This window comes from Ovis aries, chromosome 15, assembly GCF_016772045.2.
Source record: "Ovis aries strain OAR_USU_Benz2616 breed Rambouillet chromosome 15, ARS-UI_Ramb_v3.0, whole genome shotgun sequence".
In the NCBI taxonomy this organism is placed as follows: Eukaryota; Metazoa; Chordata; class Mammalia; order Artiodactyla; family Bovidae; genus Ovis; species Ovis aries.
In genome coordinates this window covers 30,462,094-30,523,041 of record NC_056068.1, presented here as the reverse complement: position 1 = coordinate 30,523,041, position 60,948 = coordinate 30,462,094, and the positions used below count along the sequence as shown (strand labels likewise).

The 60,948-nt window shown below is 52.4% G+C and overlaps 1 protein-coding gene and 1 long non-coding RNA gene across 2 annotated transcripts; both read right to left on the bottom strand.

Moving 5' to 3' along the window:
• Positions 1 to 1,556: 1,556 nt before the first annotated feature.
• On the bottom strand, positions 1,557 to 21,576 carry OAF (out at first homolog). Its single transcript, XM_027979327.2, has 4 exons — positions 21,031 to 21,576; positions 5,027 to 5,161; positions 3,803 to 3,983; positions 1,557 to 2,587 (listed from the first exon to the last, which is right to left on the bottom strand). The coding sequence occupies exons 1-4, from the start codon at positions 21,295 to 21,297 to the stop codon at positions 2,322 to 2,324; spliced, it is 849 nt and encodes a 282-aa protein (XP_027835128.2). The 5' UTR covers positions 21,298 to 21,576; the 3' UTR covers positions 1,557 to 2,321.
• Positions 21,577 to 29,263: 7,687 nt separating this feature from the next.
• On the bottom strand, positions 29,264 to 37,244 carry LOC121816639 (uncharacterized). Its single transcript, XR_006056291.2, has 3 exons — positions 36,971 to 37,244; positions 36,457 to 36,729; positions 29,264 to 34,123 (listed from the first exon to the last, which is right to left on the bottom strand). It is a non-coding gene; the product is annotated as an uncharacterized LOC121816639 (long non-coding RNA).
• Positions 37,245 to 60,948: the final 23,704 nt, after the last annotated feature.

Genomic DNA, 60,948 nt, shown 5'->3' with positions numbered 1-60,948 from the left:
ATGGCTGCAATCACCATCTGCAGTGATTTTAGAGCTCAAAAAAATAAAGTTTGTCATTGTTTCTACTGTTTCCCATCTATTTCCCATGAAGTGATGGGACCAGATGCCATGATCTTAGTTTTCTGAATGTTGAGCTTTTAAGCCAACTTTTTCACTCTCCTCTTTCACTTTCATCAAGAGCATGGGAAAGTCTAGAGATCTCTTCAAGAAAATTAGAGATACCAGTCAAAATAGCCATCATTTAAAAGTCTACAAATAACATGCTGGAGAGGGTGTGGAGAAGAGGGAATCCTCCTACACTGCTGGTGGGAATGTAAATTGGTACAGCCATTATGGAAAACAATATGGAGTTTCCTCAAAAATCTAAAAAATATAATCGCCATACGATCCAGCAATCCCATTCCTGGCCATGCATCCAGACAAAACTCTAATTTAAAAAGATACATGTACCCCTATGTTCACAGAAGCACTATTTACAATAGCCAAGATATGGAAACAGCCTAAATGTCCACTGACAGGTGAATGGATAAAAAAAAAAAAAGTGGCACATGTATCAGTGGAATACTACTCAGTCAGAAAAAAGAAATAAAATGCCATTTGCAGCGACATGAATGAACCCAGAGATGATCATACTAAGTAAATCAGGAAGACAAATACCATATAATATCGCTTACACGTAGAATCTAAAATATAACACAAATGAACGTATCTACAAAACAGAAACGGACTCACGGACATACAGAACAGACTTGTGGTTGCCAAGGGAGCAGGGATGGTGGGGAAGAACAGATTGGGAGTTTGGGAGTAACAAATGCAAACTAATATATATGTGTGTGTGTGTGCAACTGAGTCACTTTGCTGTACAGCAGAAACTAACTCAACCCTGTAAATCAATTACAGTGTGCTGCGTTCACGCCCGCCTCTTCGTGAGAGCAGAGACTGTGGCCCGCCAGGCTCCTCTGTCCACGGAATTCTCCAGGCAAGGATACTGGAGTGGGTTGCCATGCCCTCCTCCAAGGGAGCTTCCCAACCCAGGGATCGAACCCGGGTCGCTTATGTCTCCTGCATTCTTCTTTACCATTAACAGCACCTGAGAAGCCCTAAACTAGGAAAAAAAAACCAACAATAAACCTATTTCCAGGATTTGATCAGGTCGCCTATGTCTCCTGCATTCTTCTTTACCATTAACAGCACCTGAGAAGCCCTAAACTAGGAAAAAAAAAAAAAACAACAGTAAACCTATTTCCAGGATTTGATCCTTGGAGTGGTCTGGCTCACAATTTTCATCGATCTCATGGTGTCTTTTACTGCTTACCCACCTGTGTCTGTCTCATCTCAAGTGTAGAAGTTTTGTCATAGCTTTTCCTAGTAATAGCCACCCCCAGCTACATCCTCCCCTCTCCCCCCACCAAGATTGAGCACACAGTAGGTGCTTCAGGAGTTGTCCCTAGATGGGCTGTCCCCAAGACGGTTCCCTGGACAGGGACACCTCTCCTGACACCAGGTGGCAGCATTGGCTAAAAATTCTCTCAGAACTCTGCGTCTAGAGCTGTCAGTCAAGTAAAAATTTAAACTTTTATTTCTGGTACAAATGATAAATATTTTGCATTAAAAATCTGGAATTCAAGTTTTCCTCATACTTCATGCTCCCTCCCTGTCCCAGAACCTTACAAAAATATTTCCGTTTAGAGGAAGCAAGCCGGCACCTGCTCCCTCGGCAAAGTCCAGGTTTGCAGAAAGGCACGAACGGTCTGTGTCAGGGCGGGGACGGCGGCCTCAGAGGCCAGAGTGAGAGGAAGGCGTTGAGATCCATGCTTGGGGCTGTGCCCCCTCTGGTGCACTGATTCTTCCCCTCCTTGCTGCACGGTGGGAGGGTGCACAGGGGCCAGGTCCTTCCCAACGGTGGGGCAGGGGTTGTGTGTGGGGAGCTGGGTACGACAGGCACAGACACCTTTCAGGGTCTAAACCTTAGAAGAGTTAAACAGGAGAGTCACAGGCCGTCACATTTTGGGTGCTTGAAAGTGAACACTTCAGGGAGATGGAGGAGGGGAGGCAAGCTTGGAGAAGCCCCCTTCTCCCTGGGTCCCCAAGGAAGGCACGGGGCAGGAGTGGGGGCTGCCTTCATGAGTTAACCCTTGCCACACCACACTCCTTCACAGTCACGGGTGAGGGGGCCAGAGGCTCCGGGATTAGGTGACGGAAGGAAGAGCAATAAGGCCTCGGGTGTCGGAGGTGGGGGGGGGGCACCCCCTCTGGCGGCTGGGGGAGGGGCAGTGGGTCCCGGGCAGCTGCCTCGGGGACCACCCCTCGTGCCAGCCTGGCTAGGGGTCCTCATCCCAGAGGCACAGCTGCTTCTGGGGCACGTAGAAGTCGAAGCTGTAGCTCTTCTGGCAGCTGCGGATGCCGCACTTGTAGGGCGCTGGGCGGTCGCGGCTGTGGCAGTACTTGAGCATGCAGGGGTACCAGGCCAGGCTCAGACCATAGTGGCAGACGCAGGGCCTCCCGCGGTCCCCCACCTGCCCGCATCGAGGCAGCAACACCTGCTCCCAGGCCTTGGGGAGAGCCTCGAACACGGAGCCATCCACACCTGGGAGAGAAGGCGGGGGTCAGGGGGGTGGGGGCCTCCCCACATGACCCCTTTGGGCATCCCAGCACCCCCACAAGCTAAGTGTTATCACCCTTGTTTTACAGATGAGAAAACGGCCCAGAAAGGTTATTGGCCTGGTTGACGTCACACAGTAAGCAGGGACTCAGGACTGTCTTGACTTCAAGGCCTCCACTTGCCCCTGCCAGTGCCACGCCACCCTACGCTTAAAACCATTACTGTGCTGGACATGATGGCACAGAGGCGTGGGGAGAAGGAGCAGGAAAGCAAGGGAAGCTTCTAAAGGAGGTGGTTACCTGAGGAGGGCCAGGGAGGGAAGGGCCAGCACAAACATGCTGGGGAAGTCAGGGTGGCCAGCACACAGGGCACACACGGGCGGGGTGCTGGGGGCACAGAGCAGCGACCTAGCCCAGGCTCGGCTCAATGACCACGGGAGGGGCCAGCCCCTGGTCCCTGGGGGACAGCATGTGGCTTCCACCTTGGTCTGGGGTGCAGCCCACAGGGGAGCGGCAGGTGCTGTCGGGGGCATGGCTACAGCTCTGTCGGGCATTCCTAAATCCAGTGGTGCCCTGGGAGGAGCAGGCATTTCTCTTACGCTCAGCCAGCCAGGCAGAAGGACCAGGGACCTGGCGTTGGAATGGTGACATCTCTCTGCCCTCCCTACAGGGAGGAGCCGAGGATAGGGCTGGGAAAGATGACCGGGAGATGCGCCAGGAGTGAGGTCACATAGGCCAGGAAGGCAGGGACCAAACCATGATGGGAGACGTTCTCAAGGGTCCTGGGGGAGAAACGCTGGGTCCCCAGAAGGTGTGAAGTGAAGGAGTGGAGGTGAACTCTTGAGAGGCGGCAGCAGAGGTAGCCAGGTGGGAATGGGTGTCTCTGGGCCCCATCCAGACCCTGGTTCCTGCACATGTCCTCGACAGGTTTCACCTGTGTTCTCACTCAGGGCACAGATGGGGTAGGGGGTGGAGCTGCCTGGGGAATTCCCTCCCCAGGGCCTAGCAGAGTCACCATTCTGCGTGTTCCTACATGGAATCGATCCCTTTCATTGACTCCCCTTAATAAAGAGCCACGCAGGCGCCACTTCCTCCAGGAAGCCCTCCCTGACCAGTCCCAGCTGGGTGGAGAACTCCCGTATCTCATCATTGCTCCCCATCATATTCGAGGTGATACAGCAGTGGGCCGCACCCAGCTGACCTTGCTCCAGCCAGAACCGGACGTCCTCCTGGCGGGTGTAGATGGCATCCACGGCCTCAGCACACACGTTGCGGAGATGGGGGCTCAGCAGCGCCCCCTGGCTGAAGTTGACGGCGATGTCCATGTGCATTCGCTCTGGCCCCCGCACCTCCTCAGCCTGCCGGACTGCCCGTGGGTTTTTCTGGGTGGAAGAGAAGAGTTGTTCCCACCCGGCCTCAGTCAGCCCCCTGCCCACTCTTTCCCTGGTCGCTGATTGTCAGACAAGCCCAGGCTGGCTGCCTTCAGATCCTTGGGGCCACCTGCAGGGTGACAGTCAGGGGGAACCAGCCCCCCTCCAAACGGTGGAAAAGCTGATACCCAAGGCACCGTGGAGCCTTTTCAGCCCGCCACTGAGCTGACCTCTGAGACCTAAGGGAAAATTCTGACATGTTGCTGGGGGGGGGGGGTGCTGTTGGTGGGCAAGCCAGGCCAACTGTCCCAGGGTCAATGACCGCTGGCGTCCTGTACTTCCCAATATCCAGGTAACTGAATCTCTCTGGGAAAAGCAGACAGAAGGGTGGGACCTAGGACAGGTCCTGCTGAAGAGTTTAGGGGGCTTACCTGAGGCTGGCGAGAGGCCCGGGGTCAGGGAAGGGACTGGGAGCAGGCAATAGGCTGAGGGGTTCCAAAGCTGCGTTGAACACTTTACATGCTCCATCCCACTTAATTCTCACTGTAACCCATCTCTCAGTAAGAAAACAGGGGCTTTGAGGGACTTTCCTGGAGGGCCAGTGGTTAAAAATGAGCTTCAAATGTAGGGGGTATGGGTTCCATCCCGGGCTGGGAAACTAAAATTCCACATGCCCTGTGGTGTGGCCAAAAAACAAAGAAAATAGGGACTTGGAAGGGAGGTGATGTGTCTAGAGTCACCCAGATGGTGAGTGGTGGTGCCACAGCTGAAGGCAGATCTGACTTGCCTCCATCATAAACGGGGAGGGACTGAGGTTGGGGGCAGGAGGAATTTGAGAGATAGGGGTTCGGTGCAGATTAGGGATCTGGGGTTATGGGATCAGGTGTGGCCTGGGGCATAATCAGGGGGTTCAGGATTAGAGGCTGAGTGTGGGGCCAGGGATTAGGTGGATGGGGCAGGGTGGGAGACTGAGGCTGGGGCGGGTGGGGTCCAGGCCAGAGCTTAGCTGCAAGGGTGCATGTGGGCTCTGGGGCAGGCCTGGGGTGGGCACTCACCTGCCGGAGCTTGGCCATGGCCTCGCTGGGAATGATCTCATTGTGGTGCAGCCGGGTGACGAAACAGAGAGCCTGGAACTGACTCTGCCCCTTCTCCAGCTCCCCCAGAATCAAGGCCCGGAAGATCTTCACATCCTGATGGGGAAGGGCAGAAGGATGGGGGCTGGTTGGAGGGGGTGAGGTCTCCTCACCAGTCCCCCCACACACACAGTGCTCAGCTCAGACTGCCCTCCCTCAGGGGACACAGGCCTGGACACTGTCCTGCAATGGATACCTCCCTCCCGCTGTCCTGGGAATCTTTTTCTTTCCCATTTAAACCCGTGACTTAAAAGAACACACCCCAGATGTTCCAGAGCCTTCTGGAAAATTCACATAGTGTACCGCTAGAAAGCTTTCCAAAAACAAGGCTGTTTAAAAGTACGGAACTTTACCTTAAAGGAAACCACCCCTTTGGCACCTGGTTCACTCACAGATGATGCTTCCCTTCTGTGGCACCCCCGTGCTCCCTGTTCAGGGTGAGTCAGGGCCCCTACGACCACCTGACCAGGGTGTCACAAGGCAGAGGCTGCACGTTTTACAAGCACAGATTTCAGAGTTCCTCTCGCTGACTTTCCCATTCAGTAGGTTTGGGGAGAATGCCCCCAGTGCTCTAGTCATCCAGGCTCCTAGACACCAGCATCTCAGATGAAGGTGGCGGGGTCAGGATGGGGTTAAGGGCAGACACAGCAGCAGCTGTTGCCAAGGGTGCTGCGATGGCTCACCTTTCCCCTTCCCTCCCCACTTCCCCTTTCCCCATGGGGTTACTAATGGCCTGACCAGCAGGCCAAGGGCTCCTTCCTGTCACTGACTCACCGTGTGAATCAGGGAGGCCAGAGAGGGAAAGAGGAAGAAGGGAGAGGGGCTGTGGGATGGGGTTCCCTTTCCAAACTGGCTGCTGAAACCCTGGGCACCCTAGGTATCCCTTGCTCCCACCCAGCTCTGTGCCTTGGCTAATGGCTCTCAATGAGACATCAGCAGGTCCCAGTCAGCAGTGGTCTAAGTGTGTGAAGATCCCCCCTGACTGGGAGGGACCCTGGTCACACTGATATTTCCTCCAGGAACCCTAGTGGTCCTGCACCAACACAGAGGGTATAGAGCCTATATAGATACGAATCCTTCAACGACCGTGCCCTAGGCTCACTCACCAAACCTCTCGGTTCACTGAGTGCTTCCTGCCAAGTGAAATGCTCTGAGAACGGGTCTGAGGGGCCCCCCTGGATTCCGGTGTAGGCAGCGAGGGGCCCAGGGTTCCCCTCCAAGCCTGCAGTGTATTAGTGGCGTCCAGCTCACCTCCCAGTTTCTCTAAGCCTCGTTTGTACAGTGGGGATGATGCCACTTTTACCCGGAGGGTTGTGGTGAGGACAGAACAGGCTGGTGTGAAGGGAAACACAGAGAATGCCCGCCCTGAGTCAAGCGCCCAGCGGCGCTGGCTGGGGCCACTGGCCCACCGCAGGTGACTGGTCAGTGCTATCATCCCACAAATCCCCGTGCCCTTTTTGTCCTTTTCTTTGTTTGTTTGTATTAGAGTCTTTTGATGTAGACCATTTTTAAAGCCTTTATTGAATTTGTTACAATATTGCTTCAGTCTTATGTTTTGGTTTTTGGGTCCCAGGGCATGTGGGATCTTATCTCAGCCCCCTGACCAGGGATCAAACTGGTACCCTCTGCGTTGGCAAGCGAAGTCTTAACCACTGGACCACCAAGGAAGTATCTCCCCACCCACCCCCCATGCCCTTTGGAATTCCTCTGACTCTACAAGGACTTTCGCTACTTCCCTTCACTGTAAATGGTCTCTGGAACATTGAGGGGTGGGAGTGTCCAGGGAGATTTTCCACCAAGACTGTAGTAGACAGGGAGACTGAGGCCCAGCTGGTGAGAAAGGTTATGTTAGGTTCCTCCTGGTCCCAGGCTTGGAGGGAAGGTGAATCACAGCTCGGGTAACCGCAGCTTCCTCTCAGCAGGAAATCCGCTCTCGGGCCATGAGGCTAGGCTCTCCTTGTCCCGCCAAGCCTCGGTCATCCAATCTTCCACACCCTCAGGTCGGCTGAGGGGAGACTGGAGTTGGTACTTGGGTGCATTTTCCGCTCAGTTTTTGCCAGGGGAGACTTGATACCAGACTTCCCCTCCTGGGGCTGAGTTAGGCGGATGTCCCTGGCAGGACCCCCAGGCAGGATCCAAAGTCCGTGTATTTTCAGCCATGACCCTTGAAGAGAATGCCATCTGGGATATTCACAGCATCTTCTGCGATACCACAGGCACGTGCCATAGCCTGTGGTTTGTGGGCTGCCCCGAGCTGGCCTCCTGGTTGGACACTACCCATCTACCACTAGCCAGAGAAAGTATTTAAAATTCTAGACCAGACCAGGGGGTGAACAAAATCTGTCAGAATATTTTCCCTGCTTCTAGATTAAATAACAATGTCAGGACTCAGAGGGAGAGGGAGAGGGTGGGATGATTTGGGAGAATGGCATTGTAACATGTATACTATCATGTAAGAATCGAATCACCAGTCTATGTCCGACGCAGGATACAGCATGCTTGGGGCTGGTGCACGGTGATGACCCAGAGAGATGTTATGGGGAGGGAGGTGGGAGGGGGGTTCATGTTTGGGAACGCATGTACACCCGTGGTGGATTCATGTCAATGTATGGCAAAACCAATACAGTGTTGTAAAGTAAAATAAAGTAAAAATAAAAATTAAAAAAAAAATAAAATAGCAACAACAACAAAAAACAACAATGTCAATGACAACAGCAAAATGCTACCAAAATGGTAACCTGACTGCAGGTGAAGCGAGGGGATGAGAATTTTTTGTTGAGATAGATTTCTTCTATGTCTCTCATTTATTTCTGCAGGACAAAGATTTACTGAAGTTTATAACTGGTAGGGACAAGTCACTGTTACCATGAGTCAAAAAGGATATACTGTCCCATTCAAATCTTCACAACAACAGGAGGTAGGAAGTATGATTATTACTGTGTTTGGAATGGATAACTTGCTCAAGGTCATGAGACCAAGAGGAAATGCAGCCAAAATTTTTAACCCAGGCAGCCTGCCTCCAAAATCCAAACTCTCACAACCATAATGCACAACTGCTTCTAGGTCAACTAATCCAATGTCTTTGATGCCCAGTGACAGACCAGATGGTAAGGCGTCTGCCTGCAGTGCAGGAGGTTCAGGTTCGATCCCTGGGTCAAGAGGATTCCCTGGAGAAGGAGACAGCAACCCACTTCAGTATTCTTGGCTGGAGAGTTTCATGGACAGAGGAGCCTGGTGGGCTACAGTCCCTGGGGCTGCAAATAGTCGGACATGACTGGGCAACTACCACTTTCACTTTCTAAAGAAACTAAATCTCAGGCCCAGAGAGAGAGTGTGGCCTGCCCGCAGCCACACAGCCAGTGAGTGACAGAAGAGAACGCAGGGCCCTCTTCCTGCCATGTGGTTTGCGTGTCCTCTGCAGACCTGCCCCAGGACGATGGTGGCTCCCATTCAAGGCTGTGTGTGACTAACAGTCAACAGCATCTGATGCAAACATCAGGGAAAGATGACACAGGATCACCTTTCTAATCCCTCTTCCTGCTCTGCCCAGGGCCTCTGTAAACTCTGAATTTTCCAACCTTCTTAATCTGTATCTCCAGGAAACCAAGTTCCCTGTGCTAAGCCTGGGAGGGAGACAGCAGTCCAAGCAGCTGGATCTCTGTGGCTCCATCATTATGACCAGTGTCTCTCCTACCTTCTGCTCCCCACACCTCAGACTCACTCCTAGGGCCCCCTTTCCCTCCAGCACAGAGGACAGGGCAGGGGAGAGGGCCCCCTGCTTCAGGGAACATCTGACCAGATGCTAAGCCCCCAGCTTTCCTCCCTGCCCAAGAATCCCCTGGGATGATCCACCCAGATGCGGCCTAATGCCCAAGGCAGACGACACAGCTGGGAAGAGCACATGGCAGGCTTTTCAGGCCCAGGTCTCAGGCTAGGACATCCAAAATGGGCAGTTTCTATAAGGCTCCTTCTTCCACGGGCTCCTAGGAACCTCCAGCCCCCCAGGAGCAGGCCACCAGGAAGAAGAGGAGGGGACGGTACCAGGGCTAAAACTGGGCCACACAGAGGGGATGGTCACAGAGATACAGCAAGTCCCCTATACGAACTTTCAAGCTGTGAACATTCAAAGATGCATCTGGTTCCAGCAAGGAACCAGAACCTGAGCCATCAACGTCAGGCATGAATGAAATTGCAGCTTGCCTTCCATCTCCTATTTCTGATGATCCTTCAGCTCCACCATCTCCCACCTCCTCTCCCTCCTCCAGTCGGTAACTCCTCTTGCCTGTTCACTCGATGCCAGCCCCTGTATGACAACTGTTGTACAGTACTACTGTACTTTTCAAAGTACGGTATTATAAGATTAAAAATGTTTTACTTTTTGTGTTTTTTAAAATGTATTATTTGTGTGAAAAGTATAAACCCAAGACAGTACGGTACTATATAGCCAACTGTGTTAGTTGGGTACCTGGGCTAACCTTGATGGACTTAACGAACAAACTGGACTTATGAACGTACTCCCAGAAGGGAGCTCATTTGTATGCAGGGAACTTACTGTACTGAGGATTTGCTGAAGTCCTTTGTGGGTGGTTTAAAGGTTCTCAGAGAGCAGGATAGTTAAGAGCAAACGCTCTGGAGCCAGTGCTGCCCACGTTCAAATCCTGGCTTTGCTGATACACGCCATGTCATCCTGGGGGATTCACTGGACCTCTCTGTATCTTAGTTTCCACATGTGTAAAATGAGTACAAGCAACAATACCTACACCTCAAGGAATTCCTGTGAGGAAAGATGAGTGAAAGGTCTCAGAACAGCATGGGCTGGACTCCCTCCGTTTTTCTCTAGAATTGTTGCAATCCCTGGCCTAGCTCCAACTGTGATCAACTCCAGACCTGCAGAGGCAAGGAAAAAGAGCTTTCTTCCAGAGACACACCAGAGCCCCAGAGAAGTCAGGTGACTCTGCTGGAGCTTGCAGGTAATCAGCAAATCGGTGGGAGAGCGCTGACTAGCATCACCTGGAGCAGGGCCTTCACAGGCAGCAGGGTAGGGCAGTGGGCAACACCAAGGTCAGGGCCCCAGTCTTCAAGTGACTCATAGGGGAAGCTGACCTACAACTGAAGTCAGCGCCCATGATGAGGCCTAGGGTTGAGGCTTATGCAAAGTACTATAGGGTAAAGCTGAAAGTGAAAGTCACTCAGTTGTGTCCGACTCTAGTGCTCCGGTCCCTTTAGGCAGGGGGCTGGGAAGGGTGGAGGGAGGGAGCAGAGGTCCTCAACATTTTTGGCACCAGAGACAGGTTTTGTGGAAGACAATGTCCCCACGAACCAGGTTGGGGCAGGGGAGGCATGCATGGACGGATGGTTTGGGGATGATTCAAGCGCGTTCCATTTGTTGTGTGCTTTATTGCTATTGTTATATCAGCTTTGCCTCAGATCATCAGGCACTAGATCCTGGAGGCTGGGAACCCCTGTACTAGACTGAAGGATACTTCACTGGTTCTGGACAATGAGAGGATAGGGGGCTTTCTAGGCAAGAGAGAGGCAATTTCAGAAAATGTGTGTGTGTGTGCTGTGTGCTCAGTCGTGGAGCAACCCCGTGGACTGCAGCCCACCAGGCTCCTCTGTCCATGGGATTTCCCAGGCAAGAATACTGCAGTGGGTTGCCATTTCCTCCTCCAGGGGCTCGTCTCGACCCAGGGATTGAACCTGCGTCTCTTGCACCTCCTGCATTGGCAGGCAGGTTCTTTACCATGAGCGCCACCTGGGAAACCTCAGGTGAATAAATTACAGAAGATGAATAATGAATAAATTACAGAAGCTGGGGTGTACAAAGGCATCTTAATGCCCCCTCATCCATCTCTTCACACTATCGTCTTATGATCTGCCTAATGCCCTTCCAAGGCTTCTTTACATAAAGTGTACCCCCCAGAGGCTGGCATCCACATCTTTGCTGACAGTTCTGAGCACTGAACCAAAGAGGTGGCGGTTTCCAGAATAAGCGAGGCCATGTGCCTTTCTATGAGGTGATGCCTGTCGGGGATGCCCCGTCCCATCCTGCCCAGCATCCTTCAGGACTCAGTTCACATGCACCCATCACCCCCACCAACTCTCCAGCAGAGTTGGCCAGGTCCAATCCCTACCTTCCTCCCACTGTGTCTGGAAGGACCTCAACTCCTTGAGGCTGGGATAGTATATTATTTGCAGTGTATCCCCACCGACTAGAACACAACAGGTGCTCAATACATATCTGGAAATGAATAAATGAAGGATGGACTGAACACACAAGAGCAGGCCAGGGTCCTAAGGAAAGTGATGGGAGTACCAGGGAGGGGAGGGAGGGAGGGAGGGGAAGGCAGTGGTGGAAGGAAGAGGCTGGTGGGAGGGCAGGGACAGGGTCTGAGAGCCCAGTGAAAGTCTGAGCTTCATCTAGCAGACCACTGGAAATAATCACTGGATTTTCGGCTTGGAGGTGACATGCACGAATCCCTGGCTTAGAGCTGAATCAGAAACTTGAGCTGTGCTAGGTCAGGGTGCATCTTATCTAAACACCTTGGAAGGGCCCCAGTCCTCGTGTAGTGTCTTCTGCCTGGGCAACAAGTCCTCCATGCTGGGCCCCTGGCTCAGGACAGCGGCTCCACCTTATCTATGCATTGTCCTCAGTCTGACACAAAGCTGAGTGAAGGCACCCACACTCTGGGGCCTCGATCGAAACTTCTTGCCCCCAACAAGAAGACGGTTCTTCTTGGGCTTCCTTGTACCTGGGCTCCTGCATACTGGCAGCTACAGCTACGCTTTTGGCTTCTAGAGGTTCAGCGGAGCTTTTTCATGCTCCAGTGAGGTTCCAGCAGGGGACGTGACCTTCAAGGTCACCTAGCTGCAGGGCCAGCCCCAGGCGCCCAGATTTTCTAACTCCAGCTCCCCGCTGAGCCCTCTCCCAGATATTCTATTCTTCCCTGCATCCACTCCCAGCCCTAGACCCTCTGTATCTCATAGAGAGAAGGCTGTTCTGGGAAAAGCAGGGGGTAGCCCTCTGCACTTACATGAGCCAGGCTTCTGCTGCTGCCTTCCGGAGGAGAGGCTCCAGGGAAAGCTCGGTGTTGGGGACAGGAGGTGACCCCGAAGACAGAGCCCATGGGAGCGCTGATGACCCTGGCGCTGTCACACAAGCCCGACTGCCAGCTTCCAGAATGAAAGGGGGAAACAAGCCTCTCTTGTTTTGACTGCTGTGGGGTTTTATGTTACAGCCAAGTCGAATCGTAACTGTACACACAGACAGACACCTGCTTGCCCCCATTTAGGGGCCACGTGGCCACAAGCTTTCACCCAGAGGTGCTGATTTTTCAAAGGTCTCCCACCCTTCACCCCGCGGCACCAGGCCCCCCACGCCCCTTGCGCTGGAGCCCACACTTCCGCTCGGCCGCGGGCCCCTCCTCTCTTGCACCCCTAGGGGCATGTTCCCGCCCCCATGGCCTCTCCCAGGAGTCTCCATGCCACCCCCTTTCTCTTGATCAGTGCAGCACCCCTTGCATGTAGTCACACACGCCCATTTCTCCCCACAGTCTCTCCACACCCTTCTCCCGCCCTCCCTTCTTCCTCCAAAGTCTCTCTCTCTCTCTCACACACACACACACACACACACACACACACACACACACATACACACACACACAGCATCTTCTATGCCTTCTCACACATCAGCCTCTGCGCCCCACCGCACACAGGCTGTTACACTCACCTACCTCCAGGCACTCACACCGGCCTCTCCCAGTTCACCTCCCCAACCTAGCCTGGCCGACCGCCCCTCCACCCATCCTGCCCTCCTTCCCACCGCAAGCTCCCAGCTCCCCCCGACTCCAAGCGCCCTTCCTCAGCCACCTTTTCCAGAAAGCCCACCATGGGAAAGTGCGGGGAGGCTCTCCCATCTCAGACCTCGCTGCCACCCAGCCCTGGACCACAGGGGAACTGAAAACAAAGAGGGCCAGACCGTGGAGCTCCTGTGCTCTGCTGGGCTGCTCAGTCATGTCCAGCTCTTTGCTACCTACCCCATGGACTGTAGCCTGCCAGGCTCCTCTGTCCATGGGGATTTTTTCAGGCAAGAATACTGGAGTGGGTTGCCATGCCCTCCTCCAGAGGAATCTTCCCAGCCCAGGGATCGAACCCAGGTCTCCTGCATTGTGGATTCTTTATCATCTGAGCCACCAAGGAAATCCAAGAATACTGGAGTGGGTAGCCTATCCCTTCTCCAGCAAAACTTCTCCACCCAGGAATCAAACTGGGGACTCCTGCATTGCAGGTAGATTCTTTACCAGCCAGTCTACCAGGAAAGCCCATGGTGGAACTGACCTTCCCTCAAAAGCCCTCTCCCAGCCCACCTCTGGGGCACTGTGGTTACACAGCCCAGGCTGGAGGCCACGCTCCAGGTCCCCGCGGAGCACCTGCTCCTCTCGCCCCCTGCCCCTCGGACGGCACACACCATCTCCTGGGAGCTTCCTCTGCCATCTTGCTCTCCTTCCTGGCACACCGGAGTATGAGGTTTTGAGGCCCATCCTGAGCCAACCCAAATATTTACTGCTCGGCTCCTAGCTGGAGCCGCTTTACACCTAGAGTGGGGCTGGCTTCCCTGTGCTGGGGAGGTGAGAGGTCAGCCTGGAGAGGCAGCCAGGGAACAGGGCCCTCCTCACCCGCACTGGCCGCCCCAGGACAGGCACAGGAGCACCTGGGCTGCTCTGGCTGGACCCCTGGAGAGGCACAGAGGCAAATGGAAATCAACCCAAAGCCAAGCCAAGCACACTCCCCAGCTGGTGCCGGGATTATGAGATGCCTGCAGACCCCAGGGGCTATGCCTACACAGAGACTCCCTGTTACAGGTCATCCGTGCAACCACTTGCTGGGGGCAGTGCCCCCTGCCCTCCCCCAGGCCCCCAGCGCTCCGTCAGCCAAATCCCAAAGGTCACCACTGTCCCGACTGCTCCAGGAACAATGTGCGGCTTTATGTGGATCAAATGCACCCCAACGTCCCGCTGACTCAGGGCTCCTGAGACGGGGCTCCACGCTTCCGGGGCTCCACGCTTCCCGCTCACTCGCATTCCCAGCCCCAGCGCCTCCCTCCCTCGCCCCCAGCCCTTCATCAGAATCTTCCCCCGCCCCCCTGTGGGGGCCAGCCACTTCAACACTTGCCAACTGAAAGGACGGGAGTCCTAATGATGCCTGGGTCCCCAGAAGAGGAACAATCTGCTTGGCTGTGTTAGGAAGGAGGGCTGGGGCCCTGGCTGGAACTGCTAGTTCTCTTCTCACTTGCCTCTGCTGGCCTCTGCTTTGCTGAGGCCTCTTATTCACTTCTCACAACATGTCTCCAAGCCGTCATATGGCATTTGTGTTGTGTCTGAGCCTGGGGCTCAGAGAGGTTAAGTGACTTGTCAAGCCACATGGCTGGTCAAGGGCAGAAAAATGTACAGCAAGTGCTTAGAAGTATCTATTTAAAAAATGGTCCCCTCACTCCCATGGTCTCTCCAGGAGCCACGGCGGGAGGGCAAAAGGGAATATCCCAGGCTCAGTGAAGAGGTCAAAACTCAAAATTCATGGTGGGGCATGTGGTGAGCTTCCGGGGAGGGGTCCAGCCCAAGTCTGTAAGCAGGAAAGTTTCTCCATAGATGTGTCCCTCTGCACCAAGGCTCTTTTCAGCCTCCTTCTTCCTCTTCCCTCCCCTGTTCGGGTTTCTTCAGCCTCCGGGAAGGAGCCCATTTATATGTCACAGCAAACACAGGCAGTCAGAACACAGTGGAAGAATCCCTGGGTCCCCATCCTGGATCGTTAGCTACTGATCTTGTCCAAGTCACTACACAGGCATGAGCCTCAGTTTGCACATCTGCGAAATGGATGCAATACTCACCATTCGATGTAGTGGTGAGGATCAAATGAGGCCAGGTGTGTGAATGCCACTGTCAGTGTGTGATCTGAGTGACCACTCAGTGTGTGAGACCTAGACAGCTGTGATTCTTCCCTCAAAGCTGGCCTCGGTCTCACCGGCACCACCTCTGTGACCCTTGGGAAGCCTCACAGGAAGACCCTCACTTCCGTTTCTCCCCCATCAATAACAGAAGGTCACTCACTTGTCCCAGGTGGCAGTCCTCACTGGACAACCGGGATCCTTTGCCAGGACTCCACCTGGACATAAGTACTCAGAGAGTGGGAGGCACAGGCCAGCCTGCACCTTGGGGCAGGGCTGCTGATCCCTAACACAAGGAGGGCTTCCTCAGACATGGCAGAGGGACTGCTGTTAGAACCTGGGGCCCCACGGGCACAAGCGGGGCGGTTCTCTCTGATGACTCCTCATAAACTCCTGTGGGGAAATGCCCTGGGCACCACAAAGCTCTGGGCCTCTGCTGAAAGCACCTCTACCGTAATCTGTTCCCCAAAAGACACCCTCTCCATCACGTGCCTCCACTACTGATCACCAAACTGCAGGGACCCAACCTAAGCTGGGGAGGCGGACACTGCACCCTCAGAGGCTGTCCTGCCTGACACCCCTGTGATGAGATATCCTGTTAGAACAAACAGCCGCAGGTATCAGTCTGGCCATTTGTACATTCCCTATCTTTGCTGACTCTCTCACAGCCTGCAGCTGCTCCCCCTACCCAGACAGGGAGCCCCCAAGGCACGGATGACTGCGCTCTCTGGACTGCTCCTTCCTCTGACCCCCACCCCTCAGGGCATGGGTGCCCAGGGCATGGGTCCCTTGAAGTGACCTCAAGCTGACCTGCCCTGTTGTATGGACCCCTTTATCTTGGCTCTGGGCTTCCTTGGTGGCTCAAGCAGGAAAGAATCTGTCTGCAATTCGGGAGACCCAGGTACAGTCCTTGGGTCAGGAAGATCCCCTGGAGAAGGGCATGGCAACCCACTCCAGTTTTCTTGCCAGGGGAATTCCACGGACAGAGGAGCCTGGTGGGCTACAGTTCATGGGGTCACAGAGAGTCGGACATGATTGAGCAACTAACATACACGCACACACACACACACACACACACACATCTTGGCTCCAGCCCGTGGCCCCTCTTGGCCCCCACCCTCCACACATTTGGAGTCTGGCTCCTTTCTCCCTCCTCCTGTTGCAGCCATGGTTCACCACCACCCCCACCTGCCCTTTGTAGCTGTACATGACTTTCTCTTATCTTTCAGTCCCACCCTCCCTGCCCAGTCAGCACCAAACCACACCGCCTGAACATGACTCATCCCCCTCCCCCAGATTCTGGACACTCAGATGATAAGAGATACCCAGAGGGAAAGAGAACTTGGATGGGGACAGCAACCTGGGGGAAGGGGACCAAGGCAACTATCAGATCAAAAGCCAGGCTGGAGAGTCAGGATGGTGACATGCCCAGTGAGTCTGTACATCTGGGTATGATTACATGCATAGGCTTTGGATTATAAAGAAGGGCATTGCCTACGGAGACCATATGATGAATCAGCATTCTCGTGCTAAGGGGACCGAAAACGCGGCCCTGGGTGGCGTTTAAACACATTAGGGTTATTGTGGATAGAAACACAGGTTTCAACTAAATGACTGAGTTGGGACTTGACCTTCATTTCACAGTCTAACCTCGTGCCTCCTCCAAGTCCCTCTATCCCTGGAGCAACTTTGTCAGGGCGTCCCAAACGTTGCTGCTCATTGGAATCACCAGGGGCTCTTTAAAAACCCTGCTGTCTGGTTCCCACCCTGAGACATTTGGACTTAATTGGTCTGGAGTACAGCCGAGGCACTGGGTTTTCGAAAGCTCCCCAGGCGATTCAAATGTGCAGCGAAGTTTGGGAGCCACCGAGCTGCAGCATGGTTTTTGAAAGCTGTGCCCTGAACTGATGGTCAGCAGCCTGTGGGCAGGGCTTACAGTCACGCACGATGGTGATTTGGTAGCCTGGAGGGCCTTGTGGAGTGTGTGATCCTTGCCCGGGCTCTGTGTCCTACAGTGGGCTGATCACTGTGACAGTTTTACTGGCTTCAGGTCCAGCGTGGCAGGGTGGGGAGGGCCAGGTGGTGCTGGAGGAGGCAGAGGGTTGGAGGGGTGTGGACAGGGCGCTGGGGCAGGGGTGCGACCGGCTGGAGGAGGGCTATATTGCATCCAGCACAGGGGGCCTTGCTGCTGCCCTGAGTAGCAGGACACAACAGAGATGACTGCTCCCTGCGGAGGGGCTGGCCAGCAACTCTGGAGTGTGATGGCTAACTTCCCATGTACATTTCACTGGGCTGAGAGATGCCCACAGAGCTGATAAAACATCTTTTCTGGGTGTGTCCGTGAGGGTGTCTTGGGAAGATACTAGCATGTGAAACAGGAGCCTGAGTAGAAGGTGGCCCTCGCCAGAGTGGGTGGGCATCATCCAATCCATTGAGGGCGTGACAAGAACAAAAAGGGTGGAGAAGGGGAAATCTGCTCTCTCTGCGTGAGCTGGACATCCATCTTCTCCCGCCCTTAGACGTCAGTGCTCCTGGTTCTCAGGCCTCTGCACTCACACTGGAAAGACACAGGTCTTCCTGGGCCTCCAGCTGACAGACCACAGACTTCTCTGCCTTCATAATTGTGCGAGCCAACAACTCCTCAAATAAAATCTCTTCTACAGCTCTGTGGTGGTGGTTTAGTCACTAAGTCGTGTTCGACTCTTTTGCAACTCCAATGGACTGTAGCCCACCAGGCTCCTCTGTCCAAGGGATTTCCCAGGCAAGAATAAAGTGGAGTGGGTTGCCATTTCCTTCTCCTAGGGAGATCTTCCCCACCCAGGGATCCAACCCATGTCTCCTGCTTAGCAGGCAGATTCTTTACCACTGAGCCACCTGGGTGTATTTCCGTCCTATTATTTCTGTTCTGCGGGCCTGGGTGTATTTCTCTTCTATTATTTCTGTTCTGCGGGGGAACTCTAATACATGGAGCTTCAGAGAGAAGGTTCTGATGAGGGACTAAGGCTCTTCCAGGCTCAGTGCTGTCTTTCCGTGTGACTTTGGGTCTGTTGTTCAACATTGTTGCATCCGAGCTTAGCACAGAGGGTCCCTGCTGAGATGCGACGTGAGCCAGTGATAATTATGAAAGTCAGTGGCTTCTATTTCTGGAGCATTGGGTACGGCAGATGATACACAGTGAGTATTTCCTGTACGTGGCTCAGTTTAGTTCTCACAATGGCCATGGGAACAGTACCATTATCATCCCCATTTTACAGATGAAAAAATGAAGGCTTGGAGAGATCAAGTAGCTTGCCCAGAGTTAAACTACGTCTGTCTCCTTTCAGTTTGGACTGTTTCCCAAAGGTGACAAAGCGGCCAATGTTACTATCCCCAAATGGACTAGGGACTATTCCCAAACCACCCACAAACGGATTTGGTACATGGAGTAAAAGAAACACCAGATCCAGGACTTTTTCCTACAAGAAAAGTCATTACTTCTAGATAGAAGCTTCTCTTGGAAATCTGCCAGAGACCTTGAGGACTGGGCGAGCAACGAGAGGTGACCCACCCCAAAAATATCCCTTATAAAAGCTGCTCTGGCCAATGCAGACCATGGACTAGGGTGGGGATAAAGGCTATTCCACTCCACTCCCAGCCTTCTCCAACTCCACCCCACCCCAGGCCAGCTGAGAAATCCAGAGTAGGAAGGGACCTTGGAAAGCTGGTTCCCTTCGGTGATTTTCACTCTCAGTTCCCTCCCTTGCTGATGAAACTGGAGATGCCAGAGGGCGGGTGTGAAATGCCAGCTTCTGGGTCAGAGGTTACTCTGAAAAGCTGCAGGGAGGTTTGAACTGCTGAGGGGATTAAAATGAGGCTCTTACAATCAGTTCCAAATGGATTCTCTAACTGGGCAGTTGGCCCCTCGCTTTACCCTCAGCCCCAATCCCCAGGCCTGCACCCCACTGCCACTGGCCTCTCCCCTACCCTCAGGATAGAGCAATAAAACCTTCCAAGCTGCAGCTAGAGGCTATAAAAGCTGAGCCCTCTCTGACGGGTGTCCTACCCACAGTCTTGGCTGCTGGAGTGGTCCCAGGGATGGGGAAGTCTCTCGAGGGTTCCTGAACTGCCACAAAACAATGCGCAGTGGGGTAGGAGGGTGGGAGACTCCCGGGCTGGCCTGAGGCTCACTCTCAAGGACAAAGGGTTTCAGTGGCAGGTTGGAGGGGATGCTCAGACTCCTGCTTCCCCTATTTGGGTTTTCCAGGAAAAGAACAGACTTGACAAAATTCCCCTGGAGTTTAAGTAGGGAGGCAGGAGGTGTTCCTGCCCTGTCAGGTTCCCGCTCTCCACTCACACACTCACCTGCCCCTGCCTGAATTGAGAACCCAGCTTAGGCCTGCTCAGTAAGGAAGGGATCACACAGCCCTCCCAATCGCAACACTCAAGCACCCCTACCCCCACCCCACCCCCTCAACTGGTCTCCCTGCATCCCTGGTCAGTGACAGCCCAATAGTCCAGGGACAGATCAGCCGTCAAGCCCCACCTCCACTGTCTATGGGATCCCTGGCCCCTAACCTGGTATATCATCTATGGCAATGTGGCTGGGTCCCTAGGTGACTCTGCAAACTTTGCCCTGACTCCTCTCAAGCTCTGGTCTCCAAGAGGAAGGAGAGAGAGGCGGCTCAGATAGCTGCCCCAGAGCCCTGGGCTTTCCCCACTGCTGGCTGTCTCATCGGCTTCCCCTCTCCCCTTCCCTAGAGCCTCCCAGGGCCTCTTTCTACAGGAGAGGGAGGTGGGGAGCATGCTTCAGTTGATCAGGAGACTCCCTTGAGTACCACACCTCACCCACCTTCTTTCCTGCCAGGGTTCCCGCCCCTGGGTCACCGTTACTTGCTGCCCTTCCAGGCTCGCTTCCTGATAACCCTGAGCACCTCCATTCTCTACCCCACCTCACAATCCAGGGGACCAGGCCCACCTACTTGTTCCCTTCACCAAACACACACACACACACACACACACACACAGAGGAGAGGCTGGTCTTTACTCCCTTCCCACCTCGTACACACACACACGCACACACACACACACACAGAGGAGAGGCTGGTCTTTACCCCTTTCCCACCTACTTGTACACACGCGCACACACACACACACACACACACACACACACACACACACACACCCTTCCCACCTACTTGTTCCCTTCACCACACACACACAGGACAGGCTGGTCTTTATCCCCTTCCCCAGAATCTGAGCCAAAACTGAGGGTTGGTCAGCCCTTCAAGCAGGGTAAGAGGTGGCACCTCTCCCAGAGCCTGGGGACCTCACCTGGGGCCTCTCTCCAGGTCCTCCACTGCAAGTTCCCCAGACTTTCATTCCAAAGAGAAGAGGTGGCTTCTCCTTGGCCTGGGGGACACGTAGCACCACCCAGGAACCCCCTTCCCCAGCCCAGGGAAGTGAAACAAGGAGAGGTGGTACATAGACTCCAAGATGTCAGGGCTGGGAGACCTGGAGTCTCCCTCTTGTTCCTGTACAGAGGTGTGAAAGGTGGCCTAGAGAAGGAAAGGGACTTGCCCTAGGTCACAGTGAGAACCCGGGACCTCTGATGCCTGGCCCAGGACTTTTTCCTGATAAAGCCTGAGGGAATTACTCCAGAAAGGGAGACGGGGTTATTAACATTGACTCTAGTAGGGTCAGCACCTGGAGGGCGCGGGGAGACCTGGAAGAGGAAGTGCGGAGCTAGCTGGTTAGAGGGCCTCGGCGCCCAGGGTAAAAAGGTGAAAGGCCGCAAGGGAGAGTCTGAAGGGCAGCAGAGCAGTTCGTGGGGGAGAATGACGGGCGCTGGGGAGCAGGGCAAAGAGGTGTGGAGAAGACCCGCGTGACCTTGGCTAAGTCGCGTCCCTGTCCCTCTCCTGGCCCAGTTCTCTGGCCAGCAGACGGGACCCTCTCAGGCACGCAGATTTCCCCCCTCCGCCCCGCCGCCGGGCAACCGACGGTGCCTCACCTTCTTAAAGTCGGCGGTGAAGGAAATGAGAGTGCCGTCGGGCTTGCGCAGCTCCAGGCTGATGCTGTCGGCGTCGCTGTCCGCCTGCAGGCTCTCCTCGGTCACCTGGCCGTCAGGCAGCCGCACCCGCACCCGCAGCTCCGACGGCGAGCTAGCCCCGGCCCCCGCGCCCACGCCGCGCGGCGCCCCCAGCAGCGGCACGAGCAGCGGCAGGAGCAGCAGCGCGGGGGACGCCCGGGGGACCCCGCAGCGGCCGGGCGGGCGCATCCCCTGGAGCCGCCGCCGCCCTCGCGGTCCCGGCGCGCCGCGAGCGGGCAGGGAGCTGCGGGGCCAAACTTTGCCCGAACTTGGAGGCTAGTTCACGGCGCGGGGGCGCGGCTCCCCCTGGGGCTGGGGGCTCAGCCGCGGGGCGCCAGCGACGTGGCGCCGAGGCACGTGGGCTGCGCTCCGCCGCGCGCCCCCCGGCGGCTCCGAGGCGGACGCTGCGCTCCCGGGGCCGGTCCGCCTCCCAGTCCCAGCGCGGCGCCTCCCGCGGCCCCCGACTCCGGAGCTCCGAGACTGTGTTTTGCACTTTTCATTCAATCCCACCCCCCGTCACTTCCTTCAGAAAACAGAAACCACCAGGACCTGCCTTAAAGAGACCGCGCACCTCTCGGCCCTTAAAGGGCCCGCGGCGGCTCTCCCCGCGCTCGGCGGCGGGCGGGGCGGACCGGCACGGGGCTGACCGGCGCGCGGCGGCCTGGTGGGAACTGGGTTTCTCAACCGCGCTCCCTCCCCGTCGCGCCCCGGCAGCGACCGGGCTGGCCCGGGAGTTGACTCTCCTGGCAGATCCCTTCCTCCCAGCAGGGGCGGGACGGGTGACTCTTCCCCCGCCTCCCCTCCCCCGGCCCCGTCCTTCTTTTTGGCCCGTTCTTGTGCCACGTGGATGAAAGAATCGGGCTTGGTGTTTTAGGGGTTTTGTTTGGTCTTTTCAGTTTCTCCGAGGGGGCGAATTTCTACACTGCTTCTGCAAAATCGGACCTCACCTCGCGTTCAGCCTTTTGACTGCCATAGATCAGGAGAGAGAGGGGCTGAGGTTCTGCTGGCATTGACATCCGTCAGGTGTGAAATCTTGATCAGTCAGGCCGCCTCTCTGGACATGGCCCTTGAAGTATCCGCATTCTCTGAGCCCCTGCGCAGGTTCTTTTCGGTCTGGGCGCCCTTACTTTCCCCATTCACGACTTCTCCCCAGTCCTGCCCACCTCCCCAGACCCCTGTTCTCTCTCCCACCGATAGGCTGAGCAAATTCAGGAAAACAGTAGATTGCAGACCATTCTGGAGGATGTCCAGGGACTCAGGATGCGCTTGACCATCAGAGGCTTTCCCACAAGCCCACAGAAATGGGGTGCCTTGCCATGCACTCCAACAGTGAACTGGGTGAAGGCAGGAGGGATGTGGATTCCTGCTTCCTCTGATTAGCTGTGTGCTTTGGAAACATTTGAAAAGTTCTTTGGGCCTAAGTGTCCCCGGGGTAGAGCGGGTGTTGCTGAGACCTACAAAGTCCTGCCAGTTCCAGAAGAGAAAACGCCAGGAGGATGTTCAGAACCTATTGTTCCTTGATGTTCGCTTCACTTCTCTTTATTCTGTAGTCCCCTAATCTTTCCCAGATCTCTACCACAGATGTTGAATACCCTTCTCTTCAGCCTTCTTCTCATCTAGGTTTTCCCCAGCACAGGTTAGTAACAATGACAACAGGTACCCAAGCACCCAGGGACCATAAGGGTGCCAGCAGAGTTAGATGCCTTGAACTGCAGGGGGTGCCCAGAACCACTTCCTTACTATTAGCCCAGAGCTCTTCTTACTACTGGTCATGAAATTAAAAGACGCTTGCTCCTTGAAAGAAAAGCTATACCCAACCTAGATAGCATATTAGAAAGTAGAGGCATTACTTTGCTGACAAAGGTCCATCTAGTCAAAGTTATGTTTTTTCCAGTACATTCCAGTATGAATGTGAGAGTTGGACCATAAAGAAAGCTGAGCGCCAAATAATGGATGCTTTTGAACTGTGATGCCAGAAAAGACTCTTGAGAGTCCCTTGGACTGCAAGGAGATCCAACCAGTCCATCCTAAAGGAAATCAGTCCTGAATATTCTTCGGAAGGACTGATGCTGAAGCCGAAACTACAGTTTACTTTGGCTACCTGATGCGAAGAGCTGACTCATTGAAAAAGACCCTGATGCTGGAAAAGATTGAAGGCAGGAGGAGAAGGGGATGACAGAGGTTGAGTTGGTTGGACGGCATCACCGACTTGATGGAGATGAGTTTGAGCAAGCTCTGGGAGTTGGTGATGGACAGGGAAACCTGGCGCGCTATAGTTCACGGGGTTGCAAAGAGTCGGACACGACTGAGCATCTGAACTGGACTTCTTACTACACTCTGCTGCATAAATTTAAGACTGAAAAGGATTCAGAAGATTATCTAATTTGATGTTTTCCAAATTTGTTTTACGAAAAGAATCACCTAGGTGCCTATTAAAAACACAGATACCTAGATCCCTAAATCTAGTCAACCTGATTTCTTAAGAAACAGAACTGAAAATCTGCATTTTTAACAAATGCCCAGTGATGCTTGATCTCAGGGGTTGATAGCTGATAACCTGACAGAGAGTTAAGCTTAGCGGATCTAAGACAAATAGCATCTTTCCTGAGGAAACATCCTGATCCCTAAGGAGTTTATCTTCCCAAGGAGATGAGGTGGGCTGTCAAGAGAACAGTGGATTAGCACAGAATGCCCCCCGAGGGCCTCCCACCCAGAGCTGGCAGGGCTGGAGGGATGCCCAGGGTCTCAAAACTGGCCTCCTGCCTGACAGGACACTCATCTCAATCCAGCCTTAGAATTAGGTCTTCTCACATGAGTCTTTAGGGCCTCACCCACATTTCCTAACTTCCTGCTTCAGGTCCTGTCCCCCATCCATCATCAGACCCTGCCCCCAGCCATATTCCCAGGCCCCTTCCTCTTCACCCCAGTGAGATCCCGGAAGAAGTAGGGAAAGAAGCCCTGTGTGTCTGGTTTCTTTTCTAGGTTTTTAAGACTGTCTTTTGCTGTTTTTGTTCAGTCACTAAGTTGTGTCCAACTCTTTGCGACCCCATGAACTGCAGCACGCCAGGCTCCTCTGTCCTTCTTTATCTCCTGGAGTTTGCTCAAACTCATGTCCATTGAGTTGGTGGTGCTACCTAACCATCTCATCTTCTGCCACCCCCTTCTCCTTTTGCCCTCAATCTTTCCCAGCATCAGGGTCTTTTCCAATGAATTGGCTCTTTGAGTCAGGTGGCCAAATTATTGGAACTTCAGCTTCAGCATTAGTCCTTCCAATGAATATTTAGGGTTGATTTCCTTTAGGATTGACTGGTTTGATCTCCTTGCTGTCCAAGGGACTCTCAAGAGTCTTTTCCAACACCACATTTCGAAAGAATCTATTGTCACTATTCGAATTATGGGTTTGGAAGCAAGGATAGATACTTCATCTCCTTCTGCCACCTCTTCTGCATAATCAGTGTCCTCCTTGAGTTCAACCACAGATCACACTAGATTTTTCTTTTAAGATAGAGAATTTGAAGTCTCACTCCATTTTGCAAGCCCTACTTCTGTCCCTCGCCTTTCTTTTGATTTTGCCTGACCAACTCTTCAAGACTAGGACAAAAAGCTCAAGTTTGCTAGGAAGAGTTTCCCAGGCTACTGACTCTATTCTCTCCCTACTCTGAACTCCAACAATAACAATTATTATAGCAGCTACCATTCATTGTGTTCTTATTGTGTCCAAGTTCTGTGCCAAGCACTTTACATGTATCATCTTATTTAATTTTCATGGCAACACTCCAAAGTGTGTTCTATTCTTAGCCTCTTTTTACTGACTAGGAAACCGAGTCATCCAGAGGTTAAGTAACATGCCCAGGGTCACACACGTAGGGGAACCATAAAGGACTCAAACATGAGGCCGCCTGACCACAAAGTCCTTGCTTTTAACCACAATAGCATCTGCCTGCCTGTAGCCCTTGCTTTCTTCCAGCCGCATTTGGGCACACATCCTGTGCTATCTTCTCCTCTCATCTAACGGTTCTGTGTGTGGTAATCTTGTACCCCAGTGAGGCTGTCAGTTCAAACAAGCCAGTCCCATGCTGGGAACAGAGACTGCTTCCCTTAAACCAGCCAGGCATAGAAGCCTCCATTCATCTAAATGTAAAGGCCCTTGGAGGAAGAGCTCTAATGAGCCCAATTACTCTGACTATAACCAACAGCTCTCATTGTCAGAATGTTCTTTATGTCTAATCGTGAGTCCTCTGCCACACTATAAACCAGTTTCCTTCATGATCTCTAGCCCTAGGAAAGCAGTTATAAGTTGTAGTTCAAAGCAAGACATCAGCATCTCAGCTCTAGAGCTTAACCACTTAGGAGCACTGTGACTCAGTGAGCCTGTTTCTTTATTTATAACATGGGTGTCTAAGTGCTTCCATCGCTGCGTCGTTTTGAAAATTAAATGGAACATTACGTACAAAACACTTCACATCATGTTTGTCAGGTAGCAGAGGCCCAAGGTGGCTTCCCTGCTGGCTCAGGTGGTAAAGAATCCACCCGCAACGTGGGAGACCTGGGTTTGATTCCAGGGTTGGGAAGATCCCCTGGAGAAGAGAATGGCTGTCCACTCCAGTATTATTCCCTGGAGAATCCCACAGACAGAGGAGCCTGGTGGGCTACAGTCCATGGGGTGGGAAAGAGTCCAATGTGACTGAGTGACCGACACTCACTTTCGAGGCCTGAGAAATGGTGGCTGTTATCATTAGGCTGACCGCTAGGTTTTCCATAAGATTTTACAGAAAACCAGACCAACTTTTCAGCCGACCCAATATTTTAAACTGTTTATTCATTCCTCTTATATCAACTATTAAGTCTCTGATTGACCTGCACAAGCTTCCCCCTTCCCCTGGCCCACCCTCTGCACACACTTACACACAACATATTACCAGAATACCTTTTCTGTTTATTCTTTTTAGGTCTTCCAGTTTCAGCTATGAAGACCACTGAAACTGGGAAGTGGGCAGCCCAACCCGGGCAAGCACCTCCCCTTTGCTGTTTGGTCTTAGTGTGCCTCGATTTGGCAGGAAGAGACATGCCGCGCCGTCTCCCAGTCTGTGACCAAGGAAACAGGTGCTGACAGAGCCCTGCAGAAGGTTGAAAGACTGAACCAGTGATCTCTGCCTGGAGATGGGGAGAATGCGATAGGGAGCCTGACTTTGCAATAATGGAAGGGTTTTCCTTTTAATTTCTTTCTGTGACTGGCTTGATGCTGGGCCTGTGCAGATGGAGTTGGCCACTGGCGCTTTGAGCCTGAGAAGGGTGTGTGGAGATGGGGCGAGGGAGATCTCTTCTGCCCCTCAAGGCCACCGCAAAGCTCTCGTCACTTCCCTGCCCAAGCACAAGTGCAAATTAGATTTACTGCATCACACAGTTACTCAGTTACATAAATCCAAGGGCGTGGTGGGAAAGTGAATTGGAGAAGCAGCGGGCCAGGGTAGAGAGCAGAAAGGAGAGAGAGACCGGGACCGCTGGGTGAGAAGCCATTCTTCCCAGGCAGAAAATTGGGCTGAGGGGAAGTTTAGATGGAATTGGACTGAATTGATGACTTTTAGGAAGGAAAAGGAAGCCTTCATGATCAGAATTGCAAGAGAAGGTACATCTCAGCTCATTGATTTCAGACTCAGACTCTTGAAGTTCCCAAACATAACCATCTTCTTCTCCAAGATAGTTCTTTTTTTTTTTTTTTCCAAGATAGTTCTTTCAGGAGGTTGTTCCTGCTCTCCTAACTGGATGTTCATGCATCCATGCATCCAACACACATCTGTCCATCCGTCCACCCATGCATCATCCATCTATCCATTCATCCACCAGTTAGTCATGTAGTCAGACACTCTGCTAGATGCTGCAGTCACAGCAGTGATGCAGATGCAGCGTTTCCTTATCCTGGGATGGAACCTACAGCTGCAAGAGACGTGAGCATTAAAAAAAAGAAGCGCAGAACCAAATATATATATATATATTTGTATATATATGTATGTATACATATGCTGCACTGTGTGCAGCCTGTAGGATCTTAGTTCCCCAACGAGGGACTGAGCTGGGGCCTTCATCAGTGAGAGCACCGAGTCCTAATCACTGGACAGCCAGGGAATTCCAAGAAACAAGTACTTACATGATAATTTTAGCGCTTCCCTGATGGCTCAGTGGTAAAGAACCCATCTGCCAATGCAGGAGACTTGGGTTCGATCCCTGATCCAGGAGGATCCCACATGCCACAAAGCGGCTAAGCCCACGTGCCACAACTATTGAGCTTGTGCTCTGGAGGCCAGGAGACACAGCCCCCGAAGCCCACGCAGCCTAGAGCCCACGCTCCACAACCAGAGGCGCCACCGCAGTGAGAAGCTGCACTCTGCCGCTGGAGAGTGGCCTCCCACTTGCCCAAACCAGAGAAAAGCCCACGCAGCAAAGAACACCCAGCACAGCCAAAAATAAATACATGACAATTATTTAAAAGATTATCGTTGGCACCGGTAGTGAGGAGAGTTGGAGGAAACTCTAGCCTAGACCCGTATTGTCTAGGTTGATTTTAAAAGATGAATCAGGCTTGATACGAAAAGATAATATTCTAGGCAAAGGAAATAACTTATGAACCAGCGTGAGCCTGGTGGACTTCCCAGAAATTTTGCCAAGTGCCTGAGGTGAGACGAGGGGAGGAGAGCTGCTGGAAATAATGCGGGGCCTTGCAGGCAACGGTAGGATGTAAGTGCTGTTTTGTTTTCTCTTCCTACGTACAAGGGGGCAGTCACTGAAAGCTGTCTTATAAGGGAACGACATGAACAGCACTGTGGAAGAGGTCCAGAGGAGAGGTCATGATGGCTTGGACTACGATGGCAGCAGCAGGTGAGAGAGGTGTTGCACTTCAGCTGCATGTTGGAAGTAGAATTTGGAAATTGGATTTGACTTGGGGGTGAGGGAGAGGGAGGGGTCAAGAACATTTGGCTTGGGCTGTTGGGCGGGGATCGGGGGGAAGAGGCCCTTTGGTTACTTTTTGGTAGCTCTACAGGTACTTTTCACCTTCTGCCTTTTGTTTTAATGATTCCACAGCATTTGTGCTTGAACCAGAAGGATGAAAGAAAGGAAGTGAAGTCTAGTGGTTAGGGGTCCATGCTGCCACTACAGGGGACATGGGTTCAGTTCCTAGTCGGGGAACTAGATCACATATGCCGTGAGGCAAGGCTCCCCCTGCCCCCAAAAATAAATACATAAGGGCTAAGGCATGAGTGTTCAGTTGTGTCTAACTCTTTTTGACCCCATGATCTATAGCATGCCAGGCTCCTCTGTCCATGGCATTTTCTGGGCAAGAATACTAAAGTGAGTTGCCATTCCCTACTCTAGGGGATTTTCCTCACTCATGGATCAAACCCAAGTCTCTTGTGTCTCCTGCATTGGCAGGCAGATTCTTTACCACTGAGCCACCTGGGAAGCCAGCCCCGCTATTAGTGGTTTTGCTCAGATTAGAAGCCGTCTTTAGCCTCCTCTGTGACACCACGTAGGGCTTTCCTTTCATGGCTGGGGGTAGGGGGCTCATCTTTGTGTTCACCTTGAGCCCAGCATAGCACCTGGTACACAGAGGGTTTCAATAATGAGGTTTTCTGGAGCCCTATGTACTTGGCACTGTGCTTTGCAGGTGAGCATCTTAGGCATAGTCTGCCCTTAAGAATCTCACGGGCAAAAAAAAAAAAAAAAAAAAAAGAATCTCACTGGCCATTTGGTCCACAGAGAACAGGGTCTCCAGGGGAAACAGGCTGGGCCACCTCATCAAAAACGGAAGCCCACAGGTAATTTGCAGAGGTTAGCATGGCTCCCTACAGCTAGAAAACCACAAAAGATGAATATAGCACAGAGAAAGAAATAGATGTGTGTCCTGGAGAGCATCTGGTCCCCTCAAGCCCCAGTAGAAGGCTTGGAGACCTTGGAGAAGAGGGGTCTTGTCCCTGCCTTGCAGAGCCACCTGCTCAGTTCCAGCAGAGACCTTAGGCAAAAAGCCTGCAGGAAAGTAAGGGGCCCCAGCAACGCAGTGTGCTTTGTGTCTACTACATTTTTCATGGGTAAATATGCTTTTCTTTATGCAAAGCCCTGAGGAAGTTTATTACTAAAAAAAAAAAAAAAAACAAACCAGATATTTTAGCCAGACTTTTTACTGCTCTCACAAAATGAACGTATCTATTAAGGCTTCAGATGAGAAGACCTGCTTCTTTCTCTTCAGGGAGCTGAGTGAATATGAGCATGCTGGGCGTGGACAGGGGCCGTAGCTGAACAGAGCTGTCAGCTTTCCCATCACAGGTACTGCTCAGGGCCTTTAGCATCTGTTTTTCAAATAGAAAAATAGCATCTGGCTTCTATTAGATCAGAGAAAGGGAGAGTCAGGTCCTAGTTGGGGGCAGAATGTGGTGGGGAGGGAGTCACATCTCTTCCTTATCTAATAGAAAAAGAACCTCCTCCTCCCCCAGACTGGGGACCTTAGAACCACCATCGCTGTCATGATGTTTTTTTAAACTTTTAATTTTGTATTTGGGTATAGCCAAATAACAGTGTTGTTTTCAGGTAAAGAATGAAGAGACTCAGCCATACATGTCCATGTATCCATTCTCTCCTCAGTCCCCCTCCCATCCAGGCTGCCACATAACATTGAGCAGAGTTCCCTGTGCTAGACCGTATGTCTTTGTTGGTTATCCGTTTTAAATTTAGCAGTGTGCATATGTCCATCCCAAACTCCCTTATTATCCCCTTCCCCTTGGCAGCTGTAAGTTACCCAAGTCTGTTCATTTGTATCATTTCTTTTTAGATCTCACATATAAGGGATGTCATCCGATATTTCTCCTTCTCTGACTTACTGACCTCAGTATGATCATCTCTAGGTCCATCCATGCTGCTGCAAATGGCATTATTTCGTTTTTTCAAGGACACAAAAATAGAAATATAGACTGATGGAGCAGGATAAAAAACTCAGAAATAAACCCATGCACCTGTGGTCCATTAATCTGTGATGAAGGAGGCAAGACTATACAACATTGGAAAGACAGTCTCTTCAACAAATGGTGTCGGGAAAACTGGACAGGTACATGTAAAAAAAAAAAGAAATTAGACCATTCTTTAACAACATACACAGAAATAAACTTGAAATGGATTAAAAGACCTAAATGTGAGACTGGACACTATAAAACTCCTAGAGGAAACACAGGCAAAGAACACTCTGACATAAATCATAGCGATATCTTTTTCAAGACATTTCCCAGAATAATGGACATAAATCCAAAAATTAACAAATGGGACCTATTTAAACACAAAAGTTTTTGCACAACAAAGAAAACAATAAGCAATGCAAAAAAAAAGACAATCCACAGATTGGGAGAAAATATTTGCAAACTGCTGTTGTTGCTGTTTCGTCCCTGATTTGTGACTGATTCTTCTCAACCCCATGGACTGCAGCATGTCAGACTTCCTTGTCCTTCACTATCTCCCAAAGTTTGCTTAAACTCATGTCCATTGAATCAGTGATGCCATCCAACCATCTCATCCTCTGTCGCCCCCTTCTTCTCCTGCCTTCAATCTTTCCCAGCATCAGGGTCTTTTCTAATAAATCGCTCTTCCCATCAGGTGGCCAATGTATTGGAGCTTCAGCTTCAGCATCAGCCCTTCCGATGAACATTGACGACTGATTTCCTTTACAGTTGACTGGTTTGATCTCTTTGCTATCCAAGGGACTCTCACGAGTCTTCTCCAGCATCACAGTTCAAAAGCGTCAGTTCTTCAGTGCTCAGTCTTCTTTATGGCTCAGCTCTCACACCTGTGCATGACTACTGGAGAAACCATAGCTTTGACTGTATGGAACTGATGGACTTTTGTAGGCAAAGTGATGTCTCTGCTGTTTCATACGCTAAGTTTGTCTTAGCTTTTCTTCCAAAGAGCAAGTGCATTTTAATTTCATGGCAGCAGTCACCATCCACAGGGATTTTGGAGCCCAAGAAAGTAAAACATGCCACTATTTTCACTTTCCCCATCTAAGGGGACCTGTGCTGTGCTGTGCTGTGCTTGGTCACTCAGTCCCATCTGACTCTTTGCGACCCCATGGACTGTAGCCCCCCAGGCTCCTCTGTCCATGGGGATTCTCCAGGCAAGAATACTGGAGTGGGTTGCCATTTCCTTCTCCAGGGCACCTTCCTGACCCAGGGTTTAAACCCCCGTCTCTCTGTCTCTTGCGTCTCCTGCATTGGCAGGTGGGTTGTTTGCTAGCTGAGCCACTGGGGTGCTGTGCTGTGGTGAGTCGTGTCCGACTCTTTGGGACCCCATGTACTGTAGCCCGCCAGGCTCCTCTGTCCATGGGGATTCTCCAGGCAAGAATACTGGAGTGGGTTGCCATGCCCTCCTCCAGGGGATCTTCCAAACCCAGGGATGGAACCCAGGTCTCCCGCATTGCAGGAGGATTCTTTACCAGCTGAGCCACCAGGGAAGCCCCTGTTGGGTCCTGCTTAAACTCAAAAGTTTTTGCATGGCAAAGGCAACAATAAACAAAGCGAAAAGACAGCCCACAGGTTGGGAGAAAATATTTGCAAATGATGTGACCTAAAAGGGATTAGTCTCCAAAATTTACAAACAGCTCATGATGCTTAACAGCATTGAAACAAACAGTATTCTAGCCTGGAAAATTCCATGGACAGAGGAGCCTAACAGGCTAGAGTCCATGGGGTTGCAAAGAGTCAGCTGAGTGAATGAGCACACACACACACACACACATCGTTGTTTTAGGCCGTTTGAGAGAAAATAAAATTTGATCAATATTTATTTCAAGTTATCTTCTGAGCTTTAGGTCTTCAATCAAGTTCTCAGAGCAAGCTCTGTGTTTCCTGTTCTGCTTTTCTCAACATTATTTCATACATGTATTTCCATATATTAATGCAGTTCACGTCATTCTTAGTAGTTATGGAACATACTGTGTCCAAATAGTTGATAGCTCACTCTCATTATTCATTTGTATCATTTTCTCCTATATGATCTTGTAGAAAAGATTTACAAGGAGACATGAATATGATTCTAAGATGCATCAGTATAATATGAATAATAACAGAGCTTTTTGCAAAGATTGACTCCCTGGACATAAACTTTAATTCACACCTCCAGCCAGGGCCATGTCCAGCAGCCTCTGAAACAGTGTTCCATCTCTCTATAAATATCTGTGAGGGGAGAGGATCCCATAATGTCCTGAGGGGATCTTAGCCAGCTTTCAACTAGAAACTTCTTTCGAATGTATAACACAAATTTCCTTGACTTGAATTTAAGCGTTCTACCTTTTCCTCAGTGTGGACAACTTCTCTGACCTGCGTATAGCACCCCTGTGCAAATCAGGAGAGTTTGACCAGTAATAGGAATCATTGATACATGATTCATGCTAATATTCTGCTGGAGAATGTCAAAGACTTTTCATGAATTTTCATCAAATCCTGAACAACCCTTTGAGGTAAGTACTATTATGATTTCCATTTTACAGATGAGAAAAGGAGATGATTTAATCATCTCCTAGCGTTTACAAATTATTTCTCATTTTAAATGCCTCCTCTTTGGAATGTCAAATTACTTCCCCCAAATACCGCACTTATTAAAAAATGAAGTGAAAAGTCCTGTGACTATCCATGGAGTGCTTACTGTGAGCCTGGGAACTTTGGGTTCATTTTCTTACTTAATTCTTAGGGTATTTCTGGGAGGCAGGTATTATTACTAATTTAATAGGTGAGGAAATGGATGCTCAGAGAAGTCAAAGTACTTGCCCAAGGTCACACCAGAAAGGAGTGGGGCTCCACATGGAAGCCAAGTCCAGCTCTAAGGCCTTGGGCTTCAAGCTCTACCTAAATGCCCCAGCGTCTGTCTCATCTACACAGGGACTAGCTCTCCATTTTGTTTGTAACTTTTTGCTTCCTCCTGGAAATCAGGGATCTGAAAGTCCGGACCCCCCCCCCCCCGCCCCCGCCCCCACCCAGTGTGTGGTTGCCCTGATGCCCTTGAACAAATCAGACCAAGCCAGCTTTCAAATGCTAGACCTTGCCTCGGTGGGGGTGGGGGGACCTAGTCAGGGCCCTCAGGGTGAAGGCAGAGGGAAAGGCATCTGATTCTCACCGTTCACTTGGAACCTCCCTCTCATTCCCTGCAAATAACAGAAGGGAAGCTGAGAAAGGGCTGTCGGTGGTGCCTGAGGAGGACAGAGCAAAAACTGTCCCTAGAGTTTGCAGTTTGAACCCGTCTCAGTCTCATAGTTTAGGGAGGATCCCGGTTTTGAAATCTTGGCTCTGCCTTTTACTGGCTGTGAGAAGCTGAGTGGGTGACACCCCTCCCCCGCCCAGTGAGGCTCTGTGCCCTGTGTGAAAAGCGGATGTGAATTCCTGCAGGCAAGTTATACGGCAAACGGAGTTTAGGAAAGCTTCCTGGCACTTCCCAGGCTCCAATGCAGGGGGCACAGGTTCAATCCCTGGTTGAGGAAAGAGGATCCTGCATGCCTTGTAGTATGGCCAAAAAAAGAAAATGGTATAGTGAGTGTATACACAGACTCATCGCATCAGCTCCAAGCGCATGGTGGTGACAGAAAAGAGAAAAGAAAAAATAGGGAAGGGGAAAAGGTTTAAAAAGAAAGAAAGAAAGAAAAACTTCTTTTCTTCTCCTTCCCTCACTGCCTTCCCGGTGGTACTCCCGGGTCACGTCAGTGCTTCCTGCCCCATGTCTGTCAGACCGCCAGCCCTGCCCCCTGTTCCCCTCAGCTCTCCTAGAGAGACGGAGAAGGGAGCAAAGAAATCCAGGCTGAACCTTGGCTTCCAGGCCCCTCTTCTCCCAGGTTGGGGGGGTGCCTGTGGAGCCCTGGCGGCCTCTCCCTCTGCCCAGACACTCCTCTGGGTCCTCCCCTCACCTTTGCCCAGCTTCCCGCAGTTAAGATGACTCACAGATCAAAGGACACCTCATCAGGGATCCTTAATCACGGATAGCTTCAGGGCCCGGAACTCTGGAAGCAAGAAAGGCAAACCTTTGTGTATACTTGCAGTTTTTCTGGAAATAGAAACCTCAGGGATCCCTGACCTCTCTGGTTAGATATGAAGTAGGGAAAGGGACTCTGTGGGGTTTCTTCTGCATGGCCTAGAACTTTCCTTAGCATTTATACAGCCACTTGCAATTTCAGCAGAAGAAATCTGGTCCCAGCCACAAAAGAGAGTGAGCCAGGGAGGAAGGGCTTAAGGTTCCCCAAGGAAGGGAATTCTAGAGGAAGGCGGATCTTTGATTTAGACCCTACAGATATTCCGTCTCTATTCTGCCCACTCGCTCACTCATTCATTCTTTTCATCAATCAGCATTTATTATTGTTGGGTACTGTGCGTCTGACTTTGCACTAAGTAATATTGGACACACGAACATCAGACCAGTCTTTTCTAAAATGAGGTCCTGCAGACCAGCCTTATTAGAATCCCCTGGATGCTCGTTGAAAATATAGGTCCCCGGGACTTCCCTGGTGGTCCAGGGTTAAAACTCTGTGCTCCCACAGCAAGGGACACAGGTTCCATCCCTGGTCTGGGAAGTTCTGGCTTCAAGGTGCGGCCAATAAAAAAAGAAAGAAAATTAGAAATACAGGTGCTGGGACCTCAACCATAGAGGGCATTACCTGGGACTCTGGATTTCAAACAAGCTCCCTGGGTTCATTAAGTTAGCTGGGAGCCATTGGCAGAGGCTGGCATCTCTCAGTGCCCATGTCATGGCTGCACTCGGAGTGTTGGCTGGTCTGAGACCATGGTCCCCACCCTTTCATAGGAGACGGTATGGCAGACGGTAGTTCTATCCCTGCCTCACCCCTGCCCTTTCCACATGCTGGGCCCTGTGAAGGGAAGAGAGGGGAGGAGCTGCCTACCCAGCCACCCACCACAGCCACTGGGGGCGGTGCAGCCTTGGACAGATTGTGAACCCCAAGGGCAGAGACACTGTCACAGCCTGCACTGCTCCATCGTGACTGGGCAAAGATCTGATAGTACCAATTAACGTCAATAAGGCTCCCTCACCGCCTGGGCCTGTCCTGAGACTTTGCTAATTAGTACCTTGATAGTCCCTTGGGTCCCTGGGATGAGAGGTTTGGGGATACTGGGGAAATTAAATGGTTTCATCCAAAAGGATCGCCCTACCTATAATAAGCATAAGGAGACTGAGATGGGAGTCAGCAGTGGTATGAGAAATGGAATCTAGAAATGTACCAGCAAACATTTCGGGAGCACTCACTATACATGCTAGAAATACACAGGGAGCTCCCTGACGGCCTCCTGCTTAGGATTCCGGGCTTTCACTGTCGTGGTCTGGGTTCAATCCCTGGGGATAGGCTACTCACTCCAGTATTCTTGGGCTTTCCTTGTGACTCAGCTGGTGAAGAAACAGCCTGCAATGCGGGAGACTTGGGTTCGATCCCTGGGTTGGGAAGATCCTCTGGAGAAGGGAAAGGCTACCCACTCCAGCATTCTGGCCTGGAGAATTCCATGGACTGTATAGTCCATGGTGTCACAAAGAGTTGGACACGACTAAGTGACTTTCACTTTACTCACTTCTCACTTAATACCCACTTGCACCCTAGGAGACAGGAGCTATGATGCCCCCCACTTTACAGGAGGGCACAATGAGACACAGTGTTCTGTCCAAGGTCACGCAGCCAGTGTAGCAGAACCAGGGCCACACCCAGGCCACCTGACTCCAAAGTCTGGGCTCCCATGCCTGTTCTCCAGGGCCTTCTGTGCCTCACAGTCCTGGGTCCCATCCAAGCCACGGCCTCTCACTCAGGGGTCAGATGTTGCCTCTGTGCTTGGTCCCACATGGGGTGGGCTGGGGTGATGTCCTCACTGATGCTGCTCTTGGCTCCCACTCCCAGCTGAGCCTTTGGACCTGATCACGGATTTCCTGTTCCTGGGGAGGATGAGGCCACCAGGAGGTGTGGTGGGGGGTGGAGACAGGCCCTTCCTCTCTCCAGGGTCAGTGGCCTCTAGGGGACTCTGCACCCTGGGCCTTCTCAGGCACCGCAGCCTCCCTCTCTAAGGCTGCTGGAGAGCAGACTCAGGAGGGCACGGAGGTGGGCATAGCTGGCTGCAGTATTATAAACGCATGGCCAAGGTCTTGCCCCCAGGAGCCTGTCTGCAGCATGGCTTTAGGACAATTTTGAGCCAACTTCAGATTTCTAGAAACAGGTGGGTCTTGGACAAATGCAGTGGCTCCAACATGGGTGGTAGAGCGTGAGCAGTGCAATCAGACAGCCCCAAGCCTGAGCTGCCGTCTAAGCACTCTAGCAGCAACTAGAGAGCAGCCCCCGCTTACCTCAACTAGAGAAGGCCTGTGCACAGCAACGAAAGACCCAGCGCAGCCAAAAATAAGGTAATAATAAAAAAGGCAGTGATAACTCCCATCTCATCAGTTGTTGTGATAATTAAATGAAGAACTGTGTTCAATGTCCAGGCATTCACCCCCACCCGTGGGCTCGTAGCAGAGAGATGCTGGGTGGAGGGCAAGTCCACGTGTTCTCCATAAACATGGCAGTGGGTGTTCAGCAGGTGCTCCAGCCCACTGGCAATGTCGCCTCTCATCCGTTACCTGGAGACAATGGAGACCGATTTGGGGCAACACTCTTAGACCCTCGTCAGAGGACACTGAGATCCGGAAATGATCCCAGGACATCTCTGGCACTCCTGCCAGGCGGTCTGCTTTCCCAGTTCCCCTTCTCCCCTCCCCTCCTCCCTCCAGGGTTGCTCTAGGGCCGCTCCCTCTCTCCCCCTCCCTCCATCCACATCTGGATTCAACTAGAGAACCACAGGCTTTCGGTGAATGCCTCTACCTTCCTCTGCCCTGGGTCCTCCAGTTCAGAGCTGTGCTTCTCACAGGCATGGCAGGGCCAGAAAAGCTGAGGGATCTTGTTTCCCTACAGTGCACATGACTCCTCTCCCTTCGCCCCCCATTCTTAGTGTTCCCTGCTGCCCCAGTTCGAGCCTGGGGCCCTAGTTCAGAGCTGGGCTGGCTGTCCCCAGGCACAAGCAGGAGACTGCAGTCCTCCACTCTCCACCCCCAGTCCAGGCCACGCCCCTCCCTGCCAGGGAGAAGTCCTGCTGGGCTCCCAGAGGCCTGGCCATAAATTGGAATGCAGCAGTCACAGTTGAAGGCAGCTGTAACTCTCATTAAAGTGACATCAACCTCACCGCAGGAGGATGCTGTAAATTCAGGGAAAGGGGGGCATTCATCCAGGGAGAACCGCAGGAGCAAAGGAAAAAAAAAAAAAAGAAAATAGAGGAGACTTCATGTCTGGAACTAATGGTGGGGCCCTCCCTGCCCAAGGCCGTGCAGAACTGGGGATGGGGAGAGACTTTGGGACCCAAGGAAGGGGTGGGGGTCACGAGGTGGGTGCTCAGCCTTGCGAAGGGTGATATGTGTGTGCTTAGTCGCTCAGTCGTGTCTGACTCTTCGTGACCCCGTGGACTGTAGCCCGCCAGGCTCCCCTGTCCATGGGATTCTCCAGGCAAGAATACTGAAATACGCAACCATTCCCTTCTCCAGGGGATCTTCCCGACAGAGGGATTGAACCCAAGTCTCTGGTGTTGCAGGCAGATTCTCTACCTTCGGAGACAGCAGGCTGGTGCTGGGAGCAGAGTTGGCATGTGTCCCTGGAAGACCTGCTGGGGACCCATCACTGTTCATGGGCTTTCTCAGGGACAAGAGGAGCTGCTGGCATTGGCCATTAAGGTTTGTTTTTTTTTTTCAGGGGAGAAATCAGTCCTGGGTCAAGCTCTGGGCTTGTAACTGGCCATCTGGGTTCTAGTTTGACTCAGCTCCTTGCTTCCAAGCTGTGGACCTTGGGAGAGTGGCTGTGCCCTTGGAAGCCTCAATCAGAAAAACGAAAGTGGTTGCCCCTACCACACAGGCTTGGATGTAGATGAGCTTGTACCATGTCAGGCAGTCTGTGCTGTTTATCAAATGACTCAATGAACCAGCAAATCCCTGTAGCCTCAGATGCTGGGTTTGGCTTTCAGGTCAGTTTCCTTCTTGCTTGAGTACGGGTTCAGCCACTGGTTTTCTGAAAGACTTTGAGCAAATGACCTAACTTTCTAAGGTTTGGGGGTTTTTTCCTGAGAAGAGAGAGGGATTTAGCAGACTGTTCGGTGGATGATGCTGCCTTGGGGATCTGTGGAATGGACCAGGTCTCCCGGTCCTTATGAATGTTGGGCTGCTTTCCAGAACCTTCCCCCAGACTCCCGCCTCACCACCTGCATCAGGAACCTCAGGCACTCTCCTAGGAAGCCGCATCCACCTTTGCTCTCCAGTGCTGGTGGCAGTGGTGCTGGCGGCAGGCCTATTCTCAGGAAGGATCAAGGCCAACCAGGCTCTCCAGAGGCTGACGCCATCAGAGTCACCTGGAGGCCGCCACGTCAGTGACAGGTGGCGGGGTCCCCCTACCCAGGTTTTGTTTCAGCAGGTTTCAGGTGGGGCCGGAAAACTTTAACAAGTTCTCAGGTGAGCTGCTGCTGCTGCTAATTAGAGTGGTTGTGCCAAAATTCAGAATACCTTTCCTCTCTCTTTTTAAAAACGTATTTATTTGTTTAAGGCTGTGCTGGGTCTCTGACGCTGCGCATGGACTTTCTCCAGTCGCGGTGAGCAGGGGCTACTCTTCACTGCAACGTGCAGGCTTCTCCTTTTGCCGAGCATGAGCTCTAGGTGTGCGGGCTTCAGGAGTCATGATGCACAGGCTTGGCTGCCCCAGGGCACGCGGGATCATCCTAGACCTGGGATCAAACCCACGCCCTCTGCATTGGCAGACTGATTCCCAACCACTTGTGCGTGTGCATGCTAAGTCTCTTCAGTCGTGTCCGACTCTGTGACCCTGTGGACTGTAGCCCTCCAGGCTTCTCGGTCCATGGGATTCTCCAGGCAAGAATACTGGAGTGGGTTGCCATTTCCTTCTCCAGGGGATCTTCCAGACCCAGAGATCGAACCCATATCTCTTATGTCTCCTGCACTGGCAGGCAAGTTCTTTGCTGCTAGTGCCACCTGGGAAGCCCTCTCAGCCACTGGACGACCAGGGAAGGTCCCCTTTCCTTCTCTTCTTGCAGACCTGCAGCTGAAGCAAACTGGCAACTTAGGCAGACTCTGGATGCCAGTGTGCAAGCTTTCAGAGTCCCCTGGGCCCCTCTGAGGCCAGTCTTCACAGATGCAAAGAGCAGGTGTGGAGTGCTTAGTGGAGCACCCATTCTGTAACTTTAACAAGCCCAGCAGCCACAGAGGGCTCTGGCATTGGAAATTTGGTGTCCTTGCACGGTCCTCATCACTTCTCCCCACCAAAAAGAGTTAAAGAAAAGGGGGATGAAGAGAGAAAAAAATGTAGAAATGAAATTCAGTAAAATGGTTTAGATGGAGGAATCCAGTACTAGTACAATTACTGGAAAGGAAAAGCATTACAACCAGTCTTCTTTTTTTCTTTTTAAACTTTTTATTTTATATTGGAGTAGAATTGATTAACAATGTTGTGATAGTTTCAGATATACAGCAAAGTGATTCAAAACATCTATTCTTTTTTCAAACTCTGTCCCCGTTTAGGTCATTACATAATATTGAGCAGAGGTCTATGTGTTATGGGCTTCCCAGATGGTACTAGTGGTAAAGAACCTTCCTGCCAACGTAGGAGACATAAGAGACGTGGGTTCGATCCCTGGGTGGGGAAGATCCCCTGGAGGAGGGCATGGCAACCCACTCCAGTATTCTTGCCTGGAGAATCCCATGGACAGAGGATTCTGGTGGGCTATAGTCCAAAGGGTCTCAAAGAGTCAAACATAGCTGAAGTAACTTAGCAGCAGCAGCAGCTATGTGTTATACAGTAAGTCCTTGTCCATTCCCCAGTTTAAATGTAGAGGTTGGGGGGAAGTAAGGGAGGGAGAACACTGACCGTATGTGGGAGTCTCTGATGGCCAAGCGGGCAGCAGGCACCCTGGTGGGGGAAGACCTCAGGCTGACCGTTGGTCCCAGAGCCAAGCCACAGACTTCAGCAAGCCCCTGCCAGTGGCTGGGTGTGGTAGGGACCACAGGCTCTGCATCTGCCCTGGGGTTACAGAAAGGGGTCACTGATGCCCAAACTGGTTGGCAAGACCCAGGCCTGATCCTGTCCCAGTGGAGGGCGGGGGTGCCCTGGGCTTCCCTCGCTGTTCATTGCTCTCCCTGGCCCACACATGGCTGAGAGCTCACTCTCGCCTGGACTCTGGGGCCGATCTGGCTGTAGGAAAGGCAGAAGAGGGAGTCGCAGCAACAACCCTGTCTTACAAATTTTCCTTCGAGCCCCAGCCCCCAGGCATCTTGCAGACACAGTGGGAAGAGGACCCTTCCTGAACTTGTGTTTCTTGAGGCCTGGACTTGATTCTACTTGTTTATTATTAGTAGTAGTAGTATTTCATTTATTGATTTATTTAGTTGGCTGTGCTGGGTCATAGTTGCGGCATGTGGGATCTAGCTTCCCAACCAGGGACTGAACCTGGTCGCCTGCATTGGGAGCACGGAGTCTTGGCCGCTGGACCACCAGGGAAGTTCCTGGATTCTAGAGGGAGGCCTAAAGCTACAGCTGTCCTCCTGAGGGTCAACGGCTGTGGAATTGCACTTGGGGAAGATAGCAGGCACCTTAGTCCTGGTGGATTTTCTTGGCACTTATTGGCAGCCCTTGTCAGCTTTGGCATCAAACCAGAGAGAGGCTCGTTTGTGCCCATCCTTTTGCCTGGGGATTCTGAACTTTTTTTATGTATATATATAGTTCATATGAGTAGAAATAAAAATAGTTCATCCCCTCCTATTAACCAAGTCTTTCCACTGTGAACATGAGCTGCAGATGAGGCAATCCTTTGTTTGAAGGCGGGACTCCAGGTGAATGGAGGTGACACCTGCTGAATTTCCCCTCTGTGCTGTGCTCAGTCATGTCCAACTCTTTGTGACCCCACGGACTGTAGCCTCCCAGACTCCTCTGTCCATGGGATTCCCCAGGCAAGAACACCGGAGTGGGTTGCCATTTCCTCCTCCAGGGGATCCTCCCGGCCCAGGGATTGAACCCACGTCTCCTGTGTCTCCTGCATTGGCAAAGTGGATTCTTTACCACTGAGCCACCTGGGAAACCCTGAATGCCCCCTCAGAAGTTAGAAATCTCTGGTTCCTTAAGATGCTTGACTAGTGTGGGCAGACACTGCCCTTGCCCTGGCAATGGAAATGAGTGCCTTGAAATGAGAAGGCAGCCTGGATCAGGAGCTGTGGGGTGGGGTGCGGGTGCTGGTCAGGCTTCACCCAGGAAGGAGCGGCAGCCAAGCCCTGCCCAGCCCTGGGTCTTGGTTTTCTCACCTGGTAGGGAATGTTCTTTCAGCCACCAGAGGAGGTGTGTCTGTGACTACTGTCTGTTTCTTTTCCCTTTTATTTTTTAAGCCTTTGTGAGAAAAACCCCATGGTTCCACTTGTTTTCTTTGAATCGTCTTGTTGGCTGAGGTGTTTGCATGCAGAGAAACACACACTAATATTTTTCTTCTCAGCAAAACATTAATTATCCCACCCAGTAACCTTTCTGGCATTTTTTTTTTTTTTTAACCACTCCTAAGCTGTTCAGTGCCGAGGAATTTCTGTGTTTTCCCATCATTGCAGCAAGCTGACTGAGTGTCTGAGAGAGAGCTGTCCCTCGTGGATGGGGGCCCTCCCCATGCTCCAGGCTGGCTGGGAACCATCTGTTTACATCTCGTGTGGTCTTCCACCAGGCTGGGAACAAACTCACTTCTGTTTCCCCACACTTGGGACGGTGCCTGGCACATTGTATAACTGTTTGCTGCAGAAGCAGGTGAGTGAACGAACGTGGCAGACTGAAAGAAGAAAGGATGGGGACTTCCCAGGTGGTCCAGTGGTTAGGAGTCCCCCTGCCAATGCAGGGGACTTGGGTTCGATCCCTGGTCCGGGAAGATTCCACATGCTGTGGGGCAACTACGCCTGTGCCACAGCTCCTGAGCCCGCACGCCTAGAGCCCGTGCTCTGCAACGAGAGAAGGCACCGCAGTGAGAAGAGTAGCCCCTGAGCACCACGATGAAGAGCCGCCCCTGCTTGCCACAACTAGAGAAAGCCCTCAGGCAGCCATGAAGGCCAGCACAGCCAATAAGCAAATACACGCATGAAATGAAAAGAAAGGATGCTCAGCCAAGGTGCCAGGGTAACAAACGGGGCCCCCCTTTGGCCCCTGATTCAGGCCCGCCTCCCGTGTCCCACCTGCAGCCACTCTCAGCTGCCAGCCGGCTGGCACCTTCCCTGGGAGCCTGGGATGGAGGGACCAGAGGACAAAGGCAGAGCTTAGCAGTCATCCAGCAGCATCACCCCCTCTCCCAGGTCAAAGATAATGTCCGGAGAGCTGAGCTGTCTGGTCTGAGTTCCCAGCCAATGAGTGGTGGTGCTGGGACTCAGTCTCCAGGCAGGTGCTGAGAAACAAGAGCCTCTTAATTAATCCTGGGTGTTGTTGTTGTTCAGTAATGTCCGACTCTTTGGGACCCCATTGACTGTAGCATGCCAGGCCTCCCTGTCCTTCACCATCTCCTAGAGTTTGCTCAAGCTCATGTCTGTTGAGTCATGATGATATCTAACCGTCTCATCCTCTGCGGCTTCCTTCTGCTTTTGCCCTTTCTGGGTGAGGGGTCTTCTAGTCTGTCTTGCTACCACCTCTGGTGCTGAAGGGAGCAGGGAGCAGCCTCATCTGCCCCCTGTGTGGAACACAAGCACCTTTCTTCTCCTGTCCCCTTGGACCTGCAAGCATCTCTCTCTTCAGCAAACAGGGTGGTGATGGTTGTCTCCATGTTACAGAGGAGGAAACTGTGGTGCAGAGAGTGGAAGCAACCTGACCAGGAGAGCAGATCAGTGCAGAGTCAGGGTTGGGGCTGTCTCTCTGACAAGTCCAGTGCCTGTGCCCCCCACCCCCACTGTGTCTCTCCTGGCCAGGCCTGTCCTGCTGCTCTGTCCCTTCCCTCCAGGAAGGACCCTGGCTTCTCTGACTTGACCTGGCTCCAGCGGAGATGCGAGATGCCCCGCTTCAGAGGGCTGTCCTGGGAGTCAAGACCAGAACCCAGCATCCCTCCTCCCAGGCCCGGCTCTGCACACAGTCCTGGAGCTCTCAGCTGTAGAATGCGGAGCTGGAGGCCTGGGGAGTCTTCAGTACACAGGACAGCAGGCTGATGTGTTAAAGATGCCACGGGGTGCCCCTCCTGCACCTCCAGGCCCTTTTGGCTGATGTTGGCTGAGATAAAACCTCCCTCCGAAGGTAGAATGTTTAGGGTGAAACCCCCCTATAGCATTTATGCTGCCCTGCTTGGGAAAGTGGGCAGGTTGCTCACAAAAGGATTTGCTCTCAGCTCCCACTGATCTTTTTGGTTCTAAAATCGAGTATAGGGACTTCCTTGATGGTCCAGTGGCTAAGACTCCATGCTCCTAATGCAGGGGGCCTGGGTTTGATTCCTGGTCAGGGAACTAGATCTCACATGCTGCAATGAAGAGTTTACATGCTACAGCTAAAGATCCTGCATGCTGCAACTAAGACCCAGCTGAGCCAAGTAATAATATTAAAAAAAAAATAAAATAATCAAGTGAACTGTTTCCCAGGGAGAGTGAGACCCTGGTACTAACCTGGTCCACACTCTTAATGGTAGAAGGGGGCCTCTAAGACAGGATGAGGGACGAAGCCACTGTCCTCTCAGATCTAGTGTGCCCAAATTCCTTCAGTGCTCTAGATGAAGGCAGTAATGGGGTTGCTCCATAGAAATGTGTTTTCTTAGAGACAGAACTTTTGCATCATAACCCATCTCCACCTAGGACTGATTCCTGTTGGCTGGTTTGAGTGAGAAGCTAAGGAGAAATTTATCTGACTTTATCTGTTAGTTTGAAGCTCTATTTTTGTCTGTCTCACTCCTATGATGTAAATCTAACACTGTAATAGGTTTATATAGAGCCCTATAAAGCAAAAAGCCATGCACTCAAATCCTGCTACTACGTGGAGTTTATCTATCAATCTGCTGCCTCTGAGACCCTGATGCCCCCCAGTCAAAAGCATTTTGCACTCTCAAATAGCTGGCCCAGGTGAAACAGAGCAGGACCCTATGCTCCTTCCCCGCAGCCCCGCCCGCCCCCCCGCCATGCCCTCAGCCTGCCTTTTGTCTATGGAAAAACTTTAGCTAAAGAATCAGTTTAATCAGAGAAGTGAGAAAGTGCAGAAGCAAAGGAAACAGTCCAACAAGACTAAATAATAATAGTTTAGTCGTTAAGTAAAGTCAAGGACCTTTGATTCCTCGTCCAGGGCTATAGATAATGTTCTGAGCCACATCCTGTAAGCTGTCTCGTAAATACTGAAACCCCCACCAGGTGGAAGAAGTTAACTATATGATGACCAGACCGCAGATTGGTGTCCCAGTGCCAGGGGGCACTTATTAGCACGCCACAATTTTAATAACTGGCCTCAAAGAAATGGGAAAAACCCGGCTCTGGAACTGAGGACTAACTGTGCTTAAGACAGTCGAGGTGATGCTGGTCAAGTCATCCTATGATGAATTTCAAGATGACAGTCGGAGCTGACTGCGCTGCTTCTGCATGTAGCTGCCTCTCTCCACCTATGCAAGCTCTTGCCCGCTGACTCCCAGTGGGGGAGAGTTAGTCTTTGGATAAGAGTCTGCCCTCCCCCTCAGGTTGCCTGCCCCTGAAATAAAGCAAACTTTCCTTCCCTCCAACCTTGCCTTTTTATTGGCTTTGGAGTGGCGAGCAGCTGGATTCCATTTTCGGTAATTCAGGGGCTCACTGGTCTGTTCTTATCAGTGCCCTGTGCCAAACCTAACAGCTTCCTCAGCTTGGCCTTCAAGGCCCAGCACCGTCTCCTCCTGCAACACTGCATTCCATGTCCCCTGGCATTGGGACACCAAGCTCTCCCCCTCCCTTTCTATCTCCCTTCCTTCACTTAGCTTCCCTGGTGGTTCAGATGGTAAAGTGTCTGCCTGCAATGCGGGAGACCTGGGATTGATCCCTGGGTTGGGAAGATCCCCTGGAGAAGGAAATGGCAACCCACTCCAGTACCCTTGCCTGGAAAATTCCATGGACTGAGGAGCCTGGTAGGCTACCGTCCATGGGGTCACAAAGAGTTGGACACAACTGAGCAACTTCACTTTCACTTTCCTTCACTTAAAGAGCACCAGACCCCTTCTTGGGCTTCCTAGGTGGCGCTAGTGGTAAAGAATCCATCTGTAATGCAGGAGCTATAAGAGACATGGGTTCAATCCCTGGGTTAGGAAGATCCCCTGGAGAAGGAAATGGCACCCCACTCCGGCATTCTTGCCTGGAGAATCCCATGGACAGAGGAGGCTGGCAGGTTACAGTCGATGGGGTCACAAAGAGTCAGACACGACTGAAGCGACTTAGCATGCACACACACAGACCCCTTCCTAAGTGCAATGGACTTGCTTTCTCTTAGCTTATATTACAGGATGGACACAGATAAAAACAAATATTCAGACACAGTAAATTTAGATAAGTGTTATGCATTCAGTAAAACAGGATGATGTGCTAGAGATGTGGGTTGGGATTGAGGCCAGAGTTCTTGACCTACTCCTACACGGGCAGAGGTAAATGCCCCCAAGAGGTGGAGGCCTGCCCACAAGCCACTCCCTCAGGAAGCCTGCCTGCCTTGGGGGGCTAGCAGCCTTCTCTCCTACCTCTGGACTTTATCTCCCTTCCTGGCAGGGTGTCTGGTGGCTTCAGTACAGCCCACGCCCCATTTGCTGTTGAGCGGTGAGGTCCCCAAGGGTAGAGAAAGCTTCTCTTCCAGCCCTGTGCCTCCCACTTGCCCTGCCCATGCCAGGCACAGAGTAAGTGCTCCAGGAAGGCTTGCTGGGGGAAGATGCGCAAGGATGCCTCCCACCTCTGAGGGCAGAGGGCAGGCAGGGTCCAGCCCAGGGTCACTGCCCAGAAGAGAGACACTTCTGTGCCCTGGAGAGGGATGGGTTGAATGGGAGAATTCATCCCTGGTGGGGGGGGGTGGTAGTGGGAGGGGGCGAGTTGCATTTAAACCAGTCCAGGCAATTGTGGGACAGAACCAGTCAAATTCTTTTAAAGCTTTAAATAGTTTGCTCTGATGAGGAGCCTAAGAACAGTATCAGGACTGTTCCTTGGCTTGGAAAGGTCTGGAACTGTTTATGGGGGCAAACTTTGATGAAGAGTGGGGGTGGGGTGGGCATGCAGGGTCATTGTTTGTGGGAGAGGGTGTGTATGGTTTGGAGTCTGTGTGCAGTGGGGGCGTTTGTATGGTGGCTTTGATTGCGGTGTTGAAATACTGGCATATGATATGAGGGTGTGTGTGTGTGAATGTGGTGACGATGTGTGTATGTGTGTGTGGTCCGTGTGTGGGTGGTGGTGCCACGGTGGCTGGGGTGCCTGTGTATGCGTGGTGCCTCCCAGCTCATGGTGCGGAGGGGATGGAGGTGCTGGTGTGTGTTTGCCCAGAGGGCAATGGAGCACTTGCCCAGGGCCCTGAGAGGGAGGGGCCCGGAGAGGAGGGGCCGCAGTGGGCTGGGCGCTGGGGCCAGCACTCTGGACACTGGAGACAACCAAAGACATCACTCTCCCCAGTGGTACCCGGGGCCCTACAGCCGAAAACCATCAGACACCCCTGCCCCTGGGTCCCAGCCCGTCCTTTGGGGGAGGCTCTTGCTTCCTCAGTTTCCCGCTGGCCTGTGGTCCCTCCTTGTTGGAGCCCTACCGTCAAGTCCCATCCCCATTCTCTCTCCTACTACTCAGAGCAGACACCACAATATTTCTGCGTTTCCTCTGGAAAAATCCCGGGAGGTCTGCTTAGGACTGCAGCAAAGCAGCCCACATCTGTGCGCAGTTCAGCTGGGGCAGCTAGAAACTCAGGCACTGGAGTAGGCTGGAGCTCGGAGCACAACAGTGCTTCCCTGTCTCTGTCTGAAGCACACAGCCAAGTAGCTAGCCCTCCACTGGTGTGTGCACATACACAGGCATGCTCTTGCACACACCTAATTTCCGTAAGACCCGCAGAGGCCGGGCAGGGACGCATATACGCACACTGGTGAGCCAGTACGGGTGAGCGGTCCCTGAAGACACAGACACCCAATGCTCTGGGGCCCGTCCCACGTGTGGAATGCCGACCACTCCACACCCGCAGGACAACGCGTGCTGATTCACTGCGCCCACACGAGGATGGGTGGCGCGTGCAGGTTGTGATTCAGTTCCAGCCACCTGGAAACCCCCCACAAACAATCTCAGGCAATACCTGCCCTTCCAGGTAACAGGCCAGGCCTGCCCTGCCCAGGGAGAGAGCCAGGCCGTGCCTCTGTCCTTCCCCATCCGCTGCCCTTTCCCTGACTCAGGCTGCCCACATCTCCTCTTGGGCCCTGGCACCCCGGATTGCCTCCTCACCAGGTGATCAGGAGCTGCCCTCAGCACTTGTGTGACCCTGGGCCTCAGTTTCCTCCTTGTAAAGGAGGCGCTGGATGGGAGGGCTGCTAAGGCCCGTCCATTCCAATTCAGGACACCAAGCCTATTTCTCAAAGGCTGACTGGGCTGGGAAGAGGCCAAAGGCTCAGTCATCTGCAGAGATGGGACTGCCAGGCTCTCTGGGAGGACTGGAGGCAGGGGACTGCCTGTGTGGAGGAAGCCAGGGACAAGGAAGGTGTCAGCCTCGAGGAGCTGCCAGGCAGGCAGAGGAAACCTGCCCTGTGCTGGGATGCAAGCAAGGGGATGAGACGAGTAAGCTGCCCAGCTGTGCAAGGGTTAACCTGGGCCTGGCGGAGGGAGGCAGCCAGCCAGCCCTGCTGTTGGGACTTCCAGTGTTCTCAGACACAGGCCTGGGGAGCCTGAGGGCCCCAAGTGAGCGCCCTGAGTCGGCGAGGCTGCCGTGCTGGGGAGGCCCAGGGCTGCCTGTTTGCCTCTGACTTTTGGGTCTCCCCCTGGCTGGGCCCCTCTTCTGGACTTTTGCTTTCCATGGCAGCCTGGACCAGACCACCTGGGGGTGCTGAGCTGGGACTGAGGGCTGGTGTAGGTGGGAGTGACCCCCCCCTCCGCAGCTGCCCCTTCACCACCAAGGCCCCCTCTGTAGGGCAGGGAGCCTGAGAAACCCCTGTCCTGCACCCCAAAATCTCTCTGCAAGCCTCATAGGCTCTGAGGCCACTGTCCCACCAGTTCCCTCTCTCCCCGGCCAGGAACTCATTTCGCCCCTTGGCCAGCCCCTCCTTCTGCCTCCCAGTTTCTTCAGGCCTGCCCCTGAATCTGCCTCTTCTCCCTCAGCCAGAAACCAGGCCTCCCAGATTCCAGCAGAGCTTCCCGGTCAGGATAGGAATTTGCTCTTTAGGGCAGATGGGGGAGTGGGATGGGGGAGCGGGCCAAGGAAGGGGGAAGGGGGAGAGGACAGATGGGAAAAATAAAGTGGAAGGAGGCAACAAGAACTGACGTTTGCTTGGGCCTTGGAAGGAAAGAGGAGCAAGTTTATTTTTTAAGTTTCACTTATTTATTAATTTATTTATCTGTTTATTTTTGGCTGTGCTGAGTCTACGTTGCAGCTCACAGGCTTTCTCAAGTTGTGGTGTGTGCGGACTTCTCACTGTGGGGGCTTCTGTTGTTGCGGAGCACCGGCTCTAGGGCACACAAGTTTAGTTGCCTCGTAGCACTTGGAATCTTCCTGAAGCAGGAATTGAACCCGTGTCCCCTGCATTTGGCAATCAGACTCCTTGCCACAGGACCACCAGGGGAGTCCAGGAGGGTGCGTTTAGCGCAGCTGCAGGATGCCCAGCAAGTGGGTGGCCAGGCAGTGCGTGTGGAGGGGAGCCGGAGAACTTGAGCTCCCTAAGTGCCCTTGCTTTGCTGGGCATCAATTTTCAGGCCCTGCCTGCTCCAGATGGGGCTGAATTATGTCCCTGGCCTCTCCAGCAATGTATCCCAAAGTCCTGATCATCTCAGGCGACATCAATATTCTCCAGGACCCTTGTAGGGGTGTCCTGGGTTTGGGGTTCTCTTTAACACTCTTCATCCATACACAGCGCCATCTTGATGGCCTCCATGTCTAAAAGAATATCAAACCTCGTGGGCCTTCCTGGTTTTCCTGGGGCCCCTCCCTCTGCCTATGAGCCCAGGCTGTGCATAAATTCACTCATCTCTTTGAGCTGGAACATCACACCTATTTTCAGCTTTCTGTCCAGAAGCTATGGATAATTCTAGAATGTTCTGAACCAATCATGAGTCAACCAACCCCCTCTACCCCCCAAAATAACTCCATTGAATGGTTCAAAGCATTCTCCACTCTTCATATTTTCAAGGTCTGGGGCAAGTTTCTTCAAGGCTTTGCACCTCAGTTTCTTATAGGCAAAACAGGGGAGGTGGTGCTAACGGTAAAGAACCTGCCTGCCTCTGTGAGAGACCTAAGAGACGTAGGTTTGATCTCTGGGTGGGGAAGATCCCCTGGAGAAGGGCAGAGCAATCCACTCCAATATTCTTGCCTAGAGAATCCCATGGACGGAGCAGACTGGTGGGGCACAGGCCGTCGGGTCTCAGAGAGTCTAGATGACTGGAGTAACTTAGCATACACACACGCATCCCCAGTAGGACAGCTGGGAGGTCAGTTTTCTCTTGAGCACCCAGTCCAGTGCCTGGTAGTAGCAGGAGGCCCTGGATCAACTTTAATTCAGCTCTCACGTTCACCCACCGTTTAGTCTTCTACAGCTATTTAAGTCCAAGAGGAGCAAGCTGACCCTGTAGCCCTGGGACAAAGGGATGATGGCCTCCATTCAAGGGCAAAGTCCAGGAGTTTTTGATTAACTCGGGAACACCACTGGCTTCCAGCAGCCCAGCCGCTAAGGGGTGGATGGGGAAAGGAGGGGAGGGTGTTGAGTAAAAGTGCCGGGAGGCGATTGGGAAATTCTGAGATCCCGGAGGACAGGAGGGCCGGAAAGGCTGCAGCCAAGGCCTCTGCCACATCTCCTGGGCAGCCTTGGGAAGGCCACAGTCCAGGGGCAGCCCAGAGCCCCTGTGAGAAGGGGGGTTCCTATGGGGTTGAGAGGGCTCCTACGCTATCCTCTGCTCCTGTCCTCTGCCCCAGGTTCCTGCCCCAAACCTGAGTGCATCAGATGTGTTTCTTTCTGGACTTGACTGGGGTGAGGTCACAGTGGCTTTGGAGGGGAGGAGCTAGGCACCCTGCGGGTCAGTGCCCTGTGGGTCAGGGACTTGGCCAGAGGGCATTGAGTGGGAAGGTAGGGCTGTGTGTGGGTGGCGTCCAGAAGAACCCCAGTGTGCGCACATTAGAGGGCCTCTCAGGGATTGAGGGCCCCTCCCCTGCGTCCAGGCCCAAAGGGCTCCCCACCCACCCCTGCTCTGTTCTCCAACTCTGCTCTCCAGATGGAACATTCCACATGGTAGACATCCTGGTCTGCAGTCTCACCGATTGCCAACCTACATCTTTCCTGCCAATCTGATAAAATTCTTTAGGTTTTGTGATATCAAGTAAGCAGTTTGTTTTTCTCCCTGAGGATAAACCAAAGCTCGGGAAGATTTGAAACAGCTCATCCTCAACCTCCTGCATCCAACTCCTGCCCTCCCAGCCTCCTCCCTGCCCGACCACATGGGAAATTCCCCAGTTAGCCCTCCCAGTCATGTGAATGAGGCCACAACGAGTCAAAGGCAGTGGGCAAGAGGGAGGCCACCAGAGAAGCCTGAAGAACCAGCCCTTTGTGCTGGACTGGGGTCCTTGGAGGATGAGTGCATTTTTGGCGTTTTTAGAATGATTTTTTTTTTTTTTTTAATGAGCAGCAGAGGGGGGAAGGGGAGGGAGGGAGGGAGAGACAGAGAGGCCAAAGGCAGGACTTGGGAAAAGAAGAGAGAGGAGGAGGGGTGAGGGCTGGAGAGGGAGGTTTTAAAGAACGTGGAAAAACTTAAAAGGAGGTAGAGAAACAGAGAGAGACAGGGCCCAGCAGGGCAATTCTTAGGACAGAGGGGAGTCGCCATGTCCATGCCTGAATGGACAGCTTCTAAAGAGAAAAGGTGCTCATATTTAGAGGTGGAGGAGTGGATGAAATGAAGGTGCCAAGAAAGAATTTGACCTCCAGTTTACACGTGGGAAAAACAGGCTTCAAAAGGGATGCAGGATGGACTTTTCTGGTGGTTCAGTGGGTAAGATCCCAATGCAGGGGATCTTGGATTGATCCCTGGTCAGGGAACTAGATCCCACACGCTGCAACTAAAGATCCTGCATGCCGCAGCTAAGACCCAGCACAGCCAAATAAGTAAATCCTTTTTTTTTTTTTTTTTTTAAGCTGGGGGAATGCAGCAGCTGGTGGAGATTTCTCCCCACACCGGGTACCAGGTATCTCGCTGAAAGACTTTGCAAGCAGCACCTCATTTAATCCTCACGACAACCACACGAGGCCCAGGATGTGTTATCATCCCCACTCAGTACCACTTCGCAGACAAGGAACTTTGAGAAGTCGGACACCTTACTAACACCTAACGTGACAGCAATCAGCTGAGCTGCAATGGTGGTGTGGTGCTGAGCTCAGAGCTCATGGGCACCTCCTGCTGCCGGGTGGGGCTTGGTGCAACCAACGGAGGCAGCTGGAGCCGTGAGCCTGCCTGGAAGGTGCCTCCAGGCCAGAGAGAGACATCACATTTGGTCCTTCCTCAGGGTCAGTTTGGAGAAGGCAATGGCACCCCACTCCAGTACTCTTGCCTGGAAAATCCCATGGACGGAGGAGCCTGGTAGGCTGCAGTCCATGAGGTCGCTAAGAGTCTAAGAGACAAGACTGAGCGCCTTCACTTTGACTTTTCACTTTCATGCATTGGAGAAGGAAATGGCAACCCACTCCAGTGTTCTTGCCTGGAGAATCCCAGGGACAGGGGAGCCTGGTGGGCTGCTGTCTGTGGGGTCGCCCAGAGTCAGACACGACCGAAGCGACTTAGCAGCAGCAGCAGCTGGGTCAGTTCAGAAGTCGACGAGCCCGTCCTCCACCATCTGACTCCCTCTGTGAAAAGACTGTTCTGCAAATGCTCCATGCCTTGGCGGACCTAGCAAACACCTTTCCTCCTCAGCTCTTTGTAGAACAGACGTCACGAGGCCTCCTGCTTCGTGATCCCATCCTCTTACGCCCCTGTTTTCCACTCAACACGCCTCATTGCAAGTCCTCTTTTCATACACTGCTTTCCCCAGGGACTACCTTCACTGAAAGTCAGACACCTGGCCCTGCGCCGGACACAGTTGAATGACGGTGCCAGCATTCCACACATACCCAGGTTCCTACAATCACGTCCAGTTCTAGAGGACCCTCTCCGTGCTTGGAACACGCAAGGAGCTGGCGAATGAGACACAGTCCTTGTTCTAGGGACACCAGACAGAGCTGGGAGAGAGATGAGTGAGTGTCTATGAATGACCTAACAGCCTAGTAATGGAGATGCAGAAGCCCCAGTGGGTGCGAACCTGGGGTGGGGTGAGGGGGATGGAGGCGTGGCAAGTCCTTGAGGGCTTCCTGGAGGAGGTGTGGACAAGAGTCTCCATCAAATTCTGGAGGGTTCAAGTTTGCTATTTCCCTTTCCCCACTCTTGGGCTTCCCTGGTGCCTCAGCTGGTAAAGAATCCACCTACAGTGCGGGAGAACTGGGTTCGATCCCTGGGTTGGGGAGATCCCCTGGAGAAGGGAATGGCTACCCACTCCAGCATTCTGGCCTGGAGAATTCCATGGACTATACAGTCCATGGGGTCGCAAAGAGCTGGACACAACTGAGCAACTTTCATACACACACTTTTCCCACTCTTACCACATTAAAAAAATAGCAATAATTCATTTGTTTGTTAATATATTTGAAAAATACTTACTGGCTGCCCTGTATGGGTCAGGCCCTGAGTTAGTGTTGAGAAGTCAGCAATGACTAAGAGCTAGTCGCTGCCCCCATCAGAAGCTCCCAGACAAGTGAGGGCCGACTAGCAGGCAAGCAATGACCCCCACCGAGACTGCTGCAGGGTCTGCACCAAGGCAGCCCTTTCACTTGACCCTCCCTCCCTCTGCCATTTTACATGGGCTGGTGGCTCGCCCAGGGTCATGGGGCAGATAAGTAGGAGATCTGCGACCCCTCCTCAGTGCTCAGGCTCCAGACCCCCGTTCTCAGCTCTCACCAACCTGGTCCGTGCAGGAGGAAGTGGCTAGAGGTAGGCTGGCTGCCTGGGGGTGACCCGCTCCAGGGGCTGGGCTGTGGGTCTCCCCTGAGAAACTGGAACAGTGCCCCTTCCTCCTGGGCTCCCTGTGGAAGGTCTGGTGCTCGATGTGGGAAGGGCTGGGGAGGTAAAGGCTCACAGGGGCAGGGTGGGTACTCTGTCCCCTGGGGCGGGGCTGAGCTGGTAGGCCAGGCCACCCCCCCACACACACCTGCACACCTTCTCCCCCTTCCTCCATCTCCTCCCCTCTCCCTCCTCTGCCTTTCCCTTCCTGCCTGTGTTCTCCCTTCACCAGTCACCTCCTCTTTCTCCTCCTCCTTCTCCTGCTTTTCTCCTCTGAACTAATTGCTTAAGGGGTGAAGACCAGGTCGACTTGTGAAAACTCTGATCCATCGCCATGGTGATGCTAATTCAAGCTGAGTTCAAAGGAAATTGTTCCAGTTAAAACTAACAAGCTGGAGCTGGGGCCCCAGGAAGGACCGGTGCCAGGAGGCACGAGCCCCGCTCCCAGTGAAATAGGGAAAGCAAACCCGTCACTGGCTCCTCGCACCCCAGCTCTGTTCCATTCTGTGCTCTCCCTGGGCCTTCAGATCGGCCCCAGCTGAGAAGAAACCTGAGAAGTCATTGCAGGGAGTCCTCCCGCCTCCGGCCAGACTCCACCCAAACCGCCTCAAACAACCCAGCACATTGAAGTCTTCCCTAGAAGGCCTTACCCAGCCACCCTCACCCTGCTGTCCTGAGGTTTAACCACCTTTACTACTTCTGGGGAATTTCCTCTGCCCTTCACACGATGTTTTCCATCACCTTCTAACAAGCACCAGCAGTAAAGCAGCCAGGACCCCTGAAGTGCATGCTCTGGGCTTGGCTGTTCTCAGACTTGGTGTCTGTGACCTGAAAACCCGCTGGCTGCTGGGGTTAGTGTCCCCCCTACTTTTGGGGTTTCCTGCCATGAGAAAGCTCCCAGGGGAAGCACCTGCTTGATTTGAGCTCAGCTCGGTCGAGATGAGATAGTTGTACGGCATCACGGACTCAATGGACAGGGGTTTGATCAAACTCTAGGAGATAGCAAAGGACAGGGAAGCCTGGTGTGTTGCAGTCCATGGGGTCACGAAAAGCCAGATACGACTTAGTGACTGAATGATAACAACAAAGTCTGGCTAGTTCAAAGGATGGCCCCTGAACTGGGGGGAGATGCCTTACCAATGGACAGGGATAAGTCTTGCTTCCCAAATACAGGTGAGCAGCCTCTGTATTTTGAGTTGACCAGACCTCCCCTTCCTCCCCACTGGCCCCCACAGCACATTGCCGGGACCTCCATCGATCTCAGCTCACATCCCGTTCAGTCTGTGTGCCTGCTCAGTCACTCAGTTGTGTCCAACTCTTTGCAACCCCATGGACTGTAGTCCACCAGACTCCTCTGTCCCTGGGATTCCTCCAGGCAAGAATATTGGTGTGGGTTGCCATTTCCTTCTCCAGGGGGTCTTCCTGACCCAGGAAGTGAATTTCACATCACCTGCATTGGCAGGGAGATTCTTTACCGCTAGCATCACCTGGGAAGGTTTAATGTGTCTCCCCTTTCAGTCTGGGTTGCCACAATTGTTTCTTCTCGACTCTGAGGGCAGGAATCATATCTTGTTTGTCCGGGGCCCATGAGTGGCCAGGATAACCACTGTCTACCCACTGGAACACTGAATGGGGACCCTAGTCCCTTGGGAGGGGGATGCTCTGAGGTTCACCAGATGAAGGAGGTTTGGGGAGCTCCATCTCCTGGAGGCCAGTTGAAGACCAGCAGGAGAAGCCTTTCTGGGAGGACCTGGTGGTTCCAGTCCACTGGCAGAGGCCAACCCGGGAACCCTTCCCTTGGCAGCCATCACCTCTCCCCTCCGATCTTCCAGAAGACCTCTCTCTCTTACTGAATCTCTGGTTCTTTTTCTTCACCCTGAAATATCTAGTGATCTTTCCAGGCACTGAAGAGGTACTAGTTGAGCAGGAGAAGAAATTCCTTCCAGTCATGCCCATGCGGTGCTTCTGCCTCAGCCCCAGCAATCCAAAGCACAGGGCTGGGAAGCTCCCAGGACAGCCTCATACTTAAAGAAATGAGTAACTGGGCTCTGGCTGCCCTCTGGGAGAAGGACGCCAGGAGTCAAAAGGCTTCAGATTTGCTCTCTCTTCAGATGTACCCCGAGACCTTGGGAAACCTCTTCTGCTCTTTGTTCCTCAGTTTCTTCCAGCATAACAAAAAGATGCTTGTCTGTGGACCATGTGGAGAGGGAGTCAGGAAGCTGTAAATGCATGGCAGCACCAGCATCGGCATCAATGCCGGTGGACCCCCCTCCCCTCCCAGGGAGCTGAGGTTCAGGCCTGGCCTGTGTCCTGCACACACTCTCTGGGAACACCACCTCCAGCCCCCACCCCAAGCTCTCCTGAAAGGGGAGTTTGGTGTCTCTGGATTACAGAGGCAAAATCAGCCAGGATGGAGGAAGTGACTCAGCACGGGGGCTGGGGAAGGCCCAGGGCCAGGCCTCCCACTCCCAGGACAATCCGCACTGTGCTTTGTACTCAGCCCAGCGCCTTTCATCCCAGCATCTCAAAGCCCCTTTCAAGCTGCAGCAGTCCTGGGAGTTGGGTCATGATCTCAATTAACAGGAGAAAGCTGGGGCCCAAGCCCAGAGGAGGCAACTTTCCCCTGAATGAGGTCTTGACTCTGGTACCCAGGGAGCCCATTATTTCCTAACCACAGGCTTCTGCCCCAAGCCTAGATACAGGGACCCGTTGCAGAGCTGAGCTCGTTTGTCCTGGCCTGAACCTCCGTGATGAGGGGATCAAGGCTCTGCTCAAGTCCTTGGAGGCTTGTGTTTGCAGGGTTGGAATTTCCCAGAGGCCCATGTGGTGGGTGTCCACGCCCATCAGTGTCGCTAAGGGGGAACCTGCACACTTTGCTTTTTCAAGTGGTGGTGGGGGGCTGAGGGGGTCAGGAAAGGGGAGAGTGCACAGAAGAAGCTTTGGGTGAAGGCTTGGCAGGCTTTGGGGATCTTCTATCCTGTTGTTGTTCAGCCGCTAGGTCATGTCCAGCTCTTTGCAACGCCATGAACTGCAGCATGCCAGTTTTCCTCGTCCTTCGCTATCTCCCAAAGTTTGCTCAAACTCATGTCCATTGAGTCAGCGATGTCATCCAAATGTCTCATTTTCTGTCATCCCCTTCTCCTCCTGCCCTCAGTCTTTCCCAGCATCAGGGTCTTTTCCAATGAGTCAGCTCTTTGCATCAGGTGGCCAAAGTATTGAAGCTTCAGTTTCAGGATCAGTCCTTCCAATGAATATTCAGGGTTTATTTCCTTTAGGATGGACTGGTTTAATCTCCTTGCTGTCCAAGGGACTCTCAAGAGTCTTCTCCAGCACCATAATTTGAAAGCATCAATTCTTTGGTGCTCAGCCTTCTTTATGGCCCAACTCTCACATCTGTACACAACCATACATTCTATCTTTGGGGGAAACAGTATTATGGCCCCAGGCCTTGGGCATCCCAAGTGGTTTTAGCAACTGGTAACACTGAGTTTCTCTGGTCTTCTACCATCAGAATATTCACAGTAACAGTTCGACCAACAATTGTTGAGGCTGTTTGTACTCACCTCAAGAAGTTCTAAATCTAGCTGTGTAATCTTGGGTAATCAATTTAACTGCTCTGAACTTCAATTACTTCCTTGGCAAGTGGCTCCTTGGCTCAGTGTCTGAATCCCAGCCCTGCTAATATTGCAAAGGGGAGACGCACTGCAGAGCACGGGGGGCGGGGGGCTGGCCAGAACCTTCTTCCCTTCTGTCCAGGAATGAAGCACAGAGAGGCGATGTGGAGCGCTCTAGGTCACACAGCCAAGAATAGAACCCAGGCCGTGAAGAAGCCTTCAAAGGGCATCCATTCCTGCCTCTCTAAACTTGGATGATGCAGCTTGCCTGCTTGCTGACTCAGAGTGAAGAAAGGCGGAGCCGTTGACCTCAGCAGGTGGGAACAGAGAGGGAGTGGGAGGGTGGGGTGTCGTGGGGAAGACGGGGGCAGAGGAAAATCCGGATGTTGCACAAAGAGAAGGGGTGAGGGTGGGAGGGGGAGGTTCCATTTTAATGAGGCATCAGCAGAGGAGAGGGGCTGACTCCCTGGACAGAAGGCTGCCCGCCCCCGTGATGATGCTCCACGCTCTGGGATCAAAGCTGCCCTGGGCATCATTCCCTGGGAACTGTGTAACAGTGCTGGGCCCACTACCCCTGAGCTTCCCACGGGGCCTGACTGATGCAGCTATACCCAGCCCACCACCCCCACTGGTTTCTGAAGCAGCCTATTCCAGCCCAGTTGTCCTTTCTATGCCTCCAGCTTGGGTTGCTGACTCAGGCAACTGGGTTGATGTCCATGGATGCCTGTGGCTGCAGACCAACTGTCTCATCGATGCCAGGTTGCCCTCTCTGGTCCTTGTTGCTGCCCCAGCCTCAGCTACCACCTCCATCTCTTAGTGTCTTTGAACATGGCTCTGGACGCAGCCAGGTGTATTTGCTCAATAATCTTGGTATCTGACTCAGTCCTGCCCTTGTCCTTGGTTCAGCTCAGTCCAGTTCAGTCCAGTCTCAGTCATATCCGCCTCTTTGTAATCCATGGACTGCAGCATGCCAGGCTTCCCTGTCCATCACCAACTCCTGAAGTTTACTCAAACTCATGTCCATTGAGGCGGTGATGCCATCCAGCCATCTCATCCTCTGTCATCCCCTTCTCCTCCCGCTTTCAATCTTTGCCAGCATCAGGGTCTTTTCCAATGAGTCAGTTCTTCCCATCAGGTCGCCAAAGTATTGGAGCTTCAGCTTCAGCATCCAGTCCTTCCAGTGAACATTCAGGACTGGTTTTCTTTAGGATTGACTGGTTTGATCTTCTTGCAGTCCAAAGAACTCTGAAGAGTCTTTTCCAACACCACAGTTCAAAAGCATCAATTCTTCAGCTCTCAGCTTTCTTTATAGTCCAACTCTCACATCCATACATGACTACTGGAAAAACCATAGCTTTGACTAGACGGACCTTTGTTGGCAAAGTAATGTCACTACTTTTTAATATGCTGTCTAGGTTGGTAATAGCTTTTCTTCCAAGGAACAAGTGTCTTTAAATTTCATGGCTGCAGTCACCATCTGCAGTGATTTTGGAGCCCCCCAAATAAAGTCTTTCATTGTTTCCATTGTTTCCCCATCTATTTGCCATGATGTGATGGGACCAGATGCCATGATCTTAGTTTTCTGAATGTTGAGTTTTAAGCCAACTTTTTCACTCTCCTCTTTCACTTTCATCAAGAGGCTCTTTAGTTCTTTGTTTTCTGCCATAAGGGTGGTGTCATCTGCATATCTGAGGTTATTAATATTTCTTTTGGCAATCTTGATTCCAGATTTTGCTTCCTCCAGTCCAGCATTTCTCATGATGTACTCTGCATATAAGTTAAATAAGCAGGGTGACAATATACAGCCTTGATGTACTCCTTTCCCAATTTGAAACCAGTCTGTTGTTCCATGTCCAGTTCTAACAGTTGCTTCTTGACCTGCATACAGATTTCTCAGGAGGCAGGTAAAGTGATCTGGTATTCCCATCTCTTGAAGAATTTTCCGCAGTTTGTTGTGATCTACACAGCCAAAGGCTTTGGTGTAGTCAATAAAGCAGAAGTAGATGTTTTTCTGGAATTCCCTTGTTTTTCAATGATCCAACAGATGTTGGCAGTTTGATCTCTGGTTCCTCTGCCTTTTCTAAATCCAGCTTGAACATCTGGAAGTTCACAGCTCACATACTGTTGAAGCCTGGCTTGGAGGATTTTGAGCATTACTTTGCTAGTGTGTGAGATGAGTGCAATTGTGTGGTAGTTTGAGCATTCTTTGGCATTGCCTTTCTTTGGGATTGGAATGAAAACTGACCTTTTCCAGTCCTGTGGCCACTGCTGAGTTTTCCAAATTTGCTGACATATTGAGTGCAGCACTTTCATGCATTATTTTTTATGATTTGAAACAGCTCAACTGGAATTCCATCACCTCCCCTAGCTTTGTTCCTAGTGATGCTTCCAAAGGCCCACTTGACTTTGCATTCCAGGATGTCTGGCTCTAGGTAAGTGATCACACCATTGTGGTTATCTGGGTCATGAAGATCTTTTCTGTATAGTGAAGGTGAAGTCGCTCAGTCGTGTCCGAATCTTTGCGATCCGTGGACTGTAGCCCACCAAGTTCCTCTGTCCGTGGGATTCTCCAGGCAAGAATACTGGAGTGGGTTGCCATTTCCTTCTCCAGAGGATCTTCCTAACCCAGGGATCGAACCCAGGTCTCCCACATTGCAGGCAGACGCTTTAACCTCTGCACCACCAGGGAAGTTCTTATGTGTAATCCTGCCACCTCTTCTAATATCTTCTGCTTCTATTAGGTCCATACCATTTCTGTCCTTTATTGTCCCCATCTTTATTAGTTATTTATTATTATTATTATTGCCCTTTGTATAGGCAGGCAAGTGAGTGCAGCAAATCTGGCCCTTTCCCCACATGGACCTTTTTCAAATCTTTGTTCTGGGTTGACCCCTCTGAGTCCTGCCATTAGCTTCCCTACCTGTGAGACTTCTTCCTCTCCGGTGCTGGGGCAGTGGGCCATAGAGAGGCCAGCTGGGGCCAGGAGGCCCAGCTCTGCCTCGGGTCTGCATATCCTGGCGGGGGTGGGGGGGGGGGGGGGGGGGGTGGCGCAGGAGTGGGAGTGAGGGAGGGGGAAACATGGCCAAAGACAGGCAGCTGGGAGCGTCTCAGCCTGGTCTGGAAGACTCATTAGGGTGGGATGGATGGAAAGGGTTCCGAGAAAGGAGGGGAGCTGGGCTTGGGATCAAAATCGTAAGGGGAAAAGAATTTGAACTTTCTTCTGGGGTTTGTGAATTCTAGAGAATGGTTTCTTCAATATGACCTCTCTGATTCTTATCTGAAGTTCTTAAATGCCTTCCCATTTCAGCCTCCCCGACTTCCTCAGCTCCGAGTCCCCATCGTCTTCTCTTCTAGTCTTGGGCTTAACATTTTTCTGCAATATTTTTTTTTTTTCAGTCTTTGGATGGGTATAAATTCTTGCATTTTGCAGATGAAAAAACAGAGATCTAGATTTGGTGATTTACTTTAACAGACACAGCCAGCAATGTCAGAGCTGGGAAACTGACCAAGTCCACCTGGCCCCAAAGCCATGCTCCCTCCATTTCACTGTCACGCATGCGTGCAGCCTGTGTGTGTGTATGATTTCCCCGAAGGCCTTGGAGGGTTGTTTACTGGCCTCTCTCCCTTCCCTCTGTCCCTCCCTCCCTCCTTTCTTCCCCCTCCCCTTCCTCTTGTCTCTCTCCCTTCTGGATGATGTAATGTGCTGTCTTTGTGCATGACAAGTTTTCTTTCCAGGCCTGTGAGGAACAGAACTGCTGGCACTGGTCTTTCCACAGTTTCAGGACACCCAATAGCTAGCTCTGTCTTGGGAAGAGGGAGGTGGTTTTGTAACTCTTCACTGGTATTGCAACAGTCTTGGCACCAATGTTGGCCTCTAGGTGGAAATAAACAATTTTTTGAAAAAGTGAAATGGAGA

What these genes read in the sequence shown, in the direction of transcription:
- OAF (XM_027979327.2), bottom strand. Translation starts at nt 21,297, where the DNA reads ATGCGCCCGCCCGGCCGCTGCGGGGTCCCCCGGGCGTCCCCCGCGCTG. An exon ending in TCACCGCCGACTTTAAGAAG is followed by an intron (nt 5,162 to 21,030) that starts GTGAGGCACCGT and finishes CTTCCCCATCAG; the next exon opens with GATGTGAAGATCTTCCGGGC. An exon ending in CCGGTTCTGGCTGGAGCAAG is followed by an intron (nt 2,588 to 3,802) that starts GTCAGCTGGGTG and finishes CTTCTCTCCCAG; the next exon opens with GTGTGGATGGCTCCGTGTTC.